At 38.2% G+C, this 72,089-nt stretch overlaps 2 protein-coding genes across 2 annotated transcripts; both read right to left on the bottom strand.

Moving 5' to 3' along the window:
* Positions 1 to 12,535: 12,535 nt before the first annotated feature.
* Positions 12,536 to 22,823, bottom strand: LOC110889698 (2,3-bisphosphoglycerate-independent phosphoglycerate mutase). Its single transcript, XM_022137259.2, has 9 exons — positions 22,538 to 22,823; positions 21,955 to 22,082; positions 21,315 to 21,465; positions 21,017 to 21,220; positions 15,035 to 15,459; positions 13,985 to 14,177; positions 13,594 to 13,689; positions 12,996 to 13,151; positions 12,536 to 12,823 (listed from the first exon to the last, which is right to left on the bottom strand). The coding sequence occupies exons 1-9, from the start codon at positions 22,697 to 22,699 to the stop codon at positions 12,662 to 12,664; spliced, it is 1,677 nt and encodes a 558-aa protein (XP_021992951.1). The 5' UTR covers positions 22,700 to 22,823; the 3' UTR covers positions 12,536 to 12,661.
* Positions 22,824 to 50,021: 27,198 nt separating this feature from the next.
* On the bottom strand, positions 50,022 to 51,249 carry LOC110889699 (protein LURP-one-related 8). Its single transcript, XM_022137260.2, has 2 exons — positions 50,942 to 51,249; positions 50,022 to 50,635 (listed from the first exon to the last, which is right to left on the bottom strand). The coding sequence occupies exons 1-2, from the start codon at positions 51,179 to 51,181 to the stop codon at positions 50,288 to 50,290; spliced, it is 588 nt and encodes a 195-aa protein (XP_021992952.1). The 5' UTR covers positions 51,182 to 51,249; the 3' UTR covers positions 50,022 to 50,287.
* Between the last annotated feature and the right edge of the window lie 20,840 nt (positions 51,250 to 72,089).

A 72,089-nucleotide genomic window follows, 5' to 3' on the forward strand; every position in this document is an offset into this window, starting at 1 on the left:
TTTGGGTGTTTGATGATTGAGGATCATTGGTTGGTGTTGGTTTTTGTGAGTTTGAGATTAGAGCTAAAGACCCCCCCCCCCCCCCTCTTTGAATGGATTCTTCAAATATTTCTTCCTCTCTGGGGATCAAGATGCTGTATAAGTCATGAAGACTCATGTTTCCTAGTTCTAAGGTTGAGGACAAAGTCATGGTTAGACTTCTCCATTCTCTAGGTAAAGCATCAAGAAATTTTATGTTTCTTTCATCATTTGACTTAGTTATACCAAATTTCTTTAGCTCGTTTAAAAGTTTTGTAAACCTTTGATATGTATCATTTAATTTTTCGTTTGGTAAACTTTTAAACCTCTCATATGAGGAAACATTATTTGTTCTTTTGTTTCTCTTCATCCTTTCTCCTCCTTCACAAAGATTTTCCAACTGATCCCATATTTCCTTAGCCGATGCACATGCATCAACTTGTGAAAATATGTCATTGGGGATGGCCATTATTAAGAGTGACTTTGTCCTTTCATCCCCGGCCACCAGTTCCTTGTCTTCCGCGCTCCAGTTTATTTCACTTTTGGGAACGCGGGAGGCAGGGATTCCTGGTGTTTGGTCAGTTGCTGGAACTGCTGGAATATCAGTCACTGTATATGTGGACCCCTTTCAATGGATTGAAACAGAGCTCGGTCATGACCATTAAGGAAATTGACCATCCTGATTTTCCACTGGGGGTATTCCTCTCTGACCAGAGTCGGAGGTTTTGACATAGAACCAATATTAAAAGCATTATTCCAGGATTGAAAGCTGACCATATTTAGAGAAAAGAAGATGGGCGATTGATCGTTTGAAAATAGTTTATTCAATCTGATACCAATTGTTGGACCCAGTATGGCCTAAACAACTTCTTTTCACGTAATATAGCAAGTGATTTCAGTAGATGTGAAAAATATGTGCGAAAATGGAAATCAGACTTTCAAGAAACAAGACTTACAGAATTATCAAGTTTATATCACTTTGAAACAAAATAGTTTAACAAGGTGATTGTAAGATTATTATCTAATACAAATGAATCTTGAATTCTGTGGGTGAGAAGGGCAATGGAGTTTGGGTGTTTGTATGTGAATGCTAAGCTTCAAACTCAATTGTCTTCTGCTGGTTGAGCCTTCTATTTATAGAAGGCTGGGTGCATGAATAAACAATAGTTTATTCATGCAATAAGTCCTGCAAAAAGTGGCCATTTGACATATACATTGAATCCTGCATTCAAGTTGCCTTTTTCATCATGATATTCAATAATGTCAACTTGTAGGATCGTTTTCACAACCGAAACGAGTCGTTCGGAGGTGTTCTTCTCAATACGAGAGGCGGAAACTAACGTATCGAGTTCGAAACAGCTAGATGTTCACTTTAATTATCTTTTTGATTGATTTGACAACGATTTACAGTGAGTAGACACTTCAGCAGCACTTCGGCTCTGGAATCGGAAAGTTACAAATGACTTGGCACATCAAGTATTTATAGGACAGGCTATTTCGCACGAACATGCTCACACGAAATCACTTTCACACGAAATGGCTATTTCATGCGAAATCACCAGATGATTTCGTGCGAAATGACATTCTGTCATTTCGTGCGAAATGACTTTCTAACCTATTTTTGACAGTTTTCTAGAATAATGTGCCCTGATCTATCTATATACAAACAAGACTCGATACAAGACGAAGCCGACAGACGTATGCACCAACAGACTCCCCCTCGGATGTTGACGAAGTCTTCAGTGTCGAGTCTTCAACGTCTTCAGTCTTTATCAGTCTTTTCTGCTCTTTCCGAAGTATCTGACAGTGTAAAACATCCTCAGTCTTTTCTCATCTTCTTTCTCTCTTTTACCAGGATCTGAAGCTGGCTCTGACAATCTCTTGATCAAATCTCTTGATTCCTTAAGTTCATCAGCATCAGCAATACCAAGATCATAACCTGGCTCACATTCTGCTTAGGGATCTTGAACCTGGCTAACCTGCATATCCTCTACCTCAAAATAAATTTCACAAATTTAACATTTGACAAATTTATAATTCATTTGCAGATATCTTTCCAGAATGATTTAATATTAAACAGCTTCTGATGACCACTTGTAGATAAAGATTCAAAATATTATCCGTTTTTAAACAGAGACTCCCCCTCACGAAATGTTCATCATGTTTAGCACTTGGAATTTTGAAAATCATCTCTTCAACATCAGTTGTTGAAAATCTTTTGGATTTTTCAAAATTTATGCTAAAACACACTAAAAATCTTTTTGAATTTTTGGTTTAAATGAAATACAGTAAATAAATTTTTACAAACAATATTTTTGTGAGTTTGTGTAAGAGGATCATATCAGTTAATGAGACAAATCACCAACACCGTTAAGCTTTAGACATTTTATGTTCTAAACGATTCACGTAGATTATCAGTATACTGATCCACTAAACTTTTACACAAAGTTCAACTGTTTCGAGATACGAATTTAATGTTTTAATTACTTGACTTATTCGCGTGTCCCACCTCAGAATATATTCCCGTATCCAGACTTCTATATTCAGTCTTACAGGTGAATGTACACTAATGATATTTGTAAATGGGAAAATGCGAAACCATGAGAGCTTAGGCTATTGCTTCCGCAAAATCAGAGAGATGATTGTTCGACTTTAGGTGTGTCCCGTTTGGGGATCTTTTCTTCAACAGCACATGATTAGCATTTTTCAATGTTTCATCATTTTTTATGCTGAGAACTGGCTTTAAGATTAAAGCAAATTCAAAGTATTATACGAGGACTAGGCTATTGCTCCCGCAAAATCAGAAGTCCTGGTATAATACCCCAGATATCACCACGCACAAAGACCTAGTATGTCAGAAATAGAAAATCTTTCAAACAAGATTTCGGGGGTTACCCATATATCCGAGAGATGTTCCCCACGAGATAAGTAAGTTATTTGAATTTAGGTTTATATCTCGAAAACAATCTACTAGATGAGTAAAAATCTACTGACACATCATTAGTGAGATCATTTATCACTTTTTGACTTTCCAAATCTTTAGCATGTTGTGATAGTCCACTGATGTACTATCATTTCCTCTTTTTCACAACCAAACTCATTTTTAAATTTTTCAATGTTAATGTTTTTGGCTTTTTCTGGTTTTATCATGTTTTTGTATTTTTCAAATTTTTGAAATTTTCTAAAATTTTTACTCCCCCTAAAATCAAAATATGTTTCAATTTTGATTTTCTTGGGAAAATTTAAAAACAAACTATACAAGAAATTGACAACATAACGTGAATTGCTTCAAATCTCAATCCACTTGGCGTAAACAATCAGAACTCCCCCTAACAACAAACTATTTTCCCATTATGATTTCAAAACACTTAAGTTTGTTTTAATCAAAATTGTTTTTCCGGAAAATAAGTTTTGTTGAATTTACCACTTGTAGAAATGGGGATTCATTCATCACATTGTTTTCCAACCTTTTGAATGAAAGTTAATTCAAGTTCAACTTAATGACCTTGATTAACCACCCGTAGATGAAAATCTCGTTTTCAACCACTTATAGGTTCAACTCTACCAGTTGTAAAGCAAAATATGACAATTTAAAGAACGACTACCACTTGTAGATTGAAACACTACTAGCAGGAAAATGCCGATTCCTACTCCACACTTACCAACCTGGGAGTTCCGGCAATTCCACCACCTGTAGAATTTAACAATTTTAGGTTTTTCACAAACATAATTTCTTAAGAATGATGCCGATTCCTGCTTCGCAATTACCAACTTGGAAGCTCCGGCAAGTCAGAATTTTTAAGTATGAAATACTGCCATCCAAGCCTGACCGAACTTGGATGTGACCTTTTCATTCTTAACCGGGGTTTCAATATTTCTTTTCTCTTAATAAAAATCTTTCACCCCTTTGGCCTTCCCATTGACCATTTGCCCAAAGACATGTTTTACTTTTCCATTAAATGCTTTCTCAACATCAAATTCTTTCTTCTCAGAATAGAATTGATTTGAGATTTCAACTTTTCCAACCTTTTGTTTGAAATTTTCAGTCCTCAGTGGTGGAAAGTTCTCATCATCCATTGGAGGAACTGATTTCTCATTCTTAACCTCAACTTGTGGCTCCTCTGATTTTGTGGAATCAGATTCATTGCCAGATTTTTCATCTGATTTTTTAACAACCCATGTTTGGTTGTTAAGGTTTACCCTTCTTTTGTAAAACCTCTTCGAACATTCACCAACCTCATATTTAGAATTTTTGAACACTTTAAACTGTTCAGTTGGTGGTTCGGTTTTGTCAACAACTTTTTCTTTCAGTTTAGACGAGACTCCCTGTTTTGTTTTTGTTGCCTTTGGACAGTTCCATGCAATGTGCCCCACTTCATTGCATCTGTAACTGGTTCTTGTCTCTCTTTTCTGATTACCTCAATTCTTCATTCCTTCTTGCTTCTTCGCAAGGAATTCTTTGTTCGATAGCTTCCAGAATGAGCTTTTTGCTTCCTCTTCCGAACTTGATCCTGAAACAAATTTAGTTTTTGGTTTATAAGTTTTTTCATTTTTATGATTTTTCGGTGGAATAAAACCCAAACCTTTCTTTTTGAAATTACCGTTATGGTTTGGTTTTTTATAGAAACCTGAACCAGAACTGTAATTCTTTTTCTTGTTTAATATTTGGTTTACTTTTTGTTGATCTCTTGAAGTGTATTTTTTAGGTTTTTCATTAACATTTACATCTTTTATTTTAGAAATATTAATTTCTGTTAGTTTGAAAACCTTTTTGATCTTATCAGTTTGAACACTTCTTATTGGAAATTCCTCATCAGAATATAATTTGTCTGAATCATTCAAAGTATATGCCTCATTGATTGGTTCATCACTCAAATTAGATTTTGATAACATGAATTCTTTATTGTAAACTCGTTTAACCGACGACTTTGGACTGTCAACTGATGATGATCCCGATCTTTCAAACTCAGACTTTGATTCCAACTCCTCATCTTTATCCAACACCTGATCGACCACCTTTTTTATTAACTCAGACTCATGATCAGTGTCAGACGATGTGAACATGACGTCAATGTTTTCTGGTAACTCATCAGTTGTTTCGGATTTTAACTTTATATTGACAGCCTTTTTGACTGCTCCTCATTCGGTTTTCTGGGAGAATAACCTTCCCAGATCAGAGGCGGACACTTGTTATAACTGACACATTGTTTCTTACCAGTATCCTTCTCTTTTGGCTTCTCATCTTGAAAGGCTTCAAGACCTGCAACAGTTGGATAAATTCGATCAATCAAATAATCAGAACTAGAATAACTCTGTAACAACCGTCTGATTCTTTCATTCTCTATCTTTTCCGTTTCCAACTCTTGCTTCCATTTTGCACTTTCTTCAATGTAAAAATTGATGGCTTTCTGCTTTGACATCATCACAGCATTCATCATCGTTAACGCATCGTCTCTTTCAGAATTTGTCTTTTGTAAACCAGTTACCGTTCTGTTCAACACATCATATGATTCTTTCACATAGTTGAGATCAAACAATAACTTTTCTTTCATCTTGTCAAGCTCACTCAACTTCTCATCTTTTTCTTCACACTGCTTGCAAGATTCTGAACACTTTAAACAAGGTTTGATGACTTCAACTATCTTCTCAACTTTGATTATCTTTTCCACTTCAACCACCTTATCAGCTTCAAACACCTTTTCTTCATAATCCATCTTCTCAGCAACTTTAATCTTTTCACTTTGTTCAGACTTCTCATTTTGAGCAACACTTTCACATTTCATCTTTTTCTGTTCTTTTGCTGCTCGTCTCTCCTTCAGTTTCTCCAATCTATCTGCAAAATAAAATTGAAAACTTTCAGGAGATAACAAAGATTTTCCAATGTTAATTTGTGTTTCTTCTTCATCATCACTGTCATCAGATGATGATTGATCAAAGACGTGAATACTTTCTGAACTATCATTTGAAGTAACAAACTCTCCATCTTGATTCTTCTCATCACCAACAATCCCGTTCATCCATTCCCTCATCAAATCTGGCTCTTGAACTATTTGTGCAGTGAGAGCTACCATTCCCTCATCAACTAAAACCTTCTACCACTTTTTCATCATCTTGATCAATGATCCCAAAATAAGCTTTCTTATTTGCTTCCTCGATCATTTTAGCATGTGCAGTTTATGGTTCTTTTTGTTGATGTGGTTGATGAGCAACTTGTTGATATATGGCTTTCCGATAGTAATCATTACAACCAAACGGATTTTGTGCTCCACTTGCTTCTCGATTTTTACATTCTCTTTTGAAATGTCCTTTCTCCCTGCATCGAAAACAAGTAACTTTAGATTTATCAAAACCCAAAGTGGAAACATTTACATCTCTAAAATCATCTTTTCCTGTAATCATCTTAAACTTTTCAGCTCTCCTCAACATACTAGCTAAACACCATTTAATGTCCATGAGTTCCATCTCCTCTGCATCGATCTGATCGTAATCCTCTTTTGTCAGCATAGGATTTCCGATCCTTCCAGCAACCAATCCTTCATAAGATTCTAACACTGTAGCAAGTAATGACATATGATTTTTGGCAATCTCTTCAGAGAAATTTTGACCATTCTGAAGATGTAACGCAATGTTACAATGTAGCACTTGACCATTACTGTTGTTTGAACTTTGAAATTGATGACTTAAGTTTGAACTCTTCGGACTAACACTCGGGTATGAAGAAAATCCACTGCTGTTGTTTGGACTTTGATTAACTGATCCAGATGAGTTTTCAGCACTGAAAGCAGTTTGAACTTTCGGACTCACGTCAGCATCCTGAACACTTCCTTTGTAATACATTTTGACATCTTGTTGTCCACTCGGATCATTCATTTTAGCAATCTTATATTGCTCAAGATCTTGACCCTCAATCTTTTCAATGAACTGGGAAATTGTTAATTTGTCATATTCTCCAGTATTTTTCAAGATCATCAAATATGTACCTCACTCTTTCTGAGGTAAAGTATCAGCTAACTTATCGACCCATTCTTCTTGATCTTTGACAGTTTCTAACAAAGACATAGATCGCACTAAGTGACAATATCTTTCAATCAGCTTCTTTGAAGATTCACCTGGTAAACTTGTAAACAAATCAAACTCTTTCTTTAGCAATGCTTTCTTGCTCCTAATCATCTTCTCACTTCCCTCAAATTTTATTCGAAGTACTTCCTAAATCCAAAGCGAAGTATTGTCGTGTTGAAGCAATATAAAGATGTCTTCTGTCACAGCTTGTTGTAGCAGACTGATCATCATCTTTTCTGCTTTGTACATGTCTTGTTCTTTATCATTCACTTCAGAAATAGTTTTAATAACTCCCAAATCAGTACGAGGCTTAACATATTTCTTCTCAATACATTCCCAAGATCTCAAATTGTTAGCTTGAACCTAGTTTTCAAATCTATCTTTCCAACCATAATACTCCTCAATGCCCATTAGCTTCGGGGGTTTTGTAATGTTCCAGTTTCGTTTTCCATGTTCATGCTTTGAGCAATGGTAGCCGGAGTAGTCGAGGCTGTAGCAAATGCGTTATAGAATTCCTCTTCCATGATTCGGCAAAATTTTTCAAGATCAGACACTTTCAAACGAAATCAACACTCCCAAACGAAATACACTACAAGCGATATGACCCTTCAACCGAAATACCAATTGGTGCGAAATGACCTGCACAATGACTTCAAACGAAATCAATTCAAACGAAATCAGAATTTTCACACGAAATGAGTGGTTTCGTGCGAAATATCCAAACGACAAGATGATTTCATACGAAATCAACTTGCTTCCACACGAAATAAGAACACTTTTGTACGAAATAGTGATTTCGTACGAAATACTTCAAACGAAATACTGATTTCGTGCGAAATGAACTTCAATTTCAAGCCAAAACAACTTCAAATGTGATTTCGTGCGAAATCAAAGTTTCTATTTCGTGCGAAATACTGCTGATGTCATCATCTCGCCCATATTTTTGTCAATTTGATCAGGTTTTAGCTCGATTTTAGGTCCAATTTTCTCAAGGCTTTGTTAAAACACTGTTTCGCATATAATGTGTGAAGATTAGCCCATTTTAACCGTAAAAACTTGTTCAAATTTTGTAAAGAAGGTTTAGAAGATAGAAAACTGATGAAATCAAGCTGAATTCGGTAAGAACTCCTCCTCCTGAGCTCTGATACCACTTGTAGGATCGTTTTCACAACCGAAACGAGTCGTTCAGAGGTGTTCTTCTCAATACGAGAGGCGAAAACTAACGTATCGAGTTCGAAACAGCTAGATATTCACTTTAATTGTCTTTTTGATTGATTTGACAACGATTTACAGCGAGTAGACACTTCAGCAGCACTTCGGCTCTGGAATCGGAAAGTTACAAATGACTTGGCACATCAAGTATTTATAGGACAGGCTATTTCGCACGAACATGCTCACACGAAATCACTTTCACACGAAATGGCTATTTCGTGCGAAATCACCAGATGATTTCGTGCGAAATGACATTCTGTCATTTCGTGCGAAATGACATTCTAACCTATTTTGACAGTTTTCTCGAATAACGTGCCCTGATCTATCTATATACAAACAAGAGTCGATACAAGACGAAGTCGACAGACGTATGCACCAACACAACTTGCTTCGGTAAGTGTGGCAGGATAGAGCCAATTTCAGACAAGTGGAATATTTCATCAAAATTCTGATAAACCACTTCATCAGAAATTCTGATGAACAAACCATCAGAAAAATCCTGATGATCAGAATCGTCAGAAGCTGATGATATTTCATCAGAAATATCATCATATCCCTCAGAAATGACCTTTTCTGATAATCCAATTCAGCTCTTGATCAACTCATGATTCTTTGAAGTAGATTCTGTGCATTTCAGTTGTCCTATCTGATCTTCTTCCTCTTGTTGTGATCTGTAGGACTGTTATCTCTTCAGAGATCCAGTTGATTGAGATTTTCTTCAATACTTACAAATAAAGTTTCCTAACAATCACTGTGTAAACATAACATACAAACATTCATCGAATAACATGTATAACATGCGAGAACGGTTAGCGTATAAAAGTACTTGCGTTGTGTGTCGATGTGATTTGATATAAGTAAAGTATGTAACACCCAAAAGTGCGTTAAGCAAAAAGGGTTCAAGTATACTCACAAATCGTGTTTAGTAAATAAACACAGTCTTGGATTGAAGGGAGCGCTTGAGAGATTAGCCTAATCACAGTACGACAGTATAAGCGTTGAACAGTGTGTGAAACAGCGTGTCGGTGAGATGAACAGTCGAATGGTGGTTCGATCGGATGACCGTCCGGACAGATGGTCATCCTGACGGATGACCGTTCGGTCGGATGGTCATTCGACTGAGGGAATTGCGTTTGTAAAATGTTGAACTTTTGAAGTTTTCGTTGTAGTATAAATAAAGTCATTCGATCGGATGGTCATCCGGACGGATGGTCGTTTGATCGGATGGCTATTCGATTGAAACTGGTATTCTTTGAAGTTTTGAAAATAGTTTAAGTGTTTGAGATTACAAGTCACCTGGTCGAATAGTCGTTCGATCGGATGGTCGTCCGATCGGACGGCTATTCGATTGAGCAACCTTCTATTTGAAAACTTTGTGAAATCAGTTAAGTTTGGAAGATTTGCGGTTTGACGGAGACGGCATGACGGCGTGTTAAACAATGGAAATCACATCAAGTTCAACTGGTCCAATCGGACGGGAATCACCTCGTTTGATCAGAAACAACTGTTCTTGACGGAGTTTCATATTCAACCCGTGAATCGGTCGTCTCTTTGATAGAAATCCATTCTCAGATCGGTTCTCCACTAGAGAATGAGCAGAGAGCCCGAACGAGTCCAGATTCTAACGATTTTGAGTAAAAAGTGAAGAATGTTGAAGAAAAGTTTGAAAACAGTTGTTAAATGTTTAGGTCTTGTTGAAATCAGTGTAAAACCATGTGGAAATCCTTTAGATCTGAATCGTTCTTGGTGGAATGAGGTCACACTTCCGTGTTCATGAGAACCCATGGTGACGTCACCCTAGAACAGCCCAAAATCAGATGATTTCACGGTGAGAATGTGAGATTTGTTGGTGAAGATGATGAGAAAGTGTGTGCTGGTGTTAAAAGTTACAAGAATCACGAGGAATCGAGAGAAAAGAGGCTGAGAGTGTGTGGGTCGAACAGAGCTGTCACATCAATGAACAGTTGATGTGACAGGTGAGGTATTTATAGGTGAAGGGGTGAAAGGCGGTGCAGAGTTGGACGGGTCGGACATCTGTTCGATCGGATGGCCATCCGATCGGATGTCCATTCGATCGAATGGTCGTTCGATCAATTGGCCCTCGCGAGTTAGTTTTCCAACTTTCGTTTCGTGCGTTGAGCGTTGTGTTGCGTTTAGGCGAGTTGCGAGTAAGCGATGCGATAGTATTAAACAATAGTTACACAAATAACATAACTAACACATAACAACATACAAGTAAGTAATTCTGCGTTTAGCGTTTGCGATGAGATTGCGGTGCGATAGAGTTGCGATTGCGTTTACGAATAACACCTCAAACAAATATAAACATGCACAAGTAAAGCAAACAATAACACACACACATAGAACAATACCAATAATTGCGATTCGAGATGCGATGCGATAGCGATGTGATAGCATTAAGTAGAACGGCGTTTAATAGCGTTTATCGCATTGTTACTTCAAATAACAAATAAATCGTAAAATAAAATAGCGTAAACTAAGGTATCGATTATCGAGTCTTGAGAGTACAAGCAATAGTTAAGCAAGAAATGTCAGACCTGAACGTTGACTTTGACTTTGACTTGTACTTTGACTTCCCCCAGAAAGTCGGGTTGTTACAGTATAGCAGCTCAAAACCTTTAGCCACAAGTTTTGTTATTAATGTGACCATTGTATAGCATATCAAAACCTTTAGCTACACACTTAGAATAGAATGTGACATTTACTAGCTACTACTAGAAAAGTGTGGCCAAATATAGTGCCACTTTGTTTGTTTGATTTCTTGATTAATGTGACGAAAACACATCTCTTCGAAACTTTAGCCACGCTTTCAATAAATAATGTGGCACTTACTAGCCACATTTAAAAGATGTGACTAAATGTTACTAACTGCATACGTTACTAAAGATGAGGCTAAAAGCTAATACATATGGCTACTTATGAGTTTGTGTGACCAAAGAGTAAAAGGAAAAAAATTAATAACTATTGTGTAATTTATGGTCACGATTAAACTTTTATGTGTGGCTAAAAGAATTCAATAGTGATTGGAAAATAATAAACATATGACTACTAGTTGTCTATTGTCACACTTAAGTAGCTTCATGTGGCCAAATATTACAAACTTTCATGGTATTGTTTTGAATATTTATTGATAAATGATATTAGAAGTTGCAGTCTCTTCTAAACCTTTGTAAAATCTTGTAGTCACCCTAAAAAAGTGTGTCCAAATGTTACATTTTGCCATCATATTTATTTGATTTTTTTGTGTGGCAAAAGGTTTAAAATGGTCACGGTAAATTGTTTTTGTGCGACTAAAAGTAATAAATGGACATTGTTAAACCCTTCCCCGCCAACTGTCATGATCACCTATTAGACTCTTTCACTCGTCGGCCTGGAAATTGTACATCTCGATGCAAATTTCTAATGATGAATTAGGGATAGAAATTGATGGCACAATATCTTGTATAAATAACCCACAAGTTTCGACCCGGATGATCCAGATCCCGAAGTCATTGAGAATCACCAGAAGTTTGAGCGGGTTGATTACCGGAGTCAATTATCAAAAGATCAAGAAATCGAAGGCGATGAAGATGATGATTTCATACCAAATGTTAATTTGCCTAAAGACGATGGTCCTATCCGGATTACTCTTCATCACTCAACCAAAGGTGCTGAAGTTTTGGATCTAGATCATGTAAGGAAGGACCCACAAGTGGTAGGGAAGAAGACGGTTCCTAAGCTTCCCAAAGAAGTTGCAAATCGGAGAGATGGTAGCGGAGACGTGAAGGACAACCACCATGGTCCACCGAATGTCGTCGCCAGGCTCGACCTACTACCACAATCCGTTTGGGCTAACCTATTGGCTTATGAAGCGTATCAACCTATAATTGAATGGCTCATCGCTTGGCACAACTATTCGATGTTCAACTTGAGGACAAGTCTGTTCTCCGAGTAGGGTGTAATGATACGATTCCAGTCAAAATCTAGTCAAAGTCAAACTCAAGAGGAGAGTCAAAGGGCTGAATTTAGGGGCTGAAATTTAGGATTAGTAACTTATATATTTCTTATTTAAGTATTTCAGTTCTATTTATTTTCTTATGTCTTGTCTAATGTAATTATCAATGTTCTTGTATTGGAGATTAGCCACTTATCTTAATTTTATAATTAAGCAGCCTTTGATTTTCTAGTATCTATCAGTATCACTCATGAAACTGTGTCAATCAGACATGCAAAAAATTTTGCGATTTCTAAAACAAAAAATGTGTATTATTTTCCCACTGCAAATTATTTAAATTCCTAAAGTATGTGGTTCTTTTTTAAACTGAACTCATCCTCATCAATGAGATGAAATCATATGATCACGAAATCCGACTTAATCAACAACTTCGATAAGCGTTGTCTCGTAGTCATCAGGAGCCACAAACCCATGTAGATTAATCACTGTTGCAGCTACATTTGCTAGTCCGCCATTTGGTACATCCTTGCGGTATTTCACACCTCCTGCTAATCCGGGGCCTCCAATTGCAACAGGCACCTGATTCAACACCATTCCATTATTAGACGCGATTATCGTTATATCTCCAATAGGTCAAATGAGTTAAAGCTAAAGTATTGCCAATCAAACACATCCAAAATGTTGAAAGATAAACGCGTTGTTAATTTTTTTTTTTTTACTAGCAATTGGGCGCGATAAATGGCTTAATTACCGGTTGAAGAGTGTGAGAAGTTTGGATCTGAACTTTGCCATCCTTGCCAACAAGAGGCTCCCCCTTCTTGTCTCTCTTCACCATGTCTTCTGCATTACCATGATCCGCGGTCACCATATATATTCCACCAACTTCCGCTATTGCATCAAGGATCATCTGTCACCAAAGTTTTTATTACTTTTTTGTAACCAAATAAACGATATGAGCCATGTATATATATTTTATATTACATAACACAATCAAGTTGGTGGCTCAACTGGTTTCAAATACCAAAATTGGGAAAAGAAAAACAAAACTGTTTTGACCCGCTAACCGGATTACTGGTTCAAGCGCCCAGCCAGTCTGAAAAGGAACGTTTACAAGTACCGAACCAGTCCAGGGTCCGTCTTCTCGTCCAGTTACAATAAATAATGATCAAAAGTCAACACAGTCAAAAGCTACAAACATGTCGACTACCATGTGAACATTTTTGTTAGTTACTCGTTAGATTACGATATATGTTTTTTTTTTTCTCTAAATTGGTTACCTTTAACATGATTACAAGAATTGGAATTTTAGCTAAAGAACAACTTATAAAATAACTGCCTATGTTAATTACCTTAACAGCCTGATCAGCAGCCTTGCAGGCCACAACAGTAGCCTCAATGTCACCAGTATGCCCAACCATGTCACCATTTGGTATGTTCACTCTTACCTACAACCATATGAAAACGTGATACTAGAAATTAGAGATGGAAATTTGACCAATTAACTTATGCAACAGACAATTAAGTTAATCTTGTATCTCTTAACGGACTTAACAATAAAATCAAAATAGTGTCTTAAAAGGTTCAAACGGGTCAAACATGCTGAAAGTCATCCAACTCCGTAGTGTATTTCCAATGAATAAAACCTCCTTATTATTATACACACAATTTTTTTTTCTAACTATTGTAATAATATAACTTCTTGCAATCAACCCAACCCAACCCAACCCATGGATGGTTTACCTGGTCATAATTGCGACTGAGAATGGCGTCACGGGCCTTCTCACCAATCTCCAAAGCCTTCATCTTCGGTTGGACATTAAATGTTATTCCACTATCGCTTGGAATTTCCACGTATTTCTCTAACTCCGAATTAAAATATCCCGATCGGTTCCCATTCCAGAAAAATGTAACATGGCCAAATTTGACTGTTTCACTGTTAAACAAGGAAACATAAGCCAGCTAGGGGTGTTCAAAATACTCGTGGCTCGGAGCTCGCTCGAAAAAAGCTTGAAGAAACCTCGGCTCGAAATTGGCTCGGTTGTAATCGAGCTAGCTCGGCTCAGCTCGATTTGTAAACGAGCCGAGCTCGAGCTTGGCCTGGCTCGATAAGGTTTACATCATTTTTTTTGTCTCACATCGCTTAGAAAACAAAAACTAAGGGAATATCTCCCCTATAAAAGAACGTAAAGACAATGTACAAAATAAATTAACTATTTGTACTTGCATAGTTAGCCATATGGTTAAATTAAATGGCAATTATAGCCCTTAGTCTATGAACAAATTCATTTTTAAGGGTTTTTTAAGTATTAAATTTTGTGGTTCTTTGTTAGTTCGAGCTAGATCGAGCCGAGCCGAGCTAGCTCGAATTCTAATCGAGTCGAGCTCGAGCCTCAAATCTCAACTCAATTTGAAATTCGAGCTCGAGCCGAGCTAGCTTGATTTGAGTTCGAGCCGAGCTCGAGCTGGGTCTAGCTCAAATCGACTCGGCTCGTTTACAGCCCAAGCTAGCTCTAAAATTCTTATAATCAAATGAGAATAACAGATTTTGTACTATAAAACAGTAAAATAACATATTTCTTCTAAAATCCATTGTCACACATTTCCATAGTTTTTTACTGTTTACATATGTTAAAAAGATTATTCTTTCAACATATACTTATAATTGTGGATTTTTTATAATATCATTACAAGTGTCAAGTGTGACAAAACACTATTTTTTTTCTACACATCTACATAGATTAAGAACTTTTTTTTGTCTGCAAGAATATGTAAATAAACATATAATCTAACCTGCAAGCAAAGGTGCGAATACCGTTATTAACTAGATATTCACCAGAAGTCCTCTCTATCAATGGAGGAGAGACAAGGTAATGATTTGGAAGCTTCAACTCCCCATCATACTGCAGCATTCCCGCATAGCGGATTTTTGGGAACCTCACTCTATCAAATTTATCAAACTTCTCGTACTCGAGAGCTTGTGCAAGCATTGTCATGCGATCCGCTCTGAAGTTGACCGTGACAACAGCATCACCGTCGTTTATGGGACCAACAGGCTTCCCGCTTTCGTCAACAATCACAAATGGTGGTAAGTATTGGTCATTAGTATTAGGAGCTTCCCTCAGCTTCTGGATAGCCTCAACTACACTTGTGAATTTGTGTGGGGCTTCACCGAGTACCTGTGCGTCCCAACCGCGTTTCACAACTTCCCAGTCGTTCTGCAAATGTAACAGCGACAGTTCAGTTCAAATTCTTCACATGAAGTTAAACAGGATAGTGTTTGAGGTAAAGGGTCCAGGTCATTAACGGGTCAACGCAATTAAAAACGTGTTTAAACAGGTTTAACCCGTTTACAACACAATAACATGTTTAATTTATCGTGTTAAATATGTTAATAAGTTGACACGACATGCTAATGACCTGTTTTATCAGAACGTTAGTTTAATAGTTTTATAAATTATTAAATATGGATTACAATTTTTGGTAACTTCTATTTTTATCGTGTTAAACTTCTTGTCTTGTGTAATCCGCTTATTATACATGTCCGTGTTGGTGTTCAAGATGTTGGCGAATGTCTGAGTCCGATTGTGGCTTTGGCGTGGATCGGGCTCGGGTATTAACTTGGAGTGGAGTCCAAGTTTAATTTAAATATGAGATAATTATCTATTCCTAAAATAAGGAGTTATTTTAGATAATTATGTGGTTTAAATTAATGCAGAATCCTAGTTATATTCTAACATGTTTTGGTTAGTCTATAAATACCGTGTATAGGGTAGGGATTATGTAATTGAAGTTTTTGAGTTAGATTTCTTCAATAAAATTGCGTGTTTGGCAATCTGTTTTTTTCCTCTGATTACCTTCAATTGGTATCAGAGCTTTAAGTTTATTCAAGGGCTTGCTCGTGCCAATCGATTCCTGCGATCTAGAGGATATCGGTTGTGAGGAGATATCAAAGACGGAGACCATCTTAGTGGCATACAATTTTGTTTTGATTCATAAAAAAAGTTGGAAGCAGTCCTCGTGACTGCTGATTGTCTTGGAAGTCGAACATAGTAGGTTGGAAACGGGAAACCGTTGATTGTCCTACGCGAGTTCGACACGAATCAAAACATGATCTGTTCTGACCATCTTACAGGGCTGGAAAAAGATTTGTTGCAGACGTATTCACGTACCAGAAAAAAGTTTCAGATGACAGGGACGCCAATAAACTACACCATATGGAGCATGCAAATGGAAGTAATTCTTGGAATTCATGGAGTCTGGGAAGTGATAGATCCGGGCTTAGACGATGCCAAGAAGAACAATATTGTTAAAGGCCTCCTATTTCAATCCATACCGGAAGATTTGATTCTTCAAATCGGGAAACTGAAAACCGGCAAGGAGATGTGGGAGGCTATTAAGACAAGGAATCTAGGGGCTGAACGCGTGAAGGAAGCGAGACTTCAAACATTAACTGCCGAGTTTGATAGTTTGAAGATGGAAGACACTGGTACGATAGACGATTATGCAGCGAAATTGTCCGGTATTGCTTCAAAATCAGCCACACTTGGAGATGTCATATCTGAACACAAGTTAGTAAAGAAATTTCTCACAAGTGTTCCCAGGCGATTTGTCCACATTGTGGCATCACTTGAACAGGTTTTGGATCTTAAAACGGTTGGGTTCGAAGATGTGGTTGGTAGATTGAAAGCTTACGAAGAAAGGATCAAAGAAGAGAACAAAGGCAACGAGACTCAAGGAAAACTGCTTTATTCAAGGGCCGAATCTTCCAACAAAAACTATGATTCAAATAGGGGTAGAGGTCGTGGTGCAAACTCTCGAGGTCGTGGTCGTGGACGTGGTCGGGGTAACACCCAAAATCATGGTCAGCGTGATTCCTCGAAAAAAAGTGAAGATCAAAAACAAAAGGGCAAACGTGACCTCTCAAATATCAAGTGTTATCGTTGCGACAAGTACGGACACTTCGTCTCAAGATGCCCGGAACGAACCCGAGACCACGAGGCAAATCTCAATGAGACGAAAGAGGGAGATGCGGATCATGAGGAAGGAACTTTTTTCATGATGAACCATGTTCAAGAAACGATATTCTTGAATGAAGATAAGTTCATCCCTCCAAAGATCGAAACCAATAATGAAGAAGATGATGTATGGTATTTGGACAACGGTGCGAGTAATCATATGACCGGTAATTACTCGTACTTTTCTGAATTAAATGAACATATAACCGGACGGGTGAGATTCGGAGATGGGTCGTGCGTGAGTATAAAAGGAAAGGGATCTATCTTGTTTGAAGGAAAGAGCGGAGAGCAGAAACTACTGAAAGATATTTACTATATTCCATCGCTCCGAAGTAACGTGATCAGTCTCGGACAAGCTACAATATCCGGTTGTGATATTCGTCTTCGGGGAAAATTCTTAACTATGCGAGACAAAGGTGGAAGATTGCTTATGAAAGTCCAGCGAAGTGAAAATCGTCTTTATAAAACCCGACTAAAAGTTGGAAAACCTCATTGTTTACAAGCTAACATTGATGAAGAGTCTTGGTTATGGCATGCCCGACTTGGCCATATCAGCTTTGGTGCGGTGAATTTGATGCACAAGTTAGCTAAAGGGGTACCGGTTGTTAAGCATCAACATCAGTTCTGCGAGTCTTGCATGGTTGCTAAACAAACGAAACGCTCCTTCCCAAAAAAAGCAACATATAGAGCAACACATATTCTTGATATGATACATGGGGACCTTTGCGGACCAGTCGATCCACCCACACAAGCTGGTAATATTTATATTCTGGTACTTATTGACGATTTTTCAAGATATATGTGGTCGTTTCTCTTGAAAAATAAGAGTGACGCGTCAAATGTCATTAAAAGATTCATAACGGCGATTGAAAAGCGAACCAGTAAAGAAGTTAAAACGTTCCATACGGATAGAGGCGGTGAATTTACTTCTCATGATCTTAACCGGTTCTGTGACCAAAGAGGTATAGCACGAATGTTGACGGCCCCTTATGCACCTCAACAAAACGGCATTGTTGAACGGAGAAACCGAACGCTACTCGAGATGACTCTGTGTCTCATGAAAGCAAGGGGTGTACCAAATTATTTCTGGGGCGAAGCTGTTCGACATGCAACCTTTATTATAAATCGAACCCCTACGCGAGCATTGGTAGGAGTTACACCATACGAAAAATTTTATGGTGAGAAACCGGACCTGGAAGATTTAAGAGTATTCGGCTGTGTGGCCTACGAAAGAATAGTTGCAAAGCACTTGAGGAAACTCGATGACAGGTCCAAACCATTGGTTTATCTCGGCAAAGAACCCGGTTCAGGTGGATTTCGTCTCTTCAATCCGCGTGAAAATAAAATTATTATTAGTGCCTATGCTGATTGTGATGAGAAAAGAGGTTGGAACTGGAAAAATGTGCCCGGATATCAAACCCAAGCTGAAAGCGAACCAGGCTCCTTTACGGTTATATGGGGAGATACTCAAGATGCTGAAGTTGAACAGCCAAACTACAATGAAGTGAACCCAGCAGCCGCTGGACAACATCAGCCCGTAAATGGCCAAGAAACAACACCGCAAGCCAGCAGTCAGGTCCAAAACGAATCAATCGGGGGCCCAGCTCGTTCAAACAGTCCACAAAGAGAAGAAACAGACTCTGACAGTGATGCTATGCCTGTCCCGGTACGTCGCTCAACCCGTGTGTCTTTGTTACCAAGAAAATTGAATGATTACGAGCTGAATGTTAATGAACTGTTGCTAACATTTGACGAGGAACCGAGGAACTTTAATGAGGCTAAAAATAAACCGAAATGGGTTAAAGCAATGAAAGTTGAGATAGACTCTATTGAGAAGAATAACACATGGAGACTTGTTCCTCTACCAAAAGGTGTTAAGCCCATCGGGTTAAGGTGGTTATTCAAAATCAAGAGAAATGCGGATGGCACGATCAATAAGTACAAAGCGTGCTTAGTTGCTAAAGGCTATGTACAACAACCTGGTATTGACTTTGATGAAGTGTTTGCGCCAGTAGCTCAACTCGAGACAATACGACTTTTGATTACTCTCGTAGCCGGGAAAGGATGGAAGACTCATCATCTAGATGTCAAAACGGCCTTCTTGCATGGTGAGTTAAAGGAAGAAGTGTACGTGACTCAACCTGAGGGTTTTGAAAAACCGGGAAAAGGAGAAAAGGTCTACAAATTAGCAAAAGCATTATACGGGCTAAGGCAAGCTCCGAGGGCATGGAACCTAAATCTTGATAGTATTCTAAAGAATATTGGTTTTCAAAGATGCTTGCATGAAAAGGCTGTTTACAAAAAGGTGTCTAATGGTGAATTTATTATTGTGGCAGTTTATGTCGATGACTTATTCGTGACAGGCACAAGTTTAGAGTTCATAAATCAGTTTAAGGCAAAGATGGCATCTCAGTTTGAAATGTCAGATTTAGGTGAGCTAACTTATTACTTGGGTATCAAAGTCTCTCAAGAACAAGATTGTGTGAAAATCAAGCAAGAGAGTTATGCTATGAAAATCCTAAAAGAAGCTGGTCTGGAAGATTGCAATGAGACTTTAATTCCAATGGAATTGGGACTCAAATTGTCGAAAGGCGAAGAGGAGCCAGAAGTTGAAGCTACTCATTATCGAAAATTAGTGGGTTGCTTGCGCTATCTTCTGCATACACGCCCAGACTTGTCATACTCAGTTGGGGTAGTTAGTCGCTACATGCAAAGTCCGAGAAAATCACATGCACTTGCCATTAAGTAAATCCTACGTTATCTCCGGGGAACAACCTCATTTGGAATAAAGTATGAGCGGTGTAATGACATGAAATTAGTAGGATATAGCGATAGTGGTCACAACTTTGACAGAGATGATGGTCGAAGCACTACGGGTCATGTTTTCTACCTTGGTACATCGCCTATCACATGGTGCTCACAAAAGCAAGCTACCGTAGCATTATCTTCGTGTGAAGCTGAATTCATGGCAGCTACTGCAGCTGCATGTCAAGCAATTTGGCTAAGGGAGTTATTGGCAGAGTTGACAGGGTCGGAGAAACAAAAGGTGCTGATCCGAGTTGATAATAAATCAGCAATCGAATTGTCAAAGAACCCGGTTTTTCACGGTAGGAGTAAGCACATCCATACTCGATATCATTTTATTCGAGAATGTGTAGAAAATGAGCAAGTGGTGGTTGAACACGTATCCGGAGATAAACAGAAAGCGGATCCATTAACAAAAGCCTTGGCGCGTATAAAGTTCATGGAGATGAGGCCGTTACTTGGAGTGCAAGAGTTACACTCCATGACTCAGAAATTCAGATGGTGATTGTTGGCGAATGTCTGAGTCCGATTGTGGCTTTGGCGTGGATCGGGCTCGGGTATTAACTTGGAGTGGAGTCCAAGTTTAATTTAAATATGAGATAATTATTTATTCCTAAAATAAGAAGTTATTTTAGATAATTATGTGGTTTAAATTAATGCAGAATCCTAGTTATATTCTAACATGTTTTGGTTAGTCTATAAATACCGTGTATAGGGTAGGGATTATGTAATTGAAGTTTTTGAGTTAGATTTCTTCAATAAAATTGCGTGTTTGGCAATCTGTTTTTTTTTCCTCTGATTACCTTCACAAGACAATGGCGCGTTTAGTTAAACGTGCCGTGTTCAGGTTCACTAGTCGTGTTAAACGCGCAGAGACATTTTTCCACACAGCTTATGAACATGTGTAAAACTTTTTTCAAGAGGTTCATACTTATAAACATGTACGAGTTACCTCATAACGGTCCATGGTGACATACATGCGACCTCCACCCGAAGCAACCTGCGCATCAATGCCTTTACCACGTAGCTCTGCAAGATCCTTTTCAAGTGTTTCTGCAAAGCCGACACTTGACCCATCCACGACATCACGGCCATCAGTAAGTACATGAACACGTATCCTCTTGGCACCACGATCACTAGCACCTTTGAGCAGCAACTGCAGACCAATAAGTTAGACATGATGGTTATCACTTACCAATAAAAAGTAGATCGATACTTGTTGGTCTGGTTATATGTTGAAAGCTACGCACCTGTAACTGATCAAGGCGCGAGTGCACGCCCCCATCACTCATCAATCCAATAAGGTGCAAGGTGTTATTTGCGAAAGATTCTTTGATGTAATTGAAACCTTCGTCTTCGTAAATTTTTCCAGTGGCAAGAGCATTATCAACAAGTTTTGCACTAGTTGAACAAGTATAATCTTGTTAGTAAACATAATCAACAATTAAGGATCATTATTATAACAACTTAAGAACCCTTATGTCGTTTTTAAATGGAAAACAAACCAGAATCCTATATATCCCCAATTTACATTTTAGTGATATTTTCCTTTTGTAATGTGATAAAATTTTATGTTCATCCAAGCATGTCTAATATACAACATAGATGATAAACCACCAAAGAATGAACAAAACCATTGGCGCAGCTTTCAAGGGGCCACGGGGGGGGGGGGGGGGGGGGGGAGGGACCCTCCGAATTTTTCGCTCAATAGTGTTTTGTATGTACGTTTCGAATAGAATTTTTTTAGGTATATACGTTTTCGACCCCCGGTTTTATAAAAAAAAATTACTAATATAGAATTTTTAGGTGCGGTGACTTCCGACCCCCCGGTGGAAACATCAAACTATCAAAAATCAATGATGAAAAATGAAAGGGGATTAGAGAAATCACCCTTGTGCAAAAATTCGTCCGGCACCAAGAGCATTATGCCCGACTTCACTGTTCCCCATGTCATCATCAGTCGGAAGCCCGACGGCCTTACCATGAGCCTTCACCAATCTCCACCGATCAGGGGCGCTCTGTAGACAACATATACCAAATTATTTTACTTTCGTTGCCAAGGGCAGTCCAACATACATAATCATCATAGATTTAAACATTCTATGAGCGAAATCAAGCGTATATCAAATGTAAATCTTAAATCTATAAAGATTATGCGAGTGTGATTGCTCTAGGCAACAAAAGTAAACGATTGTGAGTGTCATTGGTTATGCTGCATGTGTGCATTATTATCCACTAAGTCATAGTTTGGATTATAAAAATTCAGGTTTCCTCTTTCTAATACATAATATTATGATTTTCAATCAATACTTTCGTGTGAATAAACAAAAAATCAAACCAATCGATTTTCTAAATTCAGATGTGATCATTATGAAATAAAATCAAATGAATTAATAAAGATGATGAGTGATCATGGATCGCATGCGATATCAACAAATCAATCGATCAACATGAGATAGAGGGTAGAGTGTACGTTTTTTAAAGAATCCATCATTGGTGTCTCGGCAACATGGATGCAATTGTATTTGTCCGGTGAAGCTTCACCCCAACCGTCCAAGACGACGACGGCGATGATCTTTCCTTTCGGTAGTTTCGGGTGATCGGCCAGTTTCCATGTCGTTCCGGAGGTTGCCATTGTTGCTTTTGGTTTGAATCTTTGTGTTTCCAAACGAGAAACAGAAGAAGTGCATGATCATGAGTATTTTATAGTGCTTAGAAACTCCCTAAAGTGTGGAATGTTGTTTAAAAGCGGTCCTTGGTTATGATTGGCAAAGTGGGTATAAAATAGCTTTGATTAAAAATTATGCATTGAGAATTTTTATTTATACATAAAATGGTAAGACTATTTTTAACTTTCATGTTTTAAAATTTGGTCATATAGTTCTATTTTTTTTATAAATGATCCACAACTTTTTTGTAATTTAACGTTTCCACAATTTTTTTTTATTTTTTTATTTGATTTTTTAAAGTTGAATATATAGTTGTGTTAAACATTGACATTGGTACGAGTACCAGTATTCGTTTTTATAGCTTTCAATTGATATAAAACTCGTGTTGCTATCTTTTTTGGCATATCACGACTTTATTCGTTTTTATGGTTTTCTATCGATGTTAAACACGTGTCGATATCCTTTTGGGCGTATCACGACTTTATCCGTTTTTATAGTTTTCTATCGATGCTAAAAATGTGTCGATATCTTTTTGGCACATCACGACTTTATTTCTTTGGTTTTTTCTTGCATTACCGTAACTGAACCGATGTCCGAATTCTCGCCGGGAATTCGACTAGTTAATGTACATTTAATCATTCATATACTTAATACTCTCAGGTGGTTATTTTTTAACTTTAGATTTGTCATGTAAGCAATTAAGTTATGCTTAAAGCACAATTTAGTATTTGATCAGATTACATATTTTCATCCTTGTGGTATGTTTAAATATACTGTTTTGGATCCCAAAATATTAAGTTGCCACATGTATGAACCATTATCTTCATCGGTGGGTTGTCGGTATATGTGAAAGCGACAATAGAATGTTATCTACTCACCACCTACTTCGAGCCTTGATTGATTTGACTAGGAGAAGAGGAATTTTTCTTAGTTGGTTTAGCCGAAGAATGTGACATAATGTTATCTACTTCCACCATCATAACACCATCATCTTCCACCACTTTAGTTAACGTTAGAATAGTCTCGGGATCCAAGATCGATAATAAAAGCTGTTGTCAAACTATCGTCATATTTTGGCTAATCTCTTACGTCACTTGGTGAAGATGAAATCTTTTGTGTATTACTTTTGATTTCCAACGCTCGATAAACGCACACCCGCAACTGCCCTCTACCTAAGACCACCATCGTATGATTATATTCAAGTCTTTGGGTGCGTGCGCTAACCTAATATGACCGCCATTCGTGCTCACAAACTTGAATTAAGATCTTCTTTTTGCGTTTTCTTAAGCTACCCTACCAATTATTGTGGTTATAGCTGCCTAAACCTATCCACTGGTAAGATCCCTCTCTCACGTCATGTTATTTTTGATGAAACATATTTTCCATACCATAATCACTCACAACCCAATCCCACCTACACATTCTTGGACCCAGACTCATCGCCCGTTATATTTCATCCTCGGCCCACCACCCAACCTTCCCCACATTCTTCCGCCACCACAACAACCCATCTTGAAGCCCAAACCCATACCGGCCCCTCAACAGCCTACGATAGCTCTCGTCATCAACCTGGCCAGACACCCGCTTTTACCCAGTCGAACCCTATATCCATACCTGTGTCACCAATTCAGCCTGAACCCATTGCCACTTCTTCCCAACCCGACACCATACCCGCCCCCACACAACCCATTGTTACCAACCAACATACTATGACCACTCGTGCCAAAAGTGGCATCTCCAAACCACGCATGATGCTTAAACTTCATGTTGAATCTGACCCGTCGTCCATCTCACCCATACCCACCTCACACCTCAAAGCCATGCATGACCCGTAATGGTACGCTACCATGAAAGATGAGTGCAAGGCCCTTATGGATAACAACACATGGGAACTTGTACCTCGACCCAAGGATACTAACATTATTCGTTGTATGTGGCTTTTTCGTCACAAGTTTAATTCAAAGGCACGGTTAGTTGTTAATGGCAAAAGTCAACAGGTTGGGGCTGATTGTGATGAGACTTTTAGACCCGTGGTCAGACCGACAACCATCCGTACCATCCTTAGCCTCGCAGTTTCACACGGATGGCCCATCCACCAGTTAGATGTTAAAAACGCCTTCCTACACGGTGACTTACACGAGACGGTTTACATGTTTTAGCCACCCGGTTTCCAAAACACTGCTCGACCCGATTTTGTATGTAGGTTACGTAAATCACTGTGTCGCCTTAAACAGGCTCCTAGGGCTTGGTACCAACGATTTGCAACATTCATTCAGCGATGCGGTTTCAAAAGTGCAATTAGTGACACATCACTATTCATTTTCAAGTAAGGCACTCAGATGGCGTATTTACTTTTATACGTTGACGATGTTATACTAACGGCCTCAAATGATCATTTGCTTCAACAAATTATCACCTCACTCTCCAAAGAGTTTGCTATGACTGACCTTGGAAAGCTACATCATTTTCTAGGCATAGCTGTTACACATCAGAAGGGTGGATTATTTTTATCTCAGTCACAATATGCCTTAGGAATATTGGCATAGGCAAACATGACCAATTGCAAGCCCTCATCCACTCTAGCTGATACATCATCCAAGTTAAGTGCTATTGAAGGTACTCTTCTACCCGATGGAACCTTATACCGAAGCCTTGTCGGTGCACTCCAATACTTAACTTTCACGAGACCGGACATTACATATGTAGTGCAACAGATTTGCCTCTTCATGCATGCACCACGTGATCCTCACTTACATTTTTTGAAACGTGTTTTACGCTACCTCAAAGGTACAATCTGCTGGTTCAGTTCTGTTTGTGCATGAAGGAAAACAATATAAATCATACCTGTCACAGCAGATAGTGCAGAGGAGAATCCAGTAATGGAGTTCGACATGCTTGTCATCTTGATCTGGTTCCTCCTTAGGGTGCTAACTGATGATGGGAACTTAGAAACCGAAAAGGGTATCGGTTAGGAGAGGAGGTTTTGTGATGATGTTATGGCTAATGGGGTGTGTGAATTGTGTAACTGAGTAACCCCTAAACCTCCACATAACTCTCCTTATATAAGCACCCAGGAGGAAACCTAATTAGTTACTAAGGGTAATATGGTCCATCAACAATTACCAACTAATTAAATAATAGGTTAATATATTTTGATCTCTATAATGTAAATGATTATGATGGCTATAGATTAAATATTAATACGTAATATATTTAATCTTACATTCTCCCACTTAGCCGAGTAATCATTTACTATGAGTATTAGATAAGCCTGATCAGGAGTTAACACTCATTTTAGCCTTAAACAAGTACTATAGCAGAAAAATACAGCCGTTGAATCATTATGCGACTCAGGACCCCCATTAATCATACTATAGCCTTAATTTAAAACCTAATCATCATGATCAAAATACGCGTAAGCCCTTTGTTTGATTTGTAACTTTTATTTGTCTATATGCCATTATACCGGTTGAACATATTCTAACAGACATACAAAATCAAACTTGAGGAAAATTAACTAATACTTAGTCATTCATAGTACGATATGCGGTTGCGCATGGCCATTAATTAATACCCGTCTATGAGCTCTCTTAGTAAGACTTATGGGTAATAGCCTTTCAGTTATAGGATCCTTAAGCATATCATGAATGTATTCGATACAAAACTTAGTTTCCTCAATTCGTTCATAAACGAATAATTAATTGCGTATCGAAACTTAATGCAGCACCTCTTGAACTGTTACTGTTCAAGGAGTTATGGTAGCTGACTTTATCACACTAATTCTTCAAAACATTATATGGAGTTAATAAACTTATGAGTCCACTGATTAAATTTCCAACAACATTTAGTGACCATGTTATGTCGTTATAACTTAGGTTGTTAATATCAGTGCATTATGACTCCTCCATGAAATAGGTTTTGTCTGCTGACATAAAGATATACCCGAAACTGCATTTTTATAATCTTTGAATATCTCAAAGTTAGAGTAATAAACCGGTTTTAATTCTCACTTCTTCTTTAAATTGTAGTCTCTCGTTTCTTTTAAAGATATTGTAATACTCCATTAGATGCTACACATTAATCTAGACATATCTAGTGTGTTGCAATATGAGTAATATCTAAACGAGTATAGACTTAAACTTACATAAGGCTTCTAATTAATGAAGCGTAAATAAATAATCTCATTTATCCTATTATCCTCTATAGGAGAGCAATATTGATTGTTACATATGTAAGGACCCATTTAATGTTAAACTTATGGAACGAAACTAATATCCCATTGGGTCTATCTCAGTATGTTATGATATCAATCACGTAAGAGATATCTCTGAGTTTTATTATATCAAAGTTTGTGTTAACAATGCTTTGACTTATGTAACATATGCTTGTCAAAGAATGTCATCTATATAGACAAGTTTATTTTAGTTGCTCCCACTCATCTTGAGGTAGGTACATTAATCCACTTGATTCTTGATGAAAATAATTACGTTAGCTTTTCATCACATTATGATGTTTGCATTAACCCATACATGGATATTATTGGCTTACAAATAAAGTGTTCTTTAACCTTCAGTTTGAAACTTTAGGTTGTTATCTAATGAACATGTAAATGTGTCAGCCATTTATTAGGGAAAATCGTTTTAATGTTCATCTAATGTAGCTTAAAACTATTATAAGCTACTAGAACAGTGATGATCCTCAAAGAAATCTTTTGTTAGATATGCAAAAAAGAGTCTTTAATAACTTATCTCTTCCTGAGTACAACCTTTGACAATCAATCATGCTTTTGAGTGTCTTAACGCTTATATTAGGATTTGGTTTAGTCATGAACACTCTTAGGTAACTTAATCAAATCCCAAACGTTATAAGAACACACAAAGTCAGTTTTACTAGAAAACTGTTTTATTCCATTCAAATGATTGATTCACACTAATGGCTTAATTTGAAGAGATAGGATCAGTAAGCATTTCCAAAATCCATTTCAACTTCAATTAGGGAGGTTATGTAATCATCAAAGTTAGTAGGCTTTTAAACCTAGATGACCTCCTGAGTTGATTATTGGGTTCATTAGAAGTTTCAATTTTATGGATTAGCTCTTGGTTAGGTTGCTATCATTTTCATTCTAAGTTTGTAAGAGTTGGTGCAGTATAGTGTACAAGAGGTGTAATCGGAGTTAAATTCGGAGTGAATTTAATGACACTCTTCCCCCCGCCTCTTGTATTCCTTGCAAGTCATAATAAGGACTTTGACTGCTCCCACTAACCTTAGAAATCTTTAGGAACTCAGCATGCTTAGGGTCAATACTTAACGACCAACAAATTCTAATAAAGAAAACAAATTAATGACATTAGTCGTTGTAGTTTCTCTTGTTGAGGATTACGTTAGTTTAGGTAAGAAATCTAAGTGCGCCCACAATTAAGCAACAATGAAACTTTTGTAAGAGTAGCATTAGATTTAAGGAGATAAGGTTTGATTGAACAGTGTCGTGATGGAACGATGTCTTGTACAAGAGGTGGAAATTCAAAATTTTCAATCCCCCATCTCTTGCAACTATTGCAAGTTATTATTAAGACACTTAATGCTCCCACTGATCTTTAATATCTCTAGAATGCTACAAGAGAAGTTTCAATGAGCTACGTGACGTGGGAACCTATCACATATACGTTAGACTTTATTTGATTTCTTTAATGTCCAGATATCATAAGAAACTTTAAGGACATATTTAATAGAAATCTGATTAACTACATATATGAATAGAGTTCTTCTAAGACCGTAGGCCATATGCGACAAAATTTAGATACAATTTAATAGTCTTTTAAATGATAAATGAATTATGTCTGAATATTCCATTTGGAATAAGTTCCACGAATGTCAATGAATGACTTATGATGGACCCATACTTATTCCTTAAGCCAAGTAATATTTAGGGCTGTAACGTCATGATTTAGAATCACTGAAAATGAGATTAAAAAAAATCATCCTCATTAACCATGTTATGATTTCTCATGAATTTTGGTTCCAATGGATGAAATTTATAAGTCTCATTTTCCTTTTGTCAAATTCTCGTTAGCATGATGACAAAGGTTGTGAAAAATAAGGTATCATCTAGTTTCATCTTAGTAATGTTTCTATCCAGATATTTAGAACAAATAAGAGGAGAGTTTAAGATAAGTGTGACTTTATGTTGACTATGCAAACCTCACAACCTTCATAACATTGCTTAATTATGATACTATATTCTGATTAATCTTCAGAATATATAAGGTATCGAAAAGCGTTGTTGGAAGAGTCTTCATTATGGTTCTTATAGTCTTGACATTTAATTTTGTCACTAACTCTCATGTTAGTTATTTGTCGAGTTCTGGTAAGGAAACGTATGGAACTAGAGTCAACTAATCATGTGTTAATTGGAATATTAAAATTATCAGACTTAAATATCATTAGTAAGTTACTATCTAATTAATTTATCCAACTGTTCTTTAGAATAATGGATAGTCTCGTTGCTTATGCCTAGTCTAATGACATAATTACGCAGTGAGATTTTCCCTTGAAGAACCTTAACGTTGGGATTAGCACTTGTAATTTGTCTATGGACTTTAGAACAATCCTCTCTTAAGGTTTTAGTGGTTGTAAGGTGAATAACATCTTATTTTCCAGTTTCAAACATTTATTTCTATGTACATATGTTGCTTATCAACACACTCGTTATACTTTGGTACTTTTGAGTGTTATAGCTGATTTATAATGCATCAAATTGTACAAATGAAAACTTAGTATGTAATGTACTGGAAAATGTACTTATTTCCATGCGTAAGCCCTTAACTTTATGGGTCATGGTATTGTACATTATAATATATTCACATATACCACTTAACCATATAATTTATAATTAGTCAAATGAAGACATGCACCTTAGGAGTTCTTGTAATTATTCCACAATTATAGATTAGTCTTAGGAAAAAATTAATCTGGAATAACTTTAGTGATAGCAATTATATTAGAGAGTTCTTGATTATCATAAGAGACATCATGTTCGATTTATCCTAATCATCATGCTCTACTTTTCTTCTGTAGTGCCTTATCAGAAGAGAGCAATAAGGATCATCGTGTCTTAAGAGATAATCAAGGATTTAATTTAAGAGCTAATTTTTATAGAAACTTTAAATAAAGCAAAACATTTTAGGCTTAGGAATTAGAGTGGATGAGATATAGATTTATAGAAGAAAATTATAGTGAGAAAAATTATGGGTACTAAGAATAAGGCAGACAAAATGATCACAAAATTAATTGAGGATCATTAATATAAGGATCATTATGTGAAGAGGTTGTGATACGTCTATTACTAACATCAAAATAATAGACTACTTAAAGTTCTACTTAAACGAAGACAAAACAGCTTTGGCCAGAAGTGTAATCATTTAAGCATATGTGCAAAGTGGTTGTAACAAATCAACTTTGGCCAGAAATTGAGACAGACACTTTAGTTATGCACTTGTTGAGTATGCCATCTATGAATGAATTAAATCAGCTTTGGCCAGAAATTAAGACATTCATGCTTATGATGCACACACAACATAGCTTTCGTAAGACTTGGATGATAAGTAGATGCATCAAGTCAGCTTTGGCCAGAAATGATGCATCAGAAGCTCATTCAAGTAAAGCCATTTTGGTTTTGTAAAACATTATTTGATCCTCATTAATTAACTAAATAATTACAAAAACCAATCATTTAATAGCAAACCACCCGTTAGCGCGGATCGAAATAATGAGATTGCGAGTCGCAACCACGATTTCGACTAATGACGTTATGGTTGCGAGTCGCAACTACGGTTTCGACTAGTCACGTTATGGTTGCGAGTCGCAACTACGGTTTCGACTAATCACGTTATGGTTGCGAGTCGCAACCTCATGGTTGCGAGTGATGACATTCTGGTTGCGAGTAGCAACCTCATGATTGCGACTAATGACGTTATGGTTGCGAGTAGCAACCTCATGGTTGCGAGTCATGACGTTATGGTTGCGAGTAGCAACCTCATGGTCTCGACTAATGACGTTATGGTTGCGAATAGCAACCTCATGGTTGCGAGTAGCAACCTCATGGTTGCGAGTAGCAACCTCGTGGTCTCGAGTAGCAACCTCGCTAACAGCTGTTAATTTGATATCATAACCGAAAATTCGAAATCTAAGGGATTAAAAGATATCCTTTCCTGTTTAAGCTGATCTAATTTTGTTAACAGATTTCGAAATTTCAATCTCTTTATCTTTTAACAGTTTTCTAAAAAAATTTAGAGGACAAAATTAGATCAAAATCAGGAAAAACACTTAATAATCCAAATCATATTCCAAAACATAACAGAATATTCGAATTTTCACATAAACGTGATGAACCCTAATCATAAAAAAATAAAATTCTGGAACCCGAAACCTGAATTTTAATAATTTTACTAAACAGATTTCGGCTAAAATTATAATCCAGTTAATTCGGTGAACAAATAAATGACCTTTTCATCGAAAAACAGAGATCTCGAGTCGCAAACTTGATGAACTCGAAATCGGCTGTCATGTTCATACGGTTTCAAAAAATTCCGTTTTCCAAGTTTCAATCCCAGAATTATGGATACAAAACAGAACTGACTAATCAACATATGCTCTGATACCACATGCTGGTTCAGTTCTGTTTGTGCATGAAGGAAAACAATATAAATCATACCTGTCACAGCAGATAGTGCAGAGGAGAATCCAGTAATGGAGTTCGACATGCTTGTCATCTTGATCTGGTTCCTCCTTAGGGTGCTAACTGATGATGGGAACTTAGAAACCGAAAAGGGTATCGGTTAGGAGAGGAGGTTTTGTGATGATGTTATGGCTAATGGGGTGTGTGAATTGTGTAACTGAGTAACCCCTAAACCTCCACATAACTCTCCTTATATAAGCACCCAGGAGGAAACCTAATTAGTTACTAAGGGTAATATGGTCCATCAACAATTACCAACTAATTAAATAATAGGTTAATATATTTTGATCTCTATAATGTAAATGATTATGATGGCTATAGATTAAATATTAATACGTAATATATTTAATCTTACACAATCATGCATGGTCTCTATACTACACCCTCCAAATCCTCCCAACTAATAGCCTATTCTGATGCGGATTGGGGGGTGTCCGGATTCACGATGATCCACGTCTGGTTATTGTGTGTTCAAGGGTGATAATCTTGTGTCTTGGTCTTCAAAACGCCAAGCCACCATATCTAGATCCAGTGTCGAAGCCGAGTACCATGGTGTGGCAAATGCCTACTTCTGGAACTCTCAGTTCTGACCCGCAAGGCTACTATCGTATACTGTGATAATATCTCAGCAGTCTACCTATCTGAAAATCCTGTTCAACATCAACGTAGCAAACACGTGGAACTCAGCATTCATTTTGTAGGGGAAAAGGTGCAAGTCGGTGCAGTCCGAGTCCTACACATCCCAGCAGATTTTCAGTATGCTGATATATTTACCAAGAGGCTTCCATGTATATTGTTCTCAAAGTTTAAAGACAGCCCGCGCGTAAGTCAACCTCCCGCTCAGTCTGAGGGGGTGTATTAGCATGCGTATATATTCTGTATTTGGCATCATATATTTAGTCAAATATTGTTAGCATAAGTTTAGGAGTGATAACTGTAGACAGTTGTATATTTCCGTATCTCTTGCATATCTTCGTGTATATATTTTGGGTCCAAGATCCATTACATTCATCAATTTATTCAGTAATCTTCAAAAGATTCTCGAATCATCCACTTCATGTTTGTAGACTTGTAAAAGAACCCAACATTCTGTGAACTGCAATGTTCATTTATTGTATAAATGAACAAATATGAGCTAAACTTCTTGTTTATTTAACCAAACAAATGAGCATAAACATGTGTCTCTTTCATTCAGTTACCTTCATTGATGTTCGTACATTTACGTCAACTCCCAATCGACAATCAAACCAAATAGAAAAGATGAAGAAAAGAATTTAGATTGAATAACTCTCAATCTTATTAATCAGAAAATAACTCAAAACTGATTACAAACTCTTAAACCATAACTTGGTTTCTCTTTATTCTTGCCTCCTATCTTAACTTAATAATGTCTAACCCTAACTTGGTGGCCAAGACATTACCAAATATAATGATAACATAATAAGGAAACTTAACCAACTATGACCAACTTGTCAGCATTGATCCCTCAAGTTCACCGACTTGTGACTTGAACTCCTTTGTCACCCTTTTTCCCATCACCGACTTGTTCAACCTGAACAATATTCCTTGATCAAACCAACTCGTTTAACTCAAATACTTTGAACTTTACTCGTTCAATTCGACACCATAAATCAACCTTGTTGGCGATTTAAAAAAAAAACGCAAACCAATTAGTCCTAAATAACTTTTCAAAACCAAACCGTCTATTCACAAATCTGATCTCAAATCCCTCTTGTGAACCCAAATATAAAAAAAAATCCTAAATTGAACCAACTTGTTCAACTCAAATGATAAAACAGAAGTTAAGAATGAACCTTAACTTGTTAAACTTAACCTAAATAAAAAAAAACCCAAATTTTATATATGTTTTTTTCTTGTTCGAGGTCACCAGCAACAAAAATAACTTCAAATTAACAATTTCTAGTTGTTTTTCTTATTATTATTCCTGAATTAATAGTCAGCTCCTAAAATAAATCAAACCACCTTTTTGACTTTTTTTTTCTTGTTCAATCATAGAAAAATAGTGACACAAAAAACAAACCCACCTTCCGACAACTTTAGCGGTGGATCGGGAGCTAAATGCAATCTGACAGAATTGAAGATTCTCAGAATGAGGCTAATTATTTAATTTTTATCATTGAAATTCGAACCCTATCATATGCCTATTACAATTTTATCTTCAAAAGTAAGATAAGGTGCTTTGATCGACAAGATATAGGAGGGTCTACATTTGCGGAGGAAAACGACAATGAAGATTTTGGGTATTTAGCTGATTTGTGAAGATTCGAAGACGGCGTCAGATTTATTTGTGAAGATCATTTGAAGAATTGATAGCATCATTCTCAGGGGAATATTGTTGGGTCAAAATGGAGAATGATGTTATCAATTATGACGGCTTTAGTTTTAGCGATTTTATTGTTTATATTATGTGACGTTTGTTATTTGTAATAGTCGAATATTTTAGTGATTTTAGTATGTTTTCCAAGCAAGAGGTGGCTTGCTTGGAAAACAAGGCTCAAGGGGCTATATATAGATTACTATACCTCACTTTGAGGGTGTGCATTTGGGAGCCACCACCCCGGGGAAGCTCACCTAGGGTGGATGAGTATTTTGTATTTGTTCTTATCCGATCAATGAAATATGTCTATTGTTCAAATCTTATTTTATCTATCTTTTGTTTGTTCATGGTTCACAAATCACCCGTCTCGTATTATTTATTGAATCGAAACTGAAACCGGTTCATTTCGGACGTTTGGTATTAGAGCCTCGGTGGCTGGTTTCAGTTTTCGTTTTGGTCGGATCTACACCGGAAACGCTGCCATGTTTTAGCAACTTTGTTCGTAGTGTTTAGAGAGAGAAAGAAGAGTATGGGTTTTGATATCGTTCATCACAATAAAAAATATGGCAAATCTGAGACAACACTTTTCACAATCAAATACCCCAATCCCCAAATCCCATCGTCTCCAAAACCCTAATCCCCAAACCACCACCAAACAGCTCTCCACTGGCAGCAATCAGCTTACGCAAGGGAAACACAAGGCTCCTTCCCAGTGGTTATTATCTGCAGATTCTGGAGACGAGTTTCAATCAGGGAGGCCATCAGTTTTTAGATGCAAAGAAAAAGATGATAGCTAGAGCAAGACTGGTGGTCTTTAGCGGCAGTCAACGATGGGTGTGCCAGTCGTCTTTAAAAATGATGAACGGTGGTGTTAGATGAAGGAAGAGGTGCGATTGCTGATATTTCTATTCGACATTACCAATGTTTTGTTTTGGTTTAAACGGTGAGTACAACATCGTTTTTCGGCGAAATGAAACAAAGGGATTGAGGTTGTTTGGGTCACTGGCGGTACGAAGCAGGTATGTTTTTATGGTGCATTTGTGAGCCACCACCCCGGCGGAGCTCACCCGTGGTGGATTATTATCTTGTACTCATTTATTATATTCGATGTGGTTCTTCATGATTTAATCTATTGTTCATCAATATTTCATTGTTCTTGGTTCATAAAATCACCCGTCTCGAATTATTTACCGAATCGAAATTGAAACCGGATCATTTCAGGACTATAATTTGGTATCAAAAATTGCCAACGACCAACATATGTGAAGGATGGGATCGGGTACCAGGATAAGCTAGGAAACGAAAGAAAACTCTTCTTTCCACCACATAGCATAAACTATGTGCCTATGCCATCCCCTCACCCTAATAAAGATTTGATTGACGAAAATGATCTTATGGATCAAAATGTTTCTTATGAAAATGAAAAGGTCACTAACATCTCTGAAAATAATGCAGATTCATTTGTGTGTAAAGAAGATGTGTGCGATGAGGACGATAATTGTGGTGGCACGAATAGGAATAAAGTACTCAGGCGACAGTTATACTACTGTTAACTGGTTCGCCTAGAACCGTGATAAATCAAACAAAACTGTAAAATGTGTTGACTTAAAATCTGTTTTTTGTGATGAACAAGTTGTGTGTGAAAATCCTGTGTTTGTTCCAGAATTGAAACAAAACAGATTCGGAAAATTCCTCACTGAGGAAATTCAAGAATTTATTCCATCTCATATAGGTATGTCAGAGTCTGATAAGGAGCCAAATGAAGAAAGCAACAGTGAAGACTCTAGCACCATGATGCGTGTGTAGTGTAATATTATTTTGATGAGTATTTAAGCCCCTTTTTACACTTTTAGCCAAGTTTTAAATTTATAAAACACGATATTCACTAACACTAAACACACATATGGGCAAGTGCACCCATCGTGGACGTAGTATAGTGTTGGTAAGATACCGAGGTCGTCCAAGGACACAAGAGCTTTTAATACCGGTTTATCCTCAACGTCTAATCAAATAAAAAAGGTTAGAGAAATGTTTTTAAACTAAGAAAATAAAAACTAACTAAATGCTGAAAAATAAAAATAAAATAAAAACAGATAGACAAGATGAATCACTTGGATCCGACACGTGTATTAGTATAACCTTTGATTATTTTCGCACTTTTGCACTTGTTTAAGAGATTATCTTAGTTATTGTAGTAGGCCCCTCTTTTGAAGGCGACGTTACCCTCAACCCAGTAGTTTGAGTCAGCAAGGATACAATCCTAAAGGGTCGGATTATTGAAAGATAATGAATTAAGTTATTAATGCAAATTGTGGTAGGCCCCGCTTTTGGCGGTGACGTTACCCTCGGCTAAGTAGTCTGAGTCAGCAGGGATACAGTCCTAAATAGCCGGGTTATAGTATTAATAGTAGTTAACTTATGAGGGGGTCAAAGAGTTTGGATCCCCGCCATCCAATACCTATGGGCATTGAAGGAGATCCTACTAAATTTGACCCAGGTCCCAAGCAGGACCTTAAACGCTGAACAAGGGCAAGACCCTTACCAAACCGTTCCCTTAACCCCCGACCAGGTAGCCAACATACCTCCATATAGACCGTGGAGATATGAATGGTGAAAATATTTTATTTTATATAGACAGTAAAATAATGCCAAGACACCACGGACAAACGATAAGGAAAGATCACCTTCAACATAAGTAACTAGTTATTAAAGTCATTAATACAAAACCAAATAAAAAGTGCAAAAGATTAAAAATAAAAAGTATTATACTAAACACTTGTCTTCACCAAGTGATGTAAGAGACTTAGGCAAACATGGCCTTGATTGTCAAGAACTCTTACGATCAATCTTGGATCCCGAGACGACTCACACACTCTACGATGGACAATGGATGATGGTGGTGGATGATGGTGTTATGGTGGTGGTGGGTGGTGGATGAGGTGTGAGAGAGGTGGTGTGCCAAGGGATGAGAGAGAATGAAGCCAAGCTCCTCTATTTATAGGCTGAACAGAAGGCTGGACACGGCCCCGTGTCCGCTGGACACGGCCCCGTGCCCGTCTGACACTCTCTCTCCTCATTAATTGTAATTGCGAATTACAATTAATGCGCCTGCTGTACTTTCACCAGGCCCCCGTGCCCGCTGGACACGGCCCCGTGGTGGGCAATGGAAGCTTCTACTGGTTTGTCTTTTCTGCTGCTTCCTGGGCACGCCCCCGTGTTCGCTGGACACGGAGCGTGTTCAGACTCTGTTTCTTCTTCTTTGCCTTGGGAGGTGCCGTTGAGGGTCCGGGCAGTCTACTTTTGTTCCTTTTCTTGTATTTATGCTAGAATTAGTTGTCTTTTTGCTTCTTTTGTGATTTTGAGCTCATTTTATCCTGAAAATGCAAAAGGAAGACAAAAACACTATTTTTCCAACATTAGTACTCAAAAAGGGTTAGTTTTATGCCTTAATTGATGTGATTTATATGTTGCATTTTACACACATCAAATACCCCCACACTTGAACTTTTGCTTGTCCTCAAGCAAAACTCTTTAAATGTGGCTTACACTCCCAAATGGAATAGGTAGAAGAGAAGTTTTTTTTTTTAGCTTGTCCTAGAGTGTCGGGAATCCAAGGTCTTTGTAAGTTTTATTTTTATTTATTTACAATCCTATTCGTTATGATTTATTTTGAACATTTCATAAGATAAATTACTTATTTGGGCATAGCATGCCTTATTAAAATTCCATTTATATACAAGTTCACATACCTCATGGGAGATCACTCAACACTCGGCCGAAGGTGTATATTTTAGTGAATCACTCGAGAGCGGCATGGAACTTACGCCTTCCATAGGCTTGCCAAGCAATCAATCCTCCTCCTTTTTAACTTTTTACCTTTGTAAATATCAAGAGGACTTTTGGGGTGAAGGGTTAGGCTTGGGTTAAAGGTGGGTGGTTGGTTAGTGGTTAGTAAAAAGGGCGAAAATCGTAACAAGCGTCGGTTTTCGTGGAATACCTTGTTTTTAGTGACTTTTTATTTTGAAGTATTTCTCCAAACAAGCTTTTTTATAGCTTTTGTTTGTTTTTGACTTCATCATCATTTTTTTTTATCACGTAAAAAGGCGAGTTTACGAAAAAGCGAGCTTGTTACTAAAATAAAGGGTGAAAAATAAAAAAGGTTTTTGGTGGGTAAAAAGGGTTTTGAGGTAATGAAATGAAAGGTTTAGGCTCAAAGGGGCTATCTAGGGGGATTTTGGGTAGGTAAAAAAAATGAAAAATAATGGTTTTGAAGGAAAAATGGTTAGTCCTAATGCCTCCATCATTTACTTACTTGGGTTTAGGTTGGTAAGGACCGGGAATGTATCGTCGTGGCAAGTTCTAGATTTGTAAGAACCAAGCGGCTATTCACACAAGAAACGAAAAATGAGCATTTAGTCTAAATATGTATATTTTTATGCTCAATAAAGGCTCAAGACTCACTTTTGTGGGAATGGGTTTTTAATGTGATCAAGTATATATAATCGAATTTTTAACTAAGCTTGTCATGCCGTTTCATAATTTTCTTGTGTTGGTTCTTTTTATCATGACGCTATCGGTTGTAAACTTGTAAAAATATAACCTTTTTAGAACTTGTTATTCCCAACTTAAACTAAGACAAGTAAATAAAAAAATGAAAAAGTTTTTGAAAAAATTTGGGGTGTTTAGCGGTTCCAATAGAGTTTTGTGTAAGACTTGTGTTTAGGATTTTGCAAAATTTCAAGGTTTTAGCATCCCCCCCACACTTAAATTACACATTGTCCTCAATGTGTCCAAAAATAATGTTTTTGGTTGATTAGAATGTGTAAAAGTGGGTTTAAAAGCAAAGTTTTGTGTTACTGGCATCCTGGACACGGCCCCGTGTTGACCGGGCACGGCCCCGTGGTCAAGTGCCAGTAACAAAAATTTGAGAATTGAAACAGAAGCCTGGACACGGGGGCGTGTCCGCTGAACACGGCCCGTGTCCAGTTACCTGAACTGGGTGATTTTCTGCAGGGGGCTCAGCACGGGGCCGTGTTGGTTGGGCACGACCCGTGTTGAGCCTTCTGTGATGGAGATTTTTGTCGGGTTGCTCTGTTCTTCGTGCATGGTTCCATTTTTCTCGTTCCCTTTTTCATCCATTACCACCATGAGTGTGTTTTATTCTCAAAACAACCATCAATCTTAAAAACCATCATAACATTGCTAATAGAGAGACATTACATTAAGTTAGCTAAATAACTAGGGGATACATGAGGTTATCATAAGGGTTCTACTTATTTAGGAAAATTTCGGGAATAGCTTCCCGATGTAGTAACACTCTCTAACCGATGGCTCCTCGGTTGTCACTCAAAGCCATTCTTCTATCTCCCTTGGGAGGTAGAAGGTAGCTTCATTCTCTTCGGTGTCTCGAGGAGGAACGCTCACCGGGACTCCTTGCACCACCCTTGGTTGAGGTACTTAGTGCATGGCGTGCCATTCGGCTGGAATGATGACCTCGGGTACTACATTCCACGCCCTTTGGGTTATCACCGGAACCAAAGGCGGGGAAGCGAGAAGGTTTAACCTTTGGTGCAGGAGGTTTACTTCTCGCAGGCAGCCCTCCAAACCTACCGTCAGATGATTAATACGGTCCACCAATGCTTCTTCTACTCCCGTCATTTCGTCTATGGCTTCCCTCAAAGCGTAAACGTAGTTTACTAAGGAATCCTCCGCCGTGGACGATCTCCTTCCGTTTCGGTTATTCCTTGAAGATGTTCCGCTGGTTCTGCTGGCCATTTTCTAGGATGGTATATGTGAAGATCCCAGGAATCTCTGCTTGGTGAAGTGGTCAAAAATGAGCAGGATTCAGGCTGCATTTAAAGAAAACGACAGCACACTGGACACGGCCCCGTGTCCGCTGGACACGGCCCCGTGTGCAGAGAAAATCCTGACACATTTTGTCCGTATTCTGACAGAATCAGCAGAGAATCTTCTGAGTGGACACGGGGGCGTGTTGACCGGGCACGACCCCGTGTTGGCAGGCTGTTTTATGGAGTTTTGTCTCTACTAAGGAGTTAGTTTATATCGGGTGGCTCTTGACTTGTTGGAACAACCCCAAAGTGCCTAAGATACCTTAATTGTCCTATACTAAGGCGAGAACGCAAGAGGTTGTCGGTGAGGGTAATTCCTATTTTCATTCTAGGTGGACAAGTCCAACCCTTTCCCGGGCTCTCGTTAAAGAAGGTGTATGCCGAATCGCTCAGGTCTATGTATGCACCGAACGAAGTCGATGGGGAGTCCTTCACGGCACAATCGGCACAGGGACGACTATCGTCCGCGTCTTTTCTAGGTAAGAAGGTATTTTCGGGAGCAACGAGGTTGTCAGAATGCGGTTCCAACATTTCCTCATGGTCATCGTCTTGGGATGGATCTAAAAAATCCTTCCTAAGTTCTTTTGACCAATTGAGAAGTAGTTCTTCTAGTTGAAATAACTCGTCAAGGAGCATTTCTCCTAGAATATCTGGCTGGGCGCATTCGAGGGAGAAATAGTGCTTATTTTTACTTTCGCCCCTCTTAAGGTTACAAGGAATCGGTGGGTCTATATAGTGGGGCCTATAAGTGAGGAAAAAACATTTTAATTCCTCATGTTCGCCTCCACATATTCGACACCACAAACCATAAGAGTGCCGAAAGTAAAAAGAATTACTATCACTCATGTTTGTGTCAGAAATTACCAACCGCCGGGATCTAACGGTTCTGTTTTCAGCAACTGAATCTTGGGCACGGGGGCGTGTTGAGTGGACACGGCCCCGTGTTCAGCCTACTGTCTGACTTAAAACAGGATTGCCAGTTCCAATGATTGAGCACGGGGCGTGTTCAGCGGGCACGGCCCCGTGTTGAGCTCTGCAGAAGCTAAAAAACTAAGAAAAAATCCTAAAAAATTAAAGAAAAATAAAAATATGATTAGGCCGTTGATTCCTAACTTTCTTAAAATCCTTGTGTCCCCGGCAACGGCGCCAAAAACTTGATGTGCGTGAAGTGTGTTATATTTTTGATGAGTATTTAAGCCCCTTTTTACACTTTTAGCCAAGTTTTAAATTTATAAAACACGATATTCACTAACACTAAACACACATATGGGCAAGTGCACCCATCGTGGACGTAGTATAGTATTGGTAAGATACCGAGGTCGTCCAAGGACACAAGAGCTTTTAATACCGGTTTATCCTCAACGTCTAATCAAATCAAAAAGGTTAGAGAAATGTTTTTAAACTAAGAAAATAAAAACTAACTAAATGCTGAAAAATAAAAATAAAATAAAAACAGATAGACAAGATGAATCACTTGGATCCGACACGTGTATTAGTATAACCTTTGATTATTTTCGCACTTTTGCACTTGTTTAAGAGATTATCTTAGTTATTGTAGTAGGCCCCTCTTTTGAAGGCGACGTTACCCTCAACCCAGTAGTTTGAGTCAGCAAGGATACAATCCTAAAGGGTCGGATTATTGAAAGATAATGAATTAAGTTATTAATGCAAATTGTGGTAGGCCCCGCTTTTGGCGGTGACGTTACCCTCGGCTAAGTAGTCTGAGTCAGCAGGGATACAGTCCTAAATAGCCGGGTTATAGTATTAATAGTAGTTAACTTATGAGGGGGTCAAAGAGTTTGGATCCCCGCCATCCAATACCTACGGGCATTGAAGGAGATCCTACTAAATTTGACCCAGGTCCCAAGCAGGACCTCTAAACGCTGAACAAGGGCAAGACCCTTACCAAACCGTTCCCTTAACCCCCGACCAGGTAGCCAACATACCTCCATATAGACCGTGGAGATATGAATGGTGAAAATCTTTTATTTTATATAGACAGTAAAATAATGCCAAGACACCACGGACAAACGATAAGGAAAGATCACCTTCAACATAAGTAACTAGTTATTAAAGTCATTAATACAAAACCAAATAAAAAGTGCAAAAGATTAAAAATAAAAAGTATTATACTAAACACTTGTCTTCACCAAGTGATGTAAGAGACTTAGGCAAACATGGCCTTGATTGTCAAGAACTCTTACGATCAATCTTGGATCCCGAGACGACTCACACACTCTACGATGGACAATGGATGATGGTGGTGGATGATGGTGTTATGGTGGTGGTGGGTGGTGGATGAGGTGTGAGAGAGGTGGTGTGCCAAGGGATGAGAGAGAATGAAGCCAAGCTCCTCTATTTATAGGCTGAACAGAAGGCTGGACACGGCCCCGTGTCCGCTGGACACGGCCCCGTGCCCGTCTGACACTCTCTCTCCTCATTAATTGTAATTGCGAATTACAATTAATGCGCCTGCTGTACTTTCACCAGGCCCCCGTGCCCGCTGGACACGGCCCCGTGGTGGGCAATGGAAGCTTCTACTGGTTTGTCTTTTCTGCTGCTTCCTGGGCACGCCCCCGTGTTCGCTGGACACGGGGCGTGTTCAGACTCTGTTTCTTCTTCTTTGCCTTGGGTGGTGCCGTTGAGGGTCCGGGCAGTCTACTTTTGTTCCTTTTCTTGTATTTATGCTAGAATTAGTTGTCTTTTTTGCTTCTTTTGTGATTTTGAGCTCATTTCATCCTGAAAATGCAAAAGGAAGACAAAAACACTATTTTTCCAACATTAGTACTCAAAAAGGGTTAGTTTTATGCCTTAATTGATGTGATTTATATGTTGCATTTTACACACATCACACCACAACTTTAGAAGGTGGCGAAGGAAGCTCAAGTGAGGATCACAATTCAGATTTTCAGTCATTACCAAGAATGGGAAAACTCAAATGACTCGGAAACGTCAGACAGATGCTGGTAAAAAGGTTGAAAACATTGAACCATCGGGTGTTCAAAAACCAACAACCCCAAATGAATCTGAAAGTCTAGTAAATCAAAATCCATTGGAAAAAGACTACCATATTGATGATTGCACGAGTTCAGATGATGAATCAAAGACAAATGAAAGTCTTAGGGAATCAAATATCAAAAGATCATCTGAAGTTGTCGAACCTCGCATTAGTCAACATGCTGAGTCAAGCTCAAAGCAATCCCCGCCCCTAGTTGCATCACACGGAACTGCAAAGTCTCAAAAGCCATTCAAGGCTTGTTTTAGGTATGGAAAAGAAGGTCATGTGCTCAAGAAATGCCCAGAGCGACACAATCCAGACTGTAAAGGCAACCAGTATTGCGTAGACCTATAACCACTGGCCGGTTGTTTTCCGATCAGTGGTAGTTTTTGGTGACACAAGGTAGGGTATGGTTATGGTTGCTGGTGTCATGTTGCAGCGATGTCATTATACAAACCAGGGACTGTTGTGTCGGCCAGTGGTTATAGGTCTACGGTGGTTTGCAGTGAACAAGGGTGACGTCTGGTTATTGTTACGATTGTTCTTATTCTCTGGTGAGTTTAAGAATGATTGGAATTCGTTTTCCGTTCGTTGGAGAGGTTGTACGGTGGTATTGGGTGGTGGCGAAAGGAGTTGGCGGTGACAAAAGGAGTTGGTGGCTGGATTGCTTAGAGTGCAGCTAGGGTTTTTCGTATGACCATTGAATGGGCCAGGTTACATAAGCCGATAATTACACAATGATGGAATGTTTTTCTTTGGGCCCACAAATTAAAGATGACACATGTTTGAACATTGCAGCTGATATTTGGAGAATGTTTATTATCATTTCCCGTGGACCCACCACTTTAAAAGTTGAATGAAATCTCCAAGACTTTCTTGGATGATTTTTTCATTGGGCCATGCATCCAGCAAGTGGCAATGAGTGAATTTGTTTTTCTCTTAGGCCACCTGATTTTAATAAAATTGCATGGAATGTATTTGAATTTGGATCAAGCCAAGGTATGTGTAATTAATTTGGGCTGCTAGATTTTGGTGGACTGATTATTATAAGGATCTGAGTTGTTTGAAGTGGGATTATAAATGGCCAGGTATTACAAGCTTATATATGGGCCAAAAGAGTTATTGCAATTTTAGGCCAGGTTTTAAAATTTATTAATGGGCCTAGTTGTAGGAACGTTCTATGACCCGAAAAGTCAGTCGAAGTAGTTCATCTTTACATACGAAGGCGGAATCAACGTAAGTAAAGTAACAACAGCTAATCCTTTCAAATCCTTGTGTTTATATTGCTTTCTGGTAAAATTTCAGCAGAGTTTCAGCACCGTAGCACACACATACGTCGTTACAAATGAAGAACCGCTCAAGCCTATTTATAGAAGACTTGGGTCGCTTATGTGACAGTCCAAATAAGCGATCCAGCATCTTTGTCACATAAGCGATCCACACTCATGTCCTAAAAGCGGTCCAGGCTACATGACAAATAAGCGGTCCACAATATTACATTGACACATAAGCGGTCCTAAGTCTATATCACTCAATATTTACACTTTGACCCCTATAGACCAATCTTGACTTCAGACTTTTTGTAGACGGAGTCAACAGACATTCCGTGCATCAACACTAGTGCATCGATCGATTTTGGGCCGGGATTTATTATACATTTCTTTGGGTCGCGAAGAAGACTGGGCCATCGATTTTTATGGTATATGGCGATTTTAGTGGTGGATCGGGAGCTAAATGCAATCTGACAGAATTGAAGATTCTCACAATGAAGCTAATTATTTAATTTTTATGATTGAAGTTCGAACCCTATCATATGCCTATTACAATTGTATCTTCAAAAGTAAAATAAGGTGCTTTGATTGACAAGATATAGGAGGGTTTACATTTGCGGGGGAAAACGACAATGAAGATTTTGGGTATTTAGCTGATTTGTGAAGATTCAAAGACGACAGCAGATTTATTTGTGAAGATCATTTGAAGAATTGATAGCATCATTATCGGGAGAATATTATTGGGTCAAATTGGAGAATGATGTTATTAATTATGACGGCTTTAGTTTTAGCGATGTTATTGTTTATATTATGTGACGTTTGTTATTTGTAATAGTCGGATATCTTAGTGATTTTAGTAGGTTTTCCAAGCAACATGCGGCTTGCTTGGAAAACAAGGCTCAAGGGGCTATATATAGATTACTACACCTCACTTGGAGGGTGTGCATTTGGAAGCTACCACCCCGGGGGAGCTCACCCGGGGTGGATGAGTATTTTTTATTTGTTTTTATCCAATCAATGAAACATTTCTATTGTTCAAATCTTATTTTATCTATCTTTTGTTTGTTCATGGTTCACAAATCACTCGTCTCGTATTATTTACCGAATTGAAACTAAAACCGGATCGTTTCGGACCTATCATTAGACTCCTTAGATACCGATTAAGAACCCGGGTACTCGTTTGCAGGGCCGGCCCTGAGAATTCGTGTACCCTGTTCGAACTCAAAAAAATGTGCCCTTAGGCCTTAACTAAATTGGGTATTGGGCTCACTAAAGGTCTAAACCTAATGACAAAGGGGTTAATAACTAATCTAAAACATAAGAATGGTTTTGTAAGGGGGCCTATGTTGGTGTTTGTATGGGTGTACCCTATTAAAAAAATATTTTACATATACATATCGGGTTTTTTTTCATAAAAAGCGTGCCTCTCAAAATATCGGGCCCTGGCCGGTGGTCCTCCCCGCCCACCCCCAGGGCCGGCCATGCTCGTTTGATATTGACTATTGAACTTGGCTCTGATACGAATTCAAGTCCCAATCGACAATCAAACCAAATAGAAAAGATGAAGAAAAGAATTTAGATTGAATAACTCTCAATCTTATTAATCAGAAAATAACTTAAAACTGATTACAGACTCTTAAAACATAACTCGGTTTCTCTCTATTCTTGCCTCTTATCTTAACTTAATAATGTCTAACCTAACTTGGTTTATATAGGCTAACCCTAACTTGGTGGTCAAGACATTACCAAATATAATGATAACATAATAAGGAAACTTAACCAACTATGATCAACTTGTCAGCATTGATCCCTCAAGTTCACCGACTTGTGACTTGAACTCCTTTGTCACCCTTTTTCCCATCACGACTTGTGATGAGTCAGGAATTACCGCCAACATTACGTTCGTTTCCTAAGCTTTATTTGTATTAGTTTGCTCATGTTTGTTTAGATATTCGTCATCCTACTTTCTTATTAATTTGGATGTTGTTTACTTTCAGTTGATCTCATTTTGTGTTCTTTTATCTATTTTCTGTGTTTGTTTATTTGGTTTGTCTTCCTTCATATTCGTTTTTATTTTTCAATTATGTTCATTATATCGGGTAAAGTTAAAAGAACAAACACAAAATGCTCATGTCGTATTCCTTGGGTTACTTATATGTTTGTCCTTTTCAAGTAGTAAGAAAATATCGAGTCGGTTACAAAACCTTGTGACGAACTCATACGGCTTTAGATTCGTGCTAAAGAACCGGTCATAATATCAACGTGAATTGAATATGCCATCATGTAACTATCGTGAAAGAAAATTAATGTCAAACTCATGATTTCAAAGAGAAATTGTATATAAAACGCAACTAGCCACAACTTTTTCTTTTACAAGTAATATGATGTTGAAATTGGCACGCTTGTTACTTAAGATATGACAAACTTGTGGAATAAAGAATTAAAGAATAAAGTTTGCGAATTAGAGGACAAAGGTTTAAACTGTGGGGCATCTTGATAACCCAATGTGGTATGGCTATTGCTATCAATTTCGGGACTAAAAAGTTAAATTAATTAGTTATTTACTTAGGTTATGGTCCCGTGTGTTACACGGATTGATTAATGAAAACGATATAATTTATTATTTGTAAATACTTATTAATTTTAATCTACTCTTGATAGTTTTGATTGAACATATATAATAAATTCATCGGTTGTCATTAATAACATTGAATTTCAGGGGACAAACCTTTAATAACATTGAATTTTTTTTTTTTTGAACGGCAAATTTGGATCACTGACGGACCACTGGAGTATCATCGTGCCACCAGGAGAACCACCCGATCATATCCTTCTCCACTAGACAATAATGCCTATACACCAATTCAGGAGGAAATCCAATAAATCTGGGAAAAACCCCCTTTGTGGGAATCGAACCCATGACCTAATGGTCATAAGCCTTATCCCACCCCCAAGATACCACTAGGCTATAATGCCATGGGTTTAATAACATTGAATTTAATGAGGATAAACCTCCTAAAATTTAAAAAAAAAAAAAAAACAAAGTCATCTAGATTCACACCAACAAAACTTGCGAAAGTTGAACTAAAGAAAGGAATATTGGATTTTAATAATCTCAATTATTCGCTGTTGGTCGCTAACAGTTCCAATTTCAAAAATAACTACTGGTTGTCACAACTATTAACATCCAATGGACTCTGACTAACGAAAACCTAATGTTGTTAGTCTCTGATCGCCGGAAAAAGGTTCCTAAAGGTCCGATCTAAGGTCTGATCGCCAATATGTTAATAGTTGGGACGGACAGTGGTTATTTTTTAAGTTGAGACTGTTGGTGGCCAACGACGAATAGTTGTTATTATTGAAATCTAATATTCCCTAAAGAAACATGCAACTATTTTAAATTTTTTTTACTCAGTTTTTCTATTTTGTGTGCGTTACTTATTCAAAAGAAAAGTCTTGGTATCAATACATGCATCTCAACCCAATGGAAAATGTCCCCATTTTATTTCTTTTATTATATAACCTCGTGTATTGTACGGGTTGAATAAATATAATTTTATTTACCAAATAATTAAAAAAAGTTATATATTTAAAAACCCTATGTATTATGCAGGTTGAATAAATGTAATTTTGTATACCAAATAATAAAAAAGTTATATCACTAAAAAATCACTCGTGTATTGTACATGTTGAAGCAGGGACTGAATAAATGTAATTTTGTATGTCAAATAATAAGTGTAAGTTTGTATATCTTTAAAAAGTCTCGTGTATTACACAGGTTGAATAAATGTACTTTTATATATTAAATAATAAAAAAAGTTATACCTTTAAAAATCACGTGTGTTGTACGTGTTGAATAAATAAAATTATATATATAAAAAAAGTTACATCTTTAAAAACCTGTGTCTTGCACAGTTTGAATAAATGTAATTTCATATACTAAATAATAAAAAAAATTATCTTTAAAAAAACCCTATGTATTGGACGTGTTGAATAAATTTAATTTTATATACCAAATAATAAAATGGATAAATATAAATGGAAAACAAAACAGTAAAAGATAAAAAGATAAAATTATTACATGTATTTTCATTTATATTTTTACATTAAAAATCTAAAAATTAGTAGATGTCATGAGTTATCTATGCTTATTTTATTATAATTCAATTTTATTAATTAATCTAACATATAATAAAAGAATCAAATAAATGCCACGTGTCATTCTCTCTTTCAATCTAAAAAAAACTTATTTATATTTTATTTTAATGTTTTTCTATAATTAAAAATATATAAATATCAACAATTTTAACTATATATCTCTTTCGATGTGTATATATCCATTAATGTATATGTATCCACTAAAATAGGAAGTGATGATGAATGAGATTTAAATATTTTATTTGAAATAATAATAATAATAATAATAATAATAATAATAATAAATTTAAAGGATATATATGATTTGTTAATTAGTTTATAAAAAATATATAAAAAAAGATGTGTGGAACATATATGTGGCCGATGAGAAAAAAAAAAATAGAAATAGTTATCCAAATTAAAAAGAAAAATTATATTAAATTTATATATGTTTGGGGTAGCTATTACTGGTGTTCTTCTGGATTTTTTTCGGGTTTCAGTTTTTCGGTTCAAATTGTTTGGGGTTTGACTTGAAAAAAGTGGCCTGATAACAGATCTATTTAAAGTTCGGATTGGTCGGGTATGGGTTATCTAGGTCCGGGTTAGTTTGGGTTGGGTTCTTCGGTTTTTAGGACTGGATTATTCAGGTCCAGGTCATTTCACCGATAATGATTATATAAACGCTTATGATTTACATTTTTTGCGATATTCAACCCGTGTAATACGCGGGTCTGGAAGCTAGTACCTATTATAAAGTAAAGACAGGATAAATATAAATAGAACAAAAATAGTAAAATACAAAATTCATAGATTAAAATAATATATTCTTTATTTGAATCTTACTAACAAATATTATCTATATCTATTTGTTTAGGATATATTCTTTATTTGAATCTTAATAACAAATATTATTTATATCAATTTGTTTAGGGTAAAAGATAAAAAGATAAAATTTATGGATTAAAATAATATATTTTTTATTTAAATCTTATTAACAAATATTATCTATATCTATTTATTTAGGCGGGAAAAAACTATTGAGATCACCTCATAGAGCGCCATGTGTACCCCATATGATTTACTTACAAAATTCATAGATTAAAATAATATATTCTTTATTTGAATCTTACTAACAAATATTATCTATATCTATTTGTTTAGGATATATTCTTTATTTGAATCTTAATAACAAATATTATTTATATCAATTTGTTTAGGGTAAAAGATAAAAAGATAAAATTTATGGATTAAAATAATATATTTTTTATTTAAATCTTATTAACAAATATTATCTATATCTATTTATTTAGGCGGGAAAAAACTATTGAGATCACCTCATAGAGCGCCATGTGTACCCCATATGATTTACTTTATTATATGTATAGATATTGTTGATAAAATAAACTTTATTAATTCAAAATAAATGTGATATGTTAAAAGTTTTGGTTTTCTATTTAATATGAAAAATAAGAATCAAATGGATTGTAAAAGTTTAGTAATATGTTAAGCGAATTAAAATTTTATTTAAACATTATAGTAATTTTTTAAATAACGGAGGACAAAAGTTAGCTCACCCTTAGAAATCTCTTAAGAAGTTTATAATATTTTAAAGGTCATTTTCTTTTTTAACATACTAAATTATATTATAGCTATTTTATTTTCAGATGAAAATATTGCATACAGAGTAAACTATTTAATTTCAATCATCTCAAGAAATATTTAATACAATGACTGTTTTGTCGTTCTATAATTAATTATCTATATATTTTTATATTTTATACAGAAGTTTTTCCGTTAAAAAAATAATAATTAATACTTACAACCTTGATAGAATAATTTTGTATGTATGTAAGAGTTATCTCCGAAGAAAATTTTTTTTATTTAAATAAAATAGAGCAAATAGAATAAGTTAATATCTACGCTAATAAGCAATAATCATCATCAATCAAGAAAAATCAAAATAAACCAAATCATATCTACAACATCAAACTTCATTATATATAAATGATGATGGTATATATGCTGATACACTAATACATACACACATACTCCATCTGAGCTTGATCTTTTATATAAAAACCAAAAGCACCAAGCCCTCAATTCACCAAATTTCAAAAACAAAATCCTTAAAAAAGTTTTGTTTTGATTCGTACCAATTCAGACATGATCATAATCCATAAGCACTGTCAGTTGATCCGATTAATCCCAATCGAATCTTGTTAAACGGTTATTGGAACATCTGATCTAGGATGATGACTAGTGCCATTGCAACCGTTGGATCAATCTCCGGCTGCACAACCAAACGAAATACATCACCACCGAACTTCACACCTCCAACCGCCTCCTTGCGGTTGATTTCAGCTACGTGGCGCCGCTTTTCATCGTAGACAACGCAGCATCTCTGCGTATATGAGCCTTCGATCTCGTATACTGGCTTCTTTGTTTTGGAACCCGTTATGTTCACGTGAGCTATGGACTTTGTGTTGAGGAGATTCACGTGTTTTGTCACTGTGAATTTAGGATTCGCTGCGGTTTCTCCATCGTACACCGTCCAGTTGTCCACTAAACTTAACCTCTGTCGGATTAATCATCAAATAATTAGTAGGTAAGCAATGTTTTCAGACACTGACCGGACCAGTGGCGGATCCAGAGGTTCGTGGGTTGGAAAAAAGTTAGTGAAAATTATTGAGAATTTAGTAAAAGGAACCCCTGTTGGATCTGCCACTGGACTGGGCAGATTCAATAAATGAATATCGATGTAAAAAAACAAAATACATACATATATCTATTACAAAACAATATATGAAAGGAAACACTTGTTTTAATGTGAAATAAAAAATGAAATGAAAAGTGTTTCATGCACATGAAGGCGTAAAAATACCTTGCGGCGGAGGGTGAGAAGAGAGCGGCCTGTGGCGTCCATGAGGAGGATCTCGGCCTTGGTTCCAGCAGCGTAGTTATCGACTCGATAAACAAGATTGCCATTGGAATCGAAGACGGTAAAGCCATGGCAATTGAAGAGAAGAGACTTCTTCCAAATAGTGAGGACAAGGGGACCACGGGTAGGGGCGGTGACGGTGGCAGGCTGGGGAATAACGGCGTTAGGGTATACCTTCGTCATAACTCTGTGTTTGATAACAGAGAAAATTTAAAGGATTTTATTGAGGTTGTTTGCAGGTGAATAGAGGGTGAAGGGGGGTCTTATAGTCTCACCAATACAACCTATTTGTTTTTGGTTATTTGTCAAAAAGAATATTTTATTTTTTAAATAGTTTTTATGGTTTGTATATTTTTTTATTTCTATTTAAATAGTTCTTTGGCAATAAATTATATTTAATTTAGTAGTAAAAAAAATTATGACTTAAAGTTGGTTGGTTGACCGTGCACTCTTGCGTGTTTAAAACTTTATTTTATGTTTCTATTTATCTTTTTTAAAATGAGATATTTATGTGTAGACTATTTAATAAAAATCAAATTATACTTGCTTAAAATACTGCGAATTATGCGATCAATACCAATATTTAAGCCATCTATTAGAACAGTATCAAAAGCCATCTATTAGAACAGTATCAAATATTTAGACTGTGGCTTGGGTGTGCTTTGTTGGGCTGACCCACATTGTAGACGGTATGGTGGGACGGGGGTTTGGGGCGTGGCCAGCCCAAACCTTCATATTTAAAATTTTTAAAAGAGTAAATTGCCATTTTGATCCCTGTGGTTTGGCCAGTTTTGCCACTTTAGTCCAAATCTCAAACTTATTACACCTGGGTTCCTGTGGTTTGCATTTTGTTGCCATTTTAGTCCAAAATCCAAAAACCCTCATTTTTTACTGTTGAAAGTTGTCTATTTTGTCCTTTAGTGCTGCAGCATTTTGGTCATTTTTTAAATTGAAAACTGATTATTTTTTTAGCTCTCTCTCTCTTATTAAAGATTATCAGCTCTCTCTCTCTCTCTCTCTCTTATTACCCAGATCAATAAAATATGCTCTCTCTCTCTCTTCTCTCTCTCTCTATAGCACCACCACTACCGCCACGGCGCCACCTCCTCCCTCTCTCTCTAGAAAGAAACTCAGCAGCATACTGATTTGCGGAAGAAAGACGGTGGTGGCGTACAGTCGCTTACCGGAGACGGCGGCGCTGCTGCCGCCTTCGGAGAGAGAGAGGGTTAGGGAGAGAGTGAGTTAGTGAGAGAGAGATGAGGAATTCCGGCGACTGGATCTGCCGACGGCGGCGGATGGTGGAGACGATGGCGGTGGTGGATCTTAATGGTTGTGGCGGTGTTAAGCAGCAGGGGGCGACGAGGCTGATGTGGTGGTTACGGCGGTAGTGGTGGCCTGCCCGGTGGTGGAGGTGTTCGTTGGTGGTGGTGGGTTTCGGGTGTTGGTGGGTATTGATCTGTGATTTTGTGATGGATGATGATCTGTGAACCCAGTCCTTATTCACCACGAGGCTGTGATGATTTCACCTAATCCGAGTCAAAATTGGGTCAACATTTGAGATTTTCCGCAGCTTGGCGTGGCAGAATCGGAGGAGGGCAAGTGCGCTTGCAACCTCTGTTTGCAGCCATGGCGGTTTTGATTTGTTGTTGGAGCCTCGTTTCTTTTTACAAATCGGTTTTTTGTTTTGATTTGTTGTTGTCTGTATTTTGATTTTTGTGATGGTTTCTGGTTTTGTTCTGGGTTCTTGATTTTCTTAAAGATGATGTTCTTGATTTTCTGGATTTTCTGGGTTTTGATGATGATGTTCTTGAAGATACAGATCTGAGCCTCGTTTCTTTTTACAAATCGGTTTTTGTTTTGATTTGTTGTTGGAGCCTCGTTTCTTTTTACAAATCGGTTTTTGTTTTGATTTGTTGTTGTCTGTATTTTGATTTTTGTGATGGTTTCTGGTTTTGTTCTGGGTTCTTGATTTTCTTGAAGATGATGTTCTTGATTTTCTGGATTTTCTGGGTTTTGATAATGAAGTTTGATGATGTTCTTGAAGATGATGTTATTAATTATTGAAATGTTATAATAAATTAACATGGACCAAAATGCCCCTGCACTAAAGGACAAAATAGACAGCTTTCAACAGTCAAAAAGGGGGGGGGGGGGTTTTGGATTTTGGACTAAAATGACAACAAAATGCAAACCACAGGGACCCAGATGTAATAAGTTTGGGATTTGGACTAAAGTGGCAAAACTAGCCAAACCACAGGGACCAAAATGGCAGTTTACTCTTTTTAAAAACAAATTTATATTTTTTAGTAATGCTTTTTTAAATAAAAACCGATTACATAAAAAAATTCCTAGTGCTTGGAATATTTTTTCTTCATCTCTTCTCTCGTCTCCAACATTAGTTCCAACTCTTCAAATGGGACGGGTATTCCCGATACCCGATGGGTATTAGGTCGGGTATGGGATTAGTTGTAAAATATTTCGCGGGTATTGGTCGGGTATGGGATTAGGAGATACCCGGCCCGACTACCCAAAACCACATCCCCGTTTACCCGAACTATATACCTGAATTTTTTAATTTTTATTTTTATTTTTTATTAACCTTTGTCTATTAGTGTTTTATTTTAGTATGTTCATAATGTGAAAAATTAAGTTTTCTTTTAATATATGTATTTGATAATAGATTTATATTTTATAAGTTGTGAAGTATATACATGTAAGTGTATATGTATTATAAAGTTATCATTAATTTATGATATAACTTATATGTATGTGATGTACATTCTTTGTTTATAATAGTTGGTTTATAAATTAAATTATATAATGATTATAATCGCAAAGAAATGTATTTGAAAATATCAACGTATATCTTTTAACAAAGTAATGGGTATACCTGATACCCGATGAGTAATTACCCGAGTAATACCAGGCGAGTATGTGATACGATTTACAACCAATTATGGGTATGGGATTACCAATACCCGACTTGAACCCGACCCATTGTCATCCCTAATGTTGGTGGTCGGGACAATGCAACGAGGTGGTGGTAGGTGGCGGCGTGGAGGTGACAACGTTAGTGATGGTAACTGTTGTTACAACGAGAATGTGACCTGAAGTAGTGATCAGACTGGTTAGGCAAAAGGCTTTAAGGGTTGAAGTTTTCCTAACGCAGGTCGTGGGGTCCCCCCACGTTTGCAAGATGTGGAGAGAGGTTCACTAGTTATGTTTATTATTTACTCAAGGTCCTTAGCTGAAGGGTGTTCAGCCTTGGATGCAAGAGCATGTATATTGTGTGTGTTGGAATGAAGAAGAGAGACATGTATGAAACAAGTTCTCGAGAGACAAGAAGGAAGATCAGAGATACGAGGAAATCAGAGCTGATCTGGAATGTTTTTCATGTATTCAATGAAGTGTCTTTTATAGGGAAGGAGGTTTCTCAAATGAGAAACCTTTGACTAGTGAATCCTGCTTGCAGTGGAGGACTTACTCTTTTAGGGGTTGAAGCGTTTGGACCTGCGGATAAAAGAGTACACCCTGTGCACACGCTTTGCTTTTGCGGCTGTGGGAGCGTTGTCTAAGTAATCAGTGAGGTGACTGATTATTGTACATGTGTTGTTCACCTTAGTTCCCGTGCTTTAAACCTTTTAACCCTTTAAGCTACTATGTATTCTTAGTTATTTTATTGAGGTTTGAGCTACCCCCGTCATCGGCCCCCCAAGTCAGAGGTTTTTGGGTGTAAGCACAAATACTTCTGACTTTTTTGTACATTTGTTTTATTTTGTTTGAGGGCTTCAAGGCTTGAAAGCTTGAAAGGTTCACAGCGGTTGAGATTTTTAGTTTTTGAATTTTGAAGAGACAGTTGATGTGACTAGTGGCAGTTTTTTGTTAGGCGGCGGTTTAATAACCTACCGTGTAATGATAACATCCGTTTTTCTTTTATTTTTCATTTATCCCTTAGAAGAAAAACAACTTCTACACAATTTCTCTCAAGTTCACTCCTTTTTCTTCCTCCAGGTTAGTTTTGATTTCCATTCTTCTGGTTATTTTCTTTTAGTATGGGTGCTCATAAAGATTTTGCCAAATCGTTCTCACGATTAACCCAAGTAGAAGTAGAAGCTTTTTCCTTAAAATGGGGGATTGGGTTGAGGTTTAAACCGGTTGCACCGGGTTGTGATGTTTCAATCGATCAATGTCCTCCCAGTTATGTTTCCCTGTATTGTCACTATTTTGAATTTTCAAATCTCCGTCACCCTTTTTCGAACTTTGTGTTGAATATCTTAGAATATTATTGTGTTTCGTTTGGCCAAATCCACCCTCAGGGTTTGGCTAGGGTTCTGCATTTTGAAGTTTTGTGTCGGGCTTCTGGATATAATCCAAACCTTTTGTCATTCCATCGCTTTTTTCGATTAGCCAAGAATGGTGACTGGTTCACATTCGAAACATTCCAAGTTGACACCTGTTTAGTTTCATCCATGGTCTCTAGTCTTGGTGTTTAGAAAGACCGGTTTTTCTGGGTTTCCGATGAGATTGTTCCTTTTAAACTTGTTTGGAGACATCCGGATGCCGTTCTTAACGAACCTGAACCCTCTGCTCTTGAGATAAATACTCGTTTTCTTGAAACCCTCCGGGAGTGTCCTTCGAGGGTTCGTCCCTTTCCTGATCCCTTATTAGTGTTGTTGGGCATTAGTAAGTTGTGGGACAAACCTGATCGAGATCCAATGCTTATGAGAGATGGGCAGGGTATGCATTTGTTCTGTTGTGCTATTATGTTCCTATTTCCTGTTTGTTTATAACCTTCGTTTGTGCTTGTTTTGTAGTTATGTCTGCACTTAATTTTGTGAAGAGCGATGACACTTCTGATGTCGTGTTTGGGGATGCTGCGGCTACACCTGGTGAAGATGCAGTTGTTAGGGGATCTGAGCGTAGGTTCGAAGGTTCCGGTTATGTGAGTGTTCCAAACGTCAAGGGTTTCATGAAGGTTCCGGGTTCCAAGGTTTATGTCCGTCGATCAAACCGTCGTTTAAAAAGTGCTGATCAACCCTCTAGTTTAGAGGCCATTGACGTTAGTGATGGCATTGAGGTGTCCGCGGAGCAGGCTTCTGAAGGTGGTGTGGAGAAAGGCAAGGAAAAGGAGTTGGTGATTTCTGGGAAGAAGAAAAATTTGGTTAAGAAGGGTGTTGCACCTGCTATTCAGGGTTTATCGGGTAAAAGCGTTGAAGGCTTGGAGGAGCCTGAAGCCGAAGAGGTTTATGTTCCCAACTGGGATGTGAAAGTTGGAGACAGTTTTAAGGATCCTGCTGTTTGTGCGGATGTGTTGGCCCATTTTGTTCCCCCTGGTGTCCGAGATGCCATTTCGGAGATGGAGGGTGACCATTTTATCTCAAGGTTGATATTGAGCTCTTGCAACCTTTCTGCCCTTTTGGCTGAGGGTGTTACCCGTTTTACGAAAGGGATGTAGGAGTATGAAGAGGTTACAAAGAAGAAGGATAAAATGAAGGCCTCCATGGCTGTGATGAAAAAGGAAGTTGATGGGTTTTTGAAAGAAGAAGCTTGGGTGAAGAAGGTTGGTGAGTTGACCAGGAGGCATGAGATTGAGATGAATGACCTCAAGAAGAGTTTTGAAGCAGACAAGTTAAAGTTGAAGGCCGATAGGGAGGCTTTAGATGATCAAAAGAAAGCCTTTGATGAGGAGAAGGAAGGTTTGAAGGCTTTAGTCGCTCGAGCTACTGGTGAGTGGCTCATTGAGCAAGGCTTTCAACAGGTTGTCACTTATCTCCTTCATTCTAATTAATTCAACTCTTCTCTTGGAGAGGTCTCCACCAAACTGCTGAACTATGGGAAACATTTGGGCCTTATTGCTGGTTTTAAACTTCACGAGTCTGGTCAGACCTTAAAACAGACTCCAATGTTTTGTCCTGATGTTTCCAGAGTTTTTAAGGAATCTGTTCAGCAGATGGAGAGGTTGACTTACCCATATGTAAGTTAAGTTTCAACTTGTTTTGGTAAACCTCTTTCCGTCTTACAGGAGTTGAAGCCGGATGGGCTAAATGAAAGGTTTGTGCTGAAGTGCTTGATTCCCTGTCCAAGAAGCGTTCTCTTTCAGGAGATATTGAGGAAACCTTTTCAGAGGATGCTGATGTTTACAAGGAATCAAGCCTCGAAGGTTCAGCGGTTGGAGGTGATGGTGGTTCGAAGGCTAAGAAAGCAAAGAAGGCCAAAAAAGGTAAAGGTAATGGTTCTGGGGCTTCTAAGCCTTCTGCTGATGTTTGAACAATACATTCGTAGCTTTCTTAGCACCTTAAAACAATTTCATGGTTTGTATGTCTTTTAAAACAATTTAGGTTTTGCAGAAACCCTTAAGGTTTCTGTTGATAGTTGTTAGCCCTAGTGGCTATTTGAACAATTTCCACGTTTACAAACCGTTAAGGTTTGTTTATGACTGTTTATTATGTGGGTTTTGGAGGTCTTTAAGGCTTCTTATGCTATGCTGTTAACTTTTCTTACTTGTCTTGTGTTGTGATTTTTTAATGTTGCTATATATTTTTGTAAGGCAGCTTGGTTAGATACTTGTAGCTTGAAGCCTTCGAGGCTTCTGATTGTCGTTTGTTGTTTGTGACTTGGTGCTTTGCTTTGTACTTTGGTCACCAAGTTGCATACAACCTTTTATTGTTGTGTTGTTGTTTTGTCCCTTCGATTGTCTTTATGTTTATGGAATTGTCTTTGTTGGTTTTGCATTATCCTTATGTTAATTATACCTTGAAGGGTTCAGTGCTGCAGTCACTTAGCCTTGGTATTTTTAACAAGAAGACATAGCACTTATCCTATCTATCATTTTCCTTGGTTTGATCTTGGTTCGTAAGCCTATTGGTTATGATTTGCTTTTTAGAAAAATTTTCTAAGGCTTAAGGAACATTTGGTGAAGGTTGTTCAGACCTGTCTATGAGATAAGTTTGTTTTTGAAAATTTTATAAGTCTCATGGGGTTGTATTGATTTAGTAACTCACCCCTTATATAGGTTTATTCAACCCTTGAACCTATTGAGCGATGTGGCCTGAGAGCTCATCCCCTTACATGACCCTTGTCATGAAGTTTTTTGCTAGGTTCTCAACCTGATCATAGGATAAAATGACAAGTTTTAACAAGAACCTCGTTGTTCATTCATCAAAGTGTGCAAATTACAAAGGAACAAAAACAACACTTTGCCAATTTTTCTAACACATGTTTTTCTAAACGTGGAACCTTTTAAGGTTTTTGCCATTCCAATGCCTGCGAAGCTTTTTGCCATTTGAATCAGCTAGTTTATAGGATCCTCCCTTATGGGCTTCGAGGATGGCATATGGTCCTTCCCATTTGGGACCAAGTTTTCCTTCGCTTTCCTTCTTACTTGCCTCGTTGTTTCTGAGGACTAGGTCACCAGGCTTGAATCGTTCATGCTTGACTCTGGCATTGTAATAAGATTCCATCTTTTGTTTATACATTGCTTCTTGAATGGCTGCTTGATCCCGTGTTTCTTCTAGGAGTTCCAAGTTCAACATCATCTCTTTTTTGTTTGCTTCTAGATCAATGTTGAACCCGTTCTCTTTGTTGCAACTCCTATTTCTGCTGTGATTACAGCTTCGGATCCGAACACCAGGCTATAAGGTGTTTTCTTGTGACTTGTTTTTTCGGTGGTTCTTATTGCCCATAACACGTTTGGGAGTTCTTCAAGCCAATTGGTGCCATGTTTTCCCAATCGTGCTTTGATGCCTTCAACGATGCTTCGATTTGTTCTTTCAACCTGCCCATTGGATTGGGGGTAGGCTACTGAGCTGAAGACTTGTGTTATTCGGAATTCCTTGCACCATGTGCTGAAAGGCTTCTCAGCAAACTGTTTACCATTGTCCGTGACTAATACCCCCGTTAACCCGAATCTGCAAATTATGCTTTCCCACACGAAATCATTGATTTGTTTTCCTGTTATCTTTGCCAATGGCTTCACTTCCAGCCATTTGGTGAAGTAGTCAACCACTACTCGGAGGAATTTGACTCCTCTGTTGGCCGGGGGGAATGGTCCAACGATGTCCATTCCCCATTTGTGGAATGGCCAAGCAGATGAGATAGGAACTAAATCATGCTTTGGACTTTTTGGCACTGGAGCATGTATTTGACAGGCTTCACACTTTTTCAATTGCTCGCTTGCGTCTCGATGCATGGTTGGCCAGAAGTATCCAAGGTTCATGAACTTTGAGACTACTGATCTTGTGCCGAAATGAGCTCCACAAATTCCTTCATGAACTTCCTTGATCAAGTATTGACTTTGTTCCAGGCCGACACAATGAAGCAATGGTGCAAGATATCCTTTTTTTTATAGAATATTTTCTTGCAACACATATTGTCTTGATTTTATTTGAACCCTTTCAGCCTCCACTTGATCCTTTGGTAGTTCATTATTTGTGAGGAATTTGATCAACGGTGTCATCCAATTTGTTCCTTCATCGGTGATGACATCTTTTACTTCTAGCTCTTGGAGAGATGATTGCTTCAACCTTCAACCAATACCTTTTTTGTGAGATGGGCAAAGGTTAATGAAGCAAGTTTGCTTAGAGCGTCAGCCTTTTTGTTTTGTGATCTTGGGACTTGTTTGACTGAGCATGCTTCGAATGAATTCATGAGTTCTTTAGCTTTTTCACAGTATTTCTTCATGTTTGGTTCTTTCGCCATGTAGTTGTCACTTACTTGGTTTGAAACAAGTAACAAATCTGTGAAGACTTGAAGCTTTTTGACACCCATTTTCCTTGCAAGCTTGAGCCCAGCAATCAATACTTCATACTCAGCTTCATTGTTTTTAGTCTGAAATTCAAGGCGACGAGCATATGTGAACTCTAATTCATTAGGATCGATTAGGACTAGCCCTGTTTCTGACCCTTCAATGCTGGAAGCTCTGTCGGTAAAGAGCTTCCAAATATGGGGATTGGAGGGTTCAGCAGAGGCTGTATTGACTTCTGTTATTGTTTCCTTGGGTACTTCCAAAATGAAATCAGCCAAGATTTGAGCTTTTACAGCTTCTCTTGGGACATAGGTGATATTGTGTTCACCTAGCTCCACAGCCCACTTGGCTAAACGTCCAGAAGTTTCGGGTTTTTCAAGCACATTTTTGATTAGTTGGTCCGTGACCACTTGTATAGGATATGCTTGAAAGTATCTCCGAAGCCTTCTGGCTGTCTTGACTAGTGCAAAAGCAAGTTTTTCAACTGGGGGGGGGGGGGGTATTTGGTCTCTGCCAATTTTATTGTCTTACTGAAGAAGTAAACAGGTACCTGAGCCTTGTTTCTTTCGATGGCCAGGACTGCACTGATTGCTTCCTCGGCGATCGATAGATAGACAGAGATCCGCTCCCCTGTTTCAGGTGCTGCAATGTTTGGTAATGAAGCCAGGTGCTGCTTCATTTGGTTGAAGGCTTCCTCTGCTTCTTCTGTCCACTTGAAATCCTTTTTGTTTGTATACCCTTGGAGGGTTTTGAAAAAAGTAAGGGACCTTTCTGCCAGCTTGGAGGTGAAACGCTTTAAGGCTGCCAACTTACCGTTCAAGCTTTCAACCACTTTTTTACTTTGAGGGGACTTTGTTTCCAAAATGGCTTTTACCTTGTTGGGATTGACCTTTATGCTTTGTTTGCCAACAATATGTCCCAGGAACTTGCCTTCTTCGAATCCAAATGAGCATTTTACCGAGTTTAGCTTCATGTTTATTTTTCTAAGGTTTCGAAATGTTTCTTGAATGTTGTCAAGCATTTGACCCTCAGTCTTGCTTTTAATGACCAGATCATCCACATAAGCTTCCATGTTCCTTCCAATTTGTTTAACGAATGCTTTGTCAACCAACCGTTGATAAGCAGCACCTGCATTTTTCAAGCCAAAAGGCATCTTTTGGTAACAAAAGATACCTTTGTCGGTATGGAAAGCTGTTTTTTCCTCGTCTTCTTTTTTCATTTGAATTTGGTGGTAGCCTTTATATGCATCAAGGAAGCACTTGAACGGGAACCCTGTAAGTGAGTCTACCTTGAGATCGATTTCAGGCAGGGGATAATAATCCTTTGGGCAAGCCTTATTCAGGTCTTTGAAATCGATACACATTCTCCACGATCCATCGGACTTCTTAACCATGACAGGGTTGGCTATCCAAGAGTGGTACTTGACCTCTCGGAGTATGCCAGCTTATACCAACCCTTCAACCTCTTTGCATGCAGCTTCGCTTCGATCAGGGGCAAGGCCCCTTTTTTGTTGGACAATGGGCTTCACATTTGGTGGGATTTTGAGTTCATGTTCAGCAACATCCCTGGGGATGCCGGTCATATCGTCGGGACACCATGCAAAGATGTCCATGTTGTGAGTTAGCAGCTTTTTGAGGTATGAGAGAGTTTCTTGAGTGAGGTTGGTGTTAACCCTTATCCTTTGTTCAGGATACTTAGGGTTAATAGCCCAACCTTGCTCTTCATTTTCGTTTTTTCCTAAGCTTTCTCCTTCAACCATGAAGGCTTCATAGGTTGGTTGAAGGGTTGCTATTCCTTTTTTGGTGGGAAACTTGACAATGCCTTGGCCGACAGAGATAGCCATGCTAAATTCAGTTTGACCTGGCCTCCCTATGATAACGTTATAGGAGGAAGGAATATTAATCACGATGAAGGTGAGTGGCTTAGTTCTCTCCATTTCACCCTCCTTGAAATAAACGTTAAGTGTCAGTTGGCCCAAAGGTTTGATGGGGATGTCAGCTATACCTTTGATGGATGACTCAGCTGATTGAAGCCTTGAACGCTCCTGGTCACTGAGTTGATTGAATTATTTCTCAAACATGATCTCTGTTGCTGCACCCGTGTCTATGTATGCTTTATTCGTCTTCAATGTTCCAACAGTGGCCTCCACAACTAAAGGGTTTGAGTGAAGCCCTTTTTGCGGTGGCGGGAAGCACAGACATTGAAGCTCCCAAGCTTCCAGGCATTGTCGCTTGGTGGGAGTCCCTTCAGTTACATTCACCATGTTAACTTTTTTGTTTTTTCCATCACCCATTTTATCCTCCACCCCTTTAACAAGGTGAGCTAGTTCCCCTGACTTGACGGCTTCCTCAATTCTCTTTTTGAGTTGGAAGCAATCATTAGTGTGATGCCCCTTCTCTTCATGGAACTCATAGAACTGGGTGGAATTTTCGTTCTTCTTGCTTTTAGGTAGGGGCCTTGGCGGTCTGAAGCTATGCTTGACTTCCTCAGTGGCAAGTATTTCTTGAGGGGTTTTGGTCAAGTTTGTAAAGTTCACGGCCTTGTCCTTGCTAGAAGGGTTCCGACCTTCAGACCTTCGAGGGTCCGAGCTTCGAGAGCGTCTATCATATGAATCGTAGTTGCCTCTTTTTCGGTTGGGGCTGTTGTGCCTCCGGTAGGACCCCTCTTTCTTTGCTCCTTGATGTCAACCGCCTCTTCACCACTGATGTGAGCTTCAGCCTTTCAAGGGCTTCTTCCAAGGTTTTGGGAATGCACTTGTTAAAGTCCCTGATAAGGTACTTGGAGGTGATCGCATTCATGAAGCTTGCAACCCTCATCTTCTCATCAGCTCCCACATACGTTAAACCCTCTTTTTTGTAACTTTCAATGAAATCCCTGAGGCTTTCATTATCTTTCTGCTTGATCTAGAAGATAACAGTGGCATCCTTCACATATCTCCTTTGTTGTTAGAAATTTGCCAAGAAGCCCTTGCTTAGATCATCGAAGGTTCGAATGCTTCGAGCTGGCAGATCATTGAACCAGATTCTGGCAGACCCAACGAGGGTTTGCATGAACATTAAGCAACACTCGGCGTTGGACCATTTCTCTATCCTTGCTGCCCTTGTGAAGATCTGAAGGTGATCTTCCGGATCCTCCGTTCCATCATAGGTTCATATGTGGGGGGGCATTTTGATCCTGGTTTGGAAGTCATAATCAGCAATTTCCTGAGAAAAGCATGACAAATTGCTTGGATTGTATGGTTTGGCCAAATCCTCTTCCATTCTTGCACCCGTGTTGATGTTGGTGTTCACTTGGGTGGCCAGCACTTGATTAATGAAGTGTTGCCAAGGGAAGCTTGCCATCATCTGGGCCATCATCTGTGGCATGAGGTTGAAGCCTTGAAGGCTTCCGGGTGCAGCTGCACAGCTTACTCTTAAGGGAGTACTCATAACGGCACTTCGCGCTAAAGGGAGAACAGACAAAGTTGGCTCCAATGTGGTTGTTGCTAGAGGTGGAAGGCTTGCAACAGGAGATTGTAATAGCTGATCCAAAGTTAGCTCGTGCCCCAATGGAGCACCGGTTGCGGCTGGCTGAGAAGAGAATAGAGGAAAAAATGTTGGATCTGGCCTCGTGTAAGTATATGGACTGGGATTTGGAGGAAGGTGGTTGGGACCAGCTTCATTCCTGGACACAGTTGGTTGTGAGCTTGTAAAAGGAAGAACAGGAGGTCCAAGAGATAACGACGGCTCTGGCTCGTCATAATCCTGCCGAATCCTCACCCCTTTGTCTCTTTCCCTGCTCACGTATTGGTTAAGGAGAGACCTCAACTCTAAGAAGTTATTAGCGACCCCTTCAGGGGTAAGGTCAATACCTGAGGGTGTGTTAGAAGCACCGACATTAGGAGATGGAACTCCTGAACGAGACGGGGTCGGTGTTTGGAAGGTGAGAAACTTGGGATATGTTGCTCTAGTTGGAGTGCTCCCCGGTGTTGAGAAGGAGGTCGGTATAACCACGTGAGTTTGGCTAGTGCTAGGGGTAGAGGTATGTGGGACTTGGTTTCCTCTTCCGGAGATTCTCCTTCAGACATGACGATTTTAGGAAGAATGGAGCTACACTACAGGTCTTCTTTTGAGAGAAATGACTGGCGTAGCCCTACGGTGGGCGCCAACTTGTTGTTACAACGGGAATGTGACCTGAAGTAGTGATCAGACTGGTTAGGCAAAAGGCTTCAAGGGTTGAAGTTTGCCTAACGCAGGTCGTGGGGTCCCCCCACATTTGCAAGACGTGGAGAGAGGTTCACTAGTTATGTTTATTATTTACTCAAGGTCCTCAGCTGAAGGGTGTTCAGCCTTGGATGCAAGAGCATGTATATTGTGTGTGTTGGAATGAAGAAGAGAGACTTGTATGAAACAAGTTCTCGAGAGACAAGAAGGAAGATCAGAGATCCGAGGAAATCAGAGCTGATCTGGAATGTTTTTCCTGTATTCAATGAAGTGTCTTTTATAGGGAAGGAGGTTTCTCAAAGGAGAAACCTTTGACTAGTGAATCCTGCTTGCAGTGTAGGACTTACCCTTTTAGGGGTTGAAGCATTTGGACCTGTGGATAAAAGAGCATACCCTGTGCACACGCTTTGCTTTTGCGGATGTGGGAGAGTTGTCTAAGTAATCACTGAGGTGACTGATTACTGTACACGTGTTGTTCACCTTAGTTCCCAGGCTTTAAACCTTTTAACCCTTCAAGCTACTATGTATTCTTAGTTATTTTATTGAGGTTTGAGCTACCCCATCATCAGTAACAGTGGTGCTGATAGTAGTAGTGATGGTGTATTGGTGAATGTGTCGATGGTTGTGGGTGGTGTTGCGTATTTAACCTGTTTTAAATTAGCTAGTTTTGAAAGGATGGCTCGTTTTAACTTTTTGTATAAGGGGGATCGGGGCACCTGCGGTGACCCCTTGCGGGAAGCATGTTGCCGATTAGGGGGGGTGCTGCCATCAAGGCGGTGAGGTAGGAGAGAGGGAGGAAATCGGTGGGAAGTCACCGAAGAGAGAGGGAGGAGAGAGGGAGGAGTGGACCAATGAAAAATTTCTTTTTTTTTTAATAAAAACCAAGTCACCTAAGAGGGGAGTGCCGCCATCAATTTAGGGTGTTAGGCTATGGGGTGTGGGGGTCATGGATTGGAACATTATTTCCACATAGGATCATTAATTAAATGGTATACCATCCCCCTCCTTGATTGATGGTGGTTCTCATGGATTAAACCACGATTACCACGACCCTCATATTTGATAATTTTAAGACAAAAACAAATTAACAAAAATAAAGGGGATAGTGGTTTGGGTCATGACCACACCCTTAAGGTAGTGGTTTTGAATAATGGATTAAAGATAGATGATGTGGTGCATATGTGAAGGGTCATGGTGGTCATGAGGGTCATGACCACACCCTATAGCCTTAGGGGAGTTTAGAAGTGGAGTTGACGTGGCACACAAGGATTGGTTATGCGTAAGAGAGAGGACTCCCCTCTTAGGGGAGTGCCCCTTACACCCTAATGATATATGTAGGTCTTTGATATAATACACCTAAAAGTAATTGATTAATTCCAATATTAGTTTGACCATATTCACCATGATATAATTATAAGCACTAGAAAATAAATATCGGCCAATTAAAAGAATTATGTATTACGAAACGTCGGTGTCTTGTATGTATTTTTTCCTTTTTGGAGCCATTTGTCCATTATATTGACGGGGAATAATCAGATATTTTAGACTAAGCTTCAAAATTCGTTGTTCTAGATTTACGTTATGCTCGAATGTTTATCACGTTTTTTACGTAATTGTTGTGCATACTATTAACGTTACCTTCATGACGAATAACCATTAAATCTTTCTGTAATTAACGCATTTTTGTGATTTTCATAGTTATCCTTAAACAAGCATCAGAACAAATCAGTCAAATTTTATAACTTTCAAACCAAGTTGGATAAAATTGTCATGCCTTATCACTCACTAATCATCTAAATTTCTAACATAATGGGCCGGAGTAGCGACGGCGGTGGACAAAGGAATGCAAAGTGGGGCTATAATCGGTCTAACCGTTTTTTTTGGGAGGGGGGGGGGATATGTAAACGTTTCTAGAAATGTGTTTGGTATTCATATGTGGCTCAGGGAATTACAATCTATCTACACACGTGTGGTCTGTGTAGATATCACATAACCATTTGACACACTCTAATACTTGTATTAGAATCTTAGGTAAATACAAAAATTAATGTTCTAGAATAACTCTCGCAGTTGTTTTATTATTTACGATAATGTATCTAATCTATCCTGTAAGGAAAAAGTTGCGAGGGTAAGGGAAATTTGGAAGTAGGCAGTTGGTAGATAAGACGAGAATCGACCAAAACGGAAGGATTTGACTATGGGCGGTGCCGTCCCCTACCCATCAATCAAGGTTTTATTAATTTTGCTGACTTCCAATTTCAGGTGATTCATAACTAGTAGTTTGACGTCAACGTATTCAAATAGGGTAACCATACATATATTTAACAAATCAAATTGAACCAACGAGGCGAGGCAGTGCTCTAGTGACTAGTGGTATTCAGATTACTTTTTCTAAGGATGTGACCGGAAGGCCTGGTTTTGTTGAACGTTAAAAAAAATCAAGTTAATGTTAAAATGTTACATTGTATTGTATTTTATTTTCTATTTTCTTTTTTAATTTATTACATATCTAGTCATGTCTTAATTTCATTATTAGACATCTTTTATCCTTATTAGTTGGTAGCTATTAGTCATCATCAAGTTAAGAATTAGGCTTTGAATGGTGAATGTTGTTGGTTATCGACTTTTGTGTTTACTTTCAATGTCCTTTCACACACACACACATCAAGTTAAGAATTAGGCTTTGAATGGTGAATGTTGTTGGTTATCGACTTTTGTGTTTACTTTCAATGTCCTTTCACACACACACACACACCTGTGTGTGTGGGGTGGGGTGGGGGGGGGGGTGATGTAGGCCCACGTGTAGAAGATCGAACCATGACAATTCTGAAGGCCCATGATCGAGCTTCTAAGACTGATGATTTATGAAAACGAGCATAAATTTGGCTACGTGTCTCCGTTTTTGGCGTTCGACCAATCAAATCGAAGCTTGTCCAAGTTTCGGCCCAAAAAACTCATTCTAATGGGAGTTATGGACTCTTTAACGTTTTTCCGGTGTTTTATGTATTTTGTTTTTGAGGCTTGTGTTTGGCCTATGGCCTTTTTGTGGCCTATTTCGAATTTCAGTCTTTATTTATACTTGCTCTTTTAATTCTAATGGCCAGACTTCAATTTTGAGAATAACTATTTTCACTTCAAATTCCTACCCTTTGGGTTAAATTTTAGGGGTTAGGGAAGATCATTACAGGTATTCATAGAATCAGCATGATTTATTCTTCGTTATCGAATCACTCGCTACATCAAGGGGGGGGGGGGGGGGGGGAGGGCAATGTTAAGGAATACATCCCCGGTAAACCAATTTGGTTTCATGCCAGGGCGGTCAACTACAGAAGCGATACACATCTTAAGGAGATTGATGGAAAAATATAGAGAGAAAAATCGTGATTTACATATGGTGTTCATTGATTTAGAAAAGGCGTATGACAGTGTGCCACGTAGATTGATATGGGACAGTTTAGAGGATAGAGGGGTACCTAGTAAGTATATAGACTTAATTAAGGATATGTATGTTAAGACTAACACTAGTGTTCGTGCACCGGTAGGGGATACTGATTTCTTTCCTGTGGAAGTAGGACTCCACCAAGGGTCAGCATTGAGCCCTTTTCTATTTGCGATTGTCCTAGATGAGTTGTCAAAGTCGATTCAGGAGTCAGTTCCGTGGTGCTTGTTTTTTGCAGACGATATTGTGTTGATTGAAGAAAGTAAACAGAGCTTGAATGCGAAGTTAGAAGATTGGCGGGTAGCCTTAGAATGCAAAGGTTTGAGGATAAGTCGCTCTAAGACTAAATACCTTTACTGTGATTTTAGTGGAGCAGGCGATGAGCACGACACCCAGATCACCATTGAGGGCCAGGTGGTTCCACAGGCAACAAAGTTCAAGTATCTAGGATCGTTTGTTCAGAGCAATGGAGAGATAGACAGTGACGTAGCTCACCGTATCCAGCCTGGATAGTGTAGGTGGAGAGCAACCACCAGAGATGAGGATGCTAAGATGGATGTGTGGGCACACTAGGTTGGACAAGATAAGAAATGAGGTTTTTAGAGAAAGATTAGGAGTTGCTAGTATTTCAGACAAGATAAGGGAGGGGGAGACTGAGATGGTTTGGGCATGTCAGGAGGAGGCAGACGACAGACCCGGTTAGAATAGTTGAAACACTCGCGGTAGATGGAAGGAGGAGTAGAGGCAGACCGAAAATGACGTGGGATAAGCGGATTAGACAAGATTTGCTAGATTTGCACCTCTTTAAGGACATGGTCGAGGACAGATCTTCGTGGAGACGTAGGATTAAGGTTAAAGATTTTTAGGAGTTTGGCATGGTTTTTTTGCTTAGGTTCCTATCTTATGAGTTTATTTTTTCAGTTTCTATGAGGTGTGATATAGTTATATATATATAGGATTAGATTCAAACGTGAACAATTTCTCTAGCCTGAACTGCGTGAACTGATCTGGGCCCTTGATTTTTATGATCTTAAGATTAACGTGAGTGGCATGATGGTAATTATTTTGTTAATTTTTTTATTTAATTAAATACAAAAAGGGTATATATGTAATTTCCATATTGAATTGATTGCATAAATCCCTTTCTCTCTCACAAATCATCATATTCAAACTTTATCAACATAAAACTTTCTCTCTCCCCTTCATCATATCGCAGAACCTTTTTTCAACAAGACCTCATCCTCATCTCTATCCTCCCGTTCCTCTCTATCTCTCTCACTAAAACTGATGGCCGGATTTGGGCTCCGACGGGTGGTGTTGTTTCTTGGGGGTAGCAGGTAGAACGACGGATTTGGGCTCCGACGGATTTAGCGAGTGGGGTGGCGGCTATATATGTGGGAGATGGAGGGGCAGTGGGGTGCTCAGTGGTGCTGTGATTGTTATGGATGACGACAGGGGTGAAGTGGCTCGCGGCGGAGAGGAGTGCCGACAGCGGCGGCGAGGTTTTAGGGTATCGACGAACTCCGACAACCCGTGATAACACCAGATCTGTAAGTTTTCGACTCATTTTTTCGTTTCGAAACCATTCCGGATGGCGTTCTTCGCGGATCCATTAAACCAATTTCTTAGGTCATTTTATTGAACTTGTAAGTTGTAACCAAACTTCCAGATCCTCCAACTAGTATTATTTCCGACAGAGGCGGTGGCGGTTGTGCTTTTCCGATGACCTTCATGTTTTCCGGCGACGTGGTGAGGTTGATCTGATGTTTATCGCCAGCCGATCTGATGTTTATCGCCGATCTTTCCGATTATCGCTATCGACAAGGTATGAAGGTTGTAAATTTTTATTGTTTTTGATGTTTGAAAGTTATTATTGTTATTGTTTGATTGAGGTTCTGAAGATTTTTTATGAGTTTGATTATTGAGAAAAAAAAGTTTGCAATTTTTCATTGTTTTGATGTTGAAAATTATTATTGTTTAGTTGAGAATTTGAAGATTGTTATGAGGTTCTGAAGGTTGTTGTTAATGCAATGTACACACTGTGTATTTCTTTTATTTTGCTCTGTTCTTAAGGCGCTGTACACACGTGTATTCTGATTTTGCTCTGTTTTTAAGGCGCTGTACACATGTGTATTCTGATTTTGCTATGTTTTTGTGATATCTCATATTTTTTGTGAATTATGCAAAGTATTAATTGCTGAGTTTTTTGTGTTATTATAGGAGACGTCGTAAACGAGAAAAGTGGAGATGGAAGGTCGATAAGGATGATTCACGTATGAGGTCGATAAGGATGATTCACGTATGTTTGTTTGCTTGGTCGATAAGGATGATTCAGCATACAAAGCGGCGAATAGTTGTAAAAGACTATGTCTTTTTTATTTTTCCGATTATGTTGCGTTTATTGTTTTCACGAAACTGGAACTTGTAATTGTATGTTTTTTTTTGGTTTGGCAAACATTATGTAACTTGTTATTTGCTTAATATAAACTAGTTTTACAGTTTTGTTTGTTTATATGTATGTATTATGTAGCTAATTACACATATGTACCATACTGAGTACTGTTGGGGATCTTGGGCCATCATGATTGTGTTTGTTTGCATAAAACGAACAATAAGTGCAGCGGAAATGAGTAGCAAACTTTGTAAACATAATCAAAGGAAAGTATAGATTGATAAACATTTGCTTTTCATTGAGTCAAAAGATTTACATAAAAGCAAAAGATTACAATGCAAGCTTACAATCTAAACTCCCCCTCAGCCTGACACACCAGAGTTGGTTGCACAAGATGAAAGGATTGAATTGAGGAGAAGAACTCACTCAAAACGAATCAAATATAACAGTACAGAATACTGTCATATTTATAGGCAAACCAAACTACTGATCTACCTCAGCTGACGTCACCATGATAGTGACATCTAACGACCTAACAAACTACAAATACTGTTCTATACAAACTACTGACATGCAACATCTGATGATCAATAAAATGCAAAGCTAAGGAAAACTACTGCTTCACGTTCCACTGTTGTAGCCTGAGCACAGATGTTGAAACTTTAGTGCATTCTTCAAAGGTGATCAGTCTTTGAGAGAGCAGTGCTTGAGTCTTCAGCAGTACTTAGGAAACAACAGTAGATAGAGCATCAGAGTTTGTCTTCAGCAGTCTTTGAAGTATCATCAGTGTTTGGTATCAGTTGTTGTAGTTGAGCAGCACTTAAGGTCTATCAGCTGTTAGAATACCACTGTCAAGGGGGGAGCAAAGTGTAAACATCTGCTTATTGATGGTCCACTGATGAGATCCGGTTTTGGCTTTACATTATCTGTTCCTCTGGTAGGGTTCAATCCCAACAATCTCCCCCTGGAACAGATAATGCCAAAACCCTTCCTTATTCAGGACCTTTATTACTCATCAAGAGTGCCTTTGCATGATCCTTAAATTCAACTTCAAATTCCTTGGCACTCTGGTCATCCTCATCCCTGCACAGTGAAAGTTCAAGGAGATCCTACAAATCTTCAACACTTAGGCCAAGTGCTTCTTTCCTTGATGTATACTTCACCTCACCATTGGCTCTGACCAAAGTCAATACGTGGGTCTTTTGATCAGACATCCACTTTAGTATTTTTAAGCCTAATGGGTTTCTTGGGAGAGATTTATTTTCTGATGAGTTGAGGGATGGTGGCCTTGAAAACATCTGCAGACTTTCAGACATTCTATTGAAAGCTTCTTCAATGACTTTGTCTGCTGCAGCTATATCTTCTGCAGTTTCTTGTTCAATAAGTTCTTGTCTTTCAACTTCTGTCTTGTCTTTTGCAGTGCTTGGAGATGCAGGTTTGTTGAGTACCTTCTTAAAAAAGTTTTGAAACTTTGATGAGCTGTCTTCATTCAGACCCATTTTTAAGATGGTGTCCTTGAGATACTCTGCTTCTTTTTCTATGACCTCTTCTTCAGTCAGCTGTTTGCCTTCATCTTGATTTGACCCAAGAGTAGGACTGTCTGCTGATTTTAACATTGTCTTGAGGTTTTCAATTTTCTGTTCAAGCTTCATCATCTGTTCTCTTTTCTTTGAAGCATCTGAAGCAGTTTTCTTCTTTTTCTTTAGCCTCTCATAGGCTTCATCAGTTTGCTGCCTAGACCATTTTGATATGGCTTTAGCAATGTCCACCTTAGCATCCACTAGCTCCTTTTTCTTTCCTTTATATTCTGCAGTGAGATCAGCAATAAGCTTTTTGTATTTACTCCAGTTTGGAGCATTTTTCTTCTTTGAAGGATCATTCTTGATTTTTTGGATCCTTTCAGCCTCATGCTTTAAAGCTACTAAAGGCCATTCTTTAAACTGGGATTCTTCAGCAGGATAGAACTTTTCTTTCATGATGAAGGCTAGAAGTTGTTCTCTCAATTTCTTCTTTTGATCAGCCTTTTCTTTGTCTAGCTCTTGTGCAAATTCTTCCATCTGCTTAACCTTTGCAAGGTAGAACTTCAGTCTATTAGCAATGCCTTCTTCGCTTAACTTTTATTTCTCACTGTCAACCTTAGCTTTTACTTTAGCTTGCCTTGCCTTTATCTTGAGATAATCATTAATATCTTCTGGTGCTATGTAGCCTATGAGTGAAGAGAATTTTCTTTTTGAGGGATCTTCTTCTGTATAAAATTGCTTCATCTCATTTTTAATGGCTTCAAGTTCCAGTGGATACTGTGCAGCATTTGGATC

This window comes from Helianthus annuus, chromosome 11 (assembly GCF_002127325.2).
Source record: "Helianthus annuus cultivar XRQ/B chromosome 11, HanXRQr2.0-SUNRISE, whole genome shotgun sequence".
NCBI lineage: Eukaryota > Viridiplantae > Streptophyta > Magnoliopsida > Asterales > Asteraceae > Helianthus > Helianthus annuus.

Bases quoted from the DNA above. Each gene is read 5' to 3' on its own strand.
- LOC110889698 (XM_022137259.2), bottom strand. From the start codon at position 22,699: ATGGCAACCTCCGGAACGACATGGAAACTGGCCGATCACCCGAAACTA. The intron at 22,083-22,537 runs GTACACTCTACC...TGTTGTCTACAG, and splicing joins TGATGGATTCTTTAAAAAAC to AGCGCCCCTGATCGGTGGAG. The intron at 13,690-13,984 runs GTAAACCATCCA...ATATGGTTGTAG, and splicing joins TCAGTCGCAATTATGACCAG to GTAAGAGTGAACATACCAAA.
- LOC110889699 (XM_022137260.2), bottom strand. From the start codon at position 51,181: ATGACGAAGGTATACCCTAACGCCGTTATTCCCCAGCCTGCCACCGTC. The intron at 50,636-50,941 runs GTATTTTTACGC...TTAATCCGACAG, and splicing joins TTCTCACCCTCCGCCGCAAG to AGGTTAAGTTTAGTGGACAA.